The 67,306-nt window shown below is 58.6% G+C and overlaps 4 protein-coding genes across 5 annotated transcripts; 2 read left to right on the top strand and 2 right to left on the bottom strand.

Annotated features, from left to right (window-relative positions):
* Positions 1-10,906: 10,906 nt before the first annotated feature.
* Positions 10,907-14,584, bottom strand: PNCK (pregnancy up-regulated nonubiquitous CaM kinase). Its single transcript, XM_055121441.1, has 12 exons — positions 14,375-14,584; positions 13,965-14,034; positions 12,913-13,044; positions 12,751-12,825; positions 12,542-12,680; positions 12,322-12,445; positions 12,167-12,242; positions 11,979-12,091; positions 11,802-11,880; positions 11,635-11,722; positions 11,398-11,542; positions 10,907-11,293 (listed from the first exon to the last, which is right to left on the bottom strand). Exons 2-11 carry the CDS (start codon positions 14,030-14,032, stop codon positions 11,405-11,407), a joined length of 1,032 nt encoding a protein of 343 aa, XP_054977416.1. The 5' UTR covers positions 14,033-14,034; positions 14,375-14,584; the 3' UTR covers positions 10,907-11,293; positions 11,398-11,404.
* Positions 14,585-24,124: 9,540 nt separating this feature from the next.
* SLC6A8 (solute carrier family 6 member 8) lies at positions 24,125-29,293 on the top strand. The gene is made up of 13 exons (XM_004606513.3): positions 24,125-24,396; positions 25,651-25,782; positions 25,954-26,203; positions 26,367-26,499; positions 26,778-26,912; positions 26,989-27,092; positions 27,175-27,299; positions 27,397-27,509; positions 27,586-27,723; positions 27,800-27,902; positions 27,994-28,094; positions 28,308-28,478; positions 28,558-29,293. Exons 1-13 carry the CDS (start codon positions 24,135-24,137, stop codon positions 28,696-28,698), a joined length of 1,908 nt encoding a protein of 635 aa, XP_004606570.1. The 5' UTR covers positions 24,125-24,134; the 3' UTR covers positions 28,699-29,293.
* A 2,485-nt stretch (positions 29,294-31,778) lies between these two features.
* On the bottom strand, positions 31,779-50,591 carry BCAP31 (B cell receptor associated protein 31). 2 transcript variants are annotated; one of them, XM_055123360.1, is made up of 8 exons: positions 50,466-50,591; positions 49,672-49,801; positions 48,289-48,389; positions 43,868-44,015; positions 33,359-33,494; positions 32,742-32,865; positions 32,261-32,361; positions 31,779-32,019 (listed from the first exon to the last, which is right to left on the bottom strand). In XM_055123360.1, the coding sequence occupies exons 2-8, from the start codon at positions 49,761-49,763 to the stop codon at positions 31,981-31,983; spliced, it is 741 nt and encodes a 246-aa protein (XP_054979335.1). In that variant the 5' UTR covers positions 49,764-49,801; positions 50,466-50,591; the 3' UTR covers positions 31,779-31,980. The 2 variants fall into 2 exon arrangements, with proteins under 2 accessions (XP_054979335.1, XP_054979336.1); XM_055123361.1 differs by having other exon boundaries at positions 50,470-50,526.
* Positions 50,592-51,010: 419 nt separating this feature from the next.
* Positions 51,011-64,256, top strand: ABCD1 (ATP binding cassette subfamily D member 1). Its single transcript, XM_004606605.2, has 10 exons — positions 51,011-52,185; positions 54,122-54,302; positions 58,964-59,106; positions 59,181-59,349; positions 59,490-59,584; positions 60,716-60,861; positions 61,933-62,078; positions 62,899-62,983; positions 63,069-63,194; positions 63,293-64,256. The coding sequence occupies exons 1-10, from the start codon at positions 51,262-51,264 to the stop codon at positions 63,498-63,500; spliced, it is 2,223 nt and encodes a 740-aa protein (XP_004606662.1). The 5' UTR covers positions 51,011-51,261; the 3' UTR covers positions 63,501-64,256.
* The last annotated feature ends 3,050 nt before the right edge of the window (positions 64,257-67,306 follow it).

Below are 67,306 nucleotides of genomic sequence, written 5' to 3'. Positions count from 1 at the left end.
TATTGAGGCAGAGCAGAGGGCAAAGTGAACCCCCATCTGGAGGCTGAGGTGCTCCAGGCCGAGTGTGGGCCCTGTCTTCTGCCCTGCACAAGGCCCGACTCTCAGCTGCTGATTCCTAGGCCTTCCCAGGTCCTTGGAGTCCCAAGTACATGGATGAGGCCCTGAAAGAGTAAAGTGAGGAGGCCCGTCGCCTTGCCTGAGGGTGACCTGGGTTCTCAATCACCAGCATCCCATAGGATCCCCCCAGCCCACCAGGACTGATCTCTGAGTGGAGAGCTAGGAATAAGCCCTGAGCACTGTGGGGTGTCGCCCCTTACAACACCCACAAAGTGCATGTAGGGAGCATGTGGCATCTAGACTCATGGCAGCTAGGCCAAGCTTCATGACCAGTCACTGTTGAGCGGGAGATGGCCAGGATGTGTCTGGACTGCAGAGATGGTCTGTTCAGGGACTGGGAACTCCTGCCTTTATGCCAGGTTCTGTGGGACTCTTAGTCTGGATAGGGCTCCTGGACACTGGAGACGTATGGGAGTGGACTGCGTCCATACCTTGTCCACACATCCTCACTGCTTCCACCCTGGCCGCAGCGCTCAGCCTTCCTTTAGTTGCTGGGCAGAAATCCGTCAGGGCTTAGCACGAGTCCCTTCGTTTTGTTTAACATTTATTTTGCTTTTTTTGGGTCACACCTGGCGATGCATAGGGGTTACTCCTGGCTTTGCACTCAGGAATTACTCCTGGCGGTGCTCAGGGGACCACATGGAATGCTGGGAATCGAACCCGGGTCGGCCGTGTGCAAGGCAAATGCCCTACCCGCTATGCTATCACTCCAGCCCCTTGTTTAACATTTTATACATGCTTTATACGTGCTGTCATCATTCCCGGTCTCCAGAGCACCCCCTCCATCTCAGCATCAAGATTTCCTAATGCCATGGGGACCTGAGAGCCCACATCTGGTCCCCCCAGCACTCCTATGGGGCTGAAAGTAGGCCTGCAGGTGGCACAACCTAATGCCTTGACCCCAAGATGGAAGATGGTCCTGGATTATCCAGGGGCAGAGCACCACACCTTACATACATCCCTTTAGCGGAAAGAGGAGCAGGAGAATGATCATGAGTGATCTAGCCACTCGGTCTGTGCGTACAACAGCAGGGAAGGAAATGTGCTGCACCCCAGGGGGCTAGTGGGTAGCTGATACACTTGCCTGACATCACACAGGGTCTCCTGGCCAGGAGTGACCCCTGAGCACAGAGCCAGGAATAGGCCCTGAGAACCACTAGGTGTAGGCCAAGCCCCCAAACCCCAGCACCCACAAAGAAGTGAGGTTGGTTATTTACCGTGACCTCAGATCTGGGTGAAGCATTAAAAAGGACCCTTGGCTCTGAAAATGTAGCCATTCTACAAGAGTGCTCCAGGCAGAGAGGGGCCCTCTCAGAGATGCAGGGAACAGCATGAGGGGACAGGCATGAGCATGAGCAGCATGTACAGCATGAGCCTGGACACTGTCTCTCAGATGACGACAATCCTTAACAATGGCAAAGTCGCAGATGTTCATAGGGAGCACTGGGCATCTCTGTGGCAGGGCACTTGGGGTTTGCTTCCTGGTGCAGCTGAAAATAATGATTTTATATTTCGGTATGGGGCCACAATGGGTGGTGTTCTGCCACCATGGGAGACATCACAGGTCATTCCTATTGGGCTGCAGGGGTCATTTGCACCATCCCCCAGCCTGATACAGTGTCTTTTCAAAGTTCCAAATGGGGGTTGGAGACAGGGCTCAGTGGGCTGAAGGTGTGCTTTGGTCCCCCACACCACACAGTCCCCCAAACACCGCCTAGAGCAGACCCTGAGCAGAGTCAGGACTAGCCGGTGAGAACTACCAGGAGTGCCCCCAAAACAAACCAACTGATATAAAAACCAAAATTCTAGATGAAGTAGTGGAGAGGGAGCTCCCAACAGTACCCGTAGACATGAGCACAATTCTCCTGTGCGAGAATCTTCTCCAGATACCCCAAGATGCCTTGTAGAAAAGTCTAAAATGTGCGAGGAAAACATCACGTGTACAAAGAAGCAAGTCAGCGTGACTCAGAGGCACCCACATGGCTGGGGCTCGGGGATTAAATGGATGCCGGCCCAGCCCTAAACTAGGCATGTGCCCTAACCCCGATGTGATCTCTCTGGACCCAAGATAAAATAAGATTTTGTTACTCCAAACATCATTAAGCAAAATAAGCCTACTAAATTCTCCAGTGACTGACAGGCAGCTTCTTTATAATGCAGCCCAGAGGCAGGTGGAGGGCAATAAAGTTTGGAAGAACCACTCAGACGAGTGAGGGGACCCACACATCTGCTCCCCGGAAAACACCAGTTCAACTGACAAAAACCACTTTTTAAAAAATTTATTTATTTATTTATTAGTGAATCGCCTTGAGGTATAGTTACAGGCTTACAGACAGACTTTCGTGCTTGCGTTTCAGCCATACAATGATCGAGTACCCATCCCTCCACCAGTGCACATTTTCCACCACCAATGGTCCCAGCATCCCTCCACCCTGCCCCGCCTCTGTGGCAGGGCATTCCCTTTTGCTCCCTCTCTCCTTTTGGGTGTTGTGAAAACTACTTTTTTGATCCGGAAGTCAACCTCAGTCCTCAGTGAGCAGCACCGAGAAGCTGACCAAAGAGTTTGGCTGCCACTGTGCTGAGGCTTGAAAGGCGGGGTACCTGTCCCAAACACGGCACTGAGCCTGGACACGGGGCCGGGAGGGACAGCGAGCAGCCCGGGGCCCTGCACTCTTCTGGATGGCCTCCAGGCTCCTCACGCAGCCCAGTGAGCAGATCTGAGAGTGGCCTGAACAGTGACAGAAATTCTCCATCATACACCTGTCCACTCAGCACTCAGGCCTGACCACGCCGCCTTGGCAGGTGAGTGAACAAAGCCTGTGCTCAGCCGGTTGGCCCATCTCCTCAGCCCTGGGCTTACATTTGAAAGCAGGGCATGCGGGTCTACCAGATGACCGGCGGGCTGGGTGCCACGCTGCATGATCATGATTTAGATTTGGAAGCCAACCTGCATGTGCTCAGGAGTGCAGGGATCACTCCTGGCAGGGCTCAGGGATGGACCAGAGTCAGCAAGATGCAAGACAACTGCTGGACCCACTGTGCTCTCTCTCACATCCTGAGATATTTTGAAATGAGCAGCAAGATGCAGCGTTGCACATTGCAGGGAAAGTGATTCTGCCCCAAACAGCAGAGACAAGTTTGAAAAGACCACACAGGAACCTCTGGAAGGAACAGGAATCTCCAAAGCCCAAGTGAACTACTCCGAAGGCAGCAGGAGAACATCAGTCCAGGGAGAAGGGCAGTCCAGGAGATTGTCCAGCAGGCTGCCCGGAGGAAGCTAGAGGAAGAACATCCGGTCAGCATTCCTCTGGAAACTCTACATCCAGCAAAGCCAGCCTTCAAAGACATTCCCAGGGCAGCAAGGACTGAGACCATTGATTTCTAAGTTCTTCTTTTCAAGAATTATGAAAGGAAGGGGGCCAGAGTGATACCACAGAGGGTAAAGCACCTGCCTTGCATGCAGCCGTGCAGCAGATCCTGGTTTGATCTCTGACAGCCCATAGGGCCCCCTGAGCACCTCCAGGAGTGATTTCTGAGTGCAGAGCCAGGAGTAAGCCCTGAGCATTCATGGGTATAGTTCAACTGCCACCCCCACACACACAAATAAAAAAATTAAAGTCTGGGAATGGCCAGTGTTAGCAGGGATGTGGTGAAAAGGGCACCCCCATTCACTGTTGCTGGAAACGTTGTTGGGTTCAACCTCTCTGGAAAGCAATATGGGGATTTCTTTAAAAATGTAATAAAGTAAAAGGAAGAATATAGCACCGGAGCGGTAGTACAGCAGGTAGGGCACTTGCCTGGCATGCAGCCAACCTGGATTTGATTTCCAAACCACATATGGTCCTCTGAGCCCTGCCAGCAGTGACCCTGAGCACAGAGCCAGGATTGAGTATCACCGGGTGTGCCCCAAAAATAAAAATCCAAACAAAATAATGATAGAACTGCTATATGACCCAACAATCCCACTTCTTGGCAGCCACCCCCCAACACAAAAACACATATTATTATTATTATTGGGGTTTATAATTTTTTTTTTTGCTTTTTGGGTCACACCCAGAGATGCACAGGGGTTACTCCTGGCTCTGCACTCAGGAATTACTCCTGGCGGTGCTTGGGGGACCATATGGGATGCCGGGGATCGAACCCGGGTCGGCCACGTGCAAGGCAAACGCCCTACCCGCTGTACTATCGCTCCAGCCCCTGGGGTTTATAATTCTTTTGCGGCAAGGAATAGACTGTGCATCATCTCAACCCTTTTTTTTTTCTTTTTGGGTCACACCCGGCGATGCACAGGGGTTACTCCTGGCTCTGCACTCAGGAATTACTCATAGTGGTGCTCAGGGGACCATATGGGATGCTGGGAATCGAACCTGGGTCGGCCGCGTGCAAGGCAAACGCCCTACCCGCTGTGCTATCGCTCCAGCCCCCTCATCTCATCCCTTTTTCTACAGGCTAAGCCTGGGCTATGGTCGGCAGTGTTTTAAGGCCATCCGAGAATGAGGTTCCAGGAGAGCACATCTGCCCACGTAAGTTTGATTCCTGCTGTGGCCTCACATGCCCAAGTACAGCCTGAGTCGCGCTGCTGTTTGGGTCCCTTGCCACCCAGGGGCATGTGAACCCCACAACCGAAGCATTGAAGCAAGAGTGTGCACGCCACTATTGCAGAGGGCAAAGCACTGCTGCTGTTTCAGTTCTCAGAGGTCAGGTTGATTCTGTCAGTTCTATTATCCATATCCTGGTTCATCTTCTTCCTGCTTTGCTCAGTCATTGATATTGGGTATTGACGACTTCAACTATCATGACTGAATTGTCGCTTCTCCCGATGCTGTTTTTGCCTTATGTATTTGGGGGCTATGTTGTTAGGAGTCTATGTGTTTAGAATTATTCAATCTCTTTGTTGAATCAAAATTCCTCTCCACACACAATTTTTGGGAGAACATACTGTACTGAGCATTTACTCCTGGCTTTGTCTGTGCTCAGGAGTCACACCTAGAACTGCTCAAAGGACCATGTGGAGGGCTCGGGATCAAGATGAGGCCAGGTGCTTGCAAAGCACATGCCCTACCCACTGCACTACCTCTCCAGCCCCCTATGCCACTTTTTTGTCCATTCATGTGTGTTTGGAAATCTGGGTTGTTTCCATATCCCAGTTATTGTACTAAGTGCTGCAGTGAACATAGATATGCATACAATTTCCCAAGCCCCACCCACCAAGACTGCCCTTAAGTGCAGAGAAGGAGTGAGGTCTGAGCACTGCTGGGTATGGCCCTAAAGTAGAACAAAGCCCCAAATATTTGAAAATTGAATCGTTTTCTACATAATCTACAAATCAAAGAAAAAAATCAGTGAAATTTGTCTGCCTGTTTGCTTTTCTCATAGCTCTGTGCTTCAGATTCACGGCAGGGACCATGCAGAGCTGGGAATGAGAGCAAGGCCAGCCGCCTGGAAGGCAAGCACCTTAGCCCATGTAATACCTTTCTGAACCCTACAAGGGAAATTGGAAGATGCTTGAAACACAAGGGAAATATGGCACCTCAATTGAAGTGTGGGGTGTGATAAAGCAGAAGCATGGGGTGTGGCTAGAGTAGGCAATTTCTAGCTTTAAATCCCTACACCTGACAAAAAGCCTCAAGTCAGCAGCCTAAATATTGTCCTTACCATATTAGCAAAAAGGGCCAGAGAGACAGTAGAATGGTCTGCCTTGTACACAACGGAGCCAGTTCTATCCCCAGCAACACACAAGCCCTGCCAGGAGTGACCCCAGAGCATAGAAGCATCACAAAACACCTACAAACAGGAGCAGAGTAAATCCTAAACAAGCAGCAGTAACCTGAGTGTGGACCTGAATGAAATAAGCAATTGGAAAAGCATCGAGAAAATCACTGATGACAGAAGTCAGTCCTTTGACATGATCAAGAGAATTGAACTCAGCTAGACTGACACAGCAAACAAACAAACAAAAAAAGATGACCGGCATCAAAAATAAAAGATGGCCTACTGACCTACAGAAATGTAAAGGATGATAAACAGGAAACTGTTTTGAACAATTCCATGCCAACCCGTTACGCAATGCAGATGAAATGAGCGAATTCCAAGGATGACAGTGACTGAAACTCACTTCCAAAGGAATAGAAAGCCGGAAGAGTCTTACGACAAGAATGAAGTTGACGGCTGGAGAGATAATACGGGGGTCAAGGGTCTTGCCTTGCGTGCAGTTTACCCTGGTTTGATTCCCAGCACTCCATATGGTTCCCCAGAGCCCCCCACCCCAAGAGTGATCCCTGAGCACAGACGGGTGTGCCCCCCACCTGAAAAAATAAATAAGCTGAATTGGTCATTGAATATCTTTCCACAGAGAAGACAGAGGCCCAGATTTTCTTCCTGATGAATCCCATCAAACAAGGAAAGAAAAAAACGCTGCTTGTCCCTCACTGCCCAGGGCAGAATAGAGTGGAAACATCTCCATCTCATTGATACAGCCACACCAAACACACCCTCAGAAGAAAGAGGTATACCAAAGCCTCCCTTACTAACACTGGGGCAAAGCCCTCATCACAACACTCATGCTGAACCAGCAAGATATAAGGGTACTAGGCCATGATCACTGAGAGTTCTCTCAAGAACACGAGCGTGATTTGACATCTGAAAATCCATTTAATATGCTATATTCATAGAACAAAGCACAAAACCAGCATGACTACCTCAGCAGGTGCAGAAAAATTAATTTGACAAAATGTAACACCCAATTCATGGTTTGAAAAAAAAATCACTTTTCAACAAACAGTCGAAAGGAGCTTTGTTGAGATGATAAGAGGCGGTCACTTGAAAAAAATGCAGTGTCTCTGATACGGAATGAGGAAATATTGCAGCTAGCCTGCCTCTTGGTCTGGGGGACAAGGTGCTTTGCTGCTTGTTGTCACATAGTCGAGGAGGTTCTTGCTAGCACATGGAGAAAAAGAAAAAGAAGAGGCCCAGGGGAATGGAAAGCAGCTACATCAGAAAGGAAGCAGTAACTCTCCTTTGGTTGAGGGAGGGCAGAAGCCGAGGGCGGTGCGGGGGTGGGAACAGGACTCCCTGGGGGAAACCCTGAAGAGAATACTACTCTGCTTTATTTGGTTTGGCTCACACTCGGCTGTACTCAGGGATCACTCCTAGTGGGACTCTGGGGACCCTATGGGGTGCTGGGAACTGAACCCAGGCCAGCCTCATGCAAGGTGAGTGCCTCACCCCTGTACCGTCTCTCTGGCCTAGTCAAACATGAGAGATATAACCTACTGGGGGTTGAGGAGAGTTCAGGGGCTAGGTGGCATGTCTGGGGTGTAAGAGGCCTCGAGTTCCATCCCGGAGTGGGGTTCGCTCCCCGGCACCAGGTGCTTCTCATGGGCTAGACAGAAACTCCATCCCAGTGGTGTTCAATTTGGGAACCAGTGGTGCTCAACTTGGGAAAGACTGCCCACAGTGCTCAGGGGACCGTGTGGGCCCAGGGATCAGATCAGGGTGAGCCACATGCTAAGCAAGTGCCTTGACCTCTGTACTATCTCTCCCGCCCCAAGCAATGTTTATTTTCTCATGGTTCTGGAGGCTGGAAACCCAAGACTAAGTTCCGGCTGATTCTGTTTCGGGGGGCAGACACAAACTTCTCACCATGCAGGCAGTTGGCCTGGCTTCAGAGGGCGTGTTGCAGGGCAGGAAGACAGCTCGAGTTCTCAAAGAACAAAGCCAGCCGCCCAGGCCGCTCCTGGGACCTCATTTCCTGTTACTTCCTTACACCCCACCTCCAAAGACAGTGGTGAGGAGAGCCAGGCTTCAACATTGGGAATCCGAGGGACAGAAACCTTCAGTCCAGAACCGTCTCCAACTCCATCTACAGGTTCCACACCACCTGTTCCAAATCCCATCTGCCTTGTTTGTTTTTTGCAGAATTCACAAGAAGCGAGGGGATCTGACACAATCTGATTCTGAACAGTTTGGAGTCGGGGGGTCTGTCTTCATGTTTTCTCTTCGTCGGAAATGGCAGTAAGCACACAGCGCGGCGCTGCTGCGGAGACCAGAGAGTGCGCGTGGGATGTCGAGTGCAGAGAGTCTCCTCGGCTTCATGCTTCAGTGTCCTTGGGCGAGCTGGTGGCAGACAGGCAAGACCGGGCTGGAACACGCAGCAGGAGCTCGCAGCCTCGCCAGCTACCCACATGCAGAAGGGACCGAGTGGGGGGACATCTACTGATCAAGAAGGGCTCAGAGGCTAAAAATACGGTTGTGTGAGGCTAGAGAGAGGACTGTGGGGAGGACACTGGCCTTGCATGCGGTCAACCGGGGTTCAATCCCCGACACTCCATATTGTCCTGTGAGTACCACTGGGAGTGATCCTTGAGTTCAGAGCTGGGACTTAAGTCCTGAGTACTGCCAGGTATACCACCCCCCACCCCAAAGAAGATATGACTGCTGCCAGAGGCAGGCTACACACAGGCTCTGTGTGCAGAAGACTCAGGGTCAATCCCCAGCACTACTTGTGTGGTCCCCAAAAGAATGAAAGAAAAAAGAAAAAATTAAAATTGTGGAAAATTTCTTGAGAGGAACAAACAGGTCCTGGGGCTGGAGAGAGAGTACAAGAGGCGCTGGCTGTGCCCATGGCTGACCCTGGTTCGATCCCCCGCACACAGAGGGTCGCCTGAGCACTGCCCAGGGTCGCCCAAGCAAAGGAACAAGGAAACTGATCTCATATCCTTTGGGCCAGCTGCCCTCCCCAGGCCTTAAGAATACTCTCCTGCTGAATCCCCAGCAACCAAGCGGGGTTTCTCTTTGGTTCTTGGAGTGGGATCCCCATATTTTTTGGAGGGTTTTTTTTTGGGAGTTGCAATGCTCATAAATTACTCCTGGCTCTGTGCTCAAGCGATTTTTGGTGGGGCTTAGGGGATCGAACCCTCCCCACTGTCCTATGACTCCAGGCCCTGGCCCCATATTTTTTTTTCTTTTTGGGTCACACCCGGCGATGCACAGGGGTTACTCCTGGCTCTGCACTCAGGAATTACTCCTGGCGGTGCTCAGGGGACCATATGGGATGCTGGGAATCGAACCCGGGTCGGCCGCGTACAAGGCAAACGCCCTACCTGCTGTGCTATCGCTCAGCCCCAGGTCCCGTATTTTTTATGTGATGCACCCATAAAGACTAGGCTGAAGCCAGGGCTGGCACAGCAGGTTGCCAGGGCCTCCCGCTCCAGGATTCATTCCTGAGAGCCCCTACTTGCCTCCAGTCAGCTCACTGTTCTCCAGCCCCCTTCGAGACCCTCCCACCAGGATTGCCACATCGAGCCTTGGCCCTCCAGCAGCCCCTCACTGCACATCAGAGTTGGGTCTCTCTAGGCACCCCGCTCTATGACTGTGGAAAGACTCTCCAGCCCTGACTACCCAGCGAATGTAAGGAAGGACTTTGGGAGCAGAGGATGGACAGGAAAGGCCAGGCACACACTGGCATCAGGGGGGTTCTCCAACTTGCTGTTCCTACTTTGCACTCAAAAAGGTAGAAGGGTGCTGTGGAAGCCTCCCTAGCCTCCCCAGGTGCCCCCAGAAACTTCCGCTCCCTGTAGCTCTCTCTGCTCAGTGGCTCAGTTCCTGAGCAGCTCCAGGCCGGGTTTCGCAGATGCCAAAAGAAAGGGGGCAGCACTGCCTTCCTGGGGTTCGAGGACCATGGCTGTGCCCGCCAGCAAAGCTTCTGTTTCTGGGTCCCTCCTGGACCCTCCCGAGCTCCCCTGTCCCTCGGCCGTCCCCAGCAATCCCTCTGCCTGGCCCAGAATGATAGCCCCCTCAATGCTTGTCCGTGACATCCCGTTCACAGCACCTGAACCTGAACAGCTTTCCCAGCCTTTCTGTAGGAACTGCCTAAGTGATCTCTGCTCCGTGGAAGAAGGGATAAGGAGGCACGTTCAGTCTTCTCTTGCTCCACCCTTCGAGGGGAGCAGGCAGGAAACCTTCCCCAAGTGAGACGTGGGAGGCGCTGGGTGGGTGTTCCCAGAGAGGTGTGGACCACCAGTGCTGGGAACAGCCGATGAGCTGGGAAAGGTGGGGCCTTGGCGCCACCTACTGGCCACAGCCCAGGTTGCACCCCGCGTCCCTGCACTGCGCCGCGATGCCGGGCGCCAGGCTGGTCCATAGCCATCCGTTCCTGCCTTGTGGGCAGGTCCCCTACAGCTGGGGAGGGGAACCAGGCCAGGCCTGAGGTTGTCGGGGCGAGGTGGAGCACATGACCCCACCAGCCGGCGGTCACCACGGCGATGGACGGACGTTCAGCGCCTTGGGGAGCTGCAGACACACAGCCCGGGCTGATTCTGCCCCAGCTCCCGGGTGTACTCAAAGCCTGCCCAGCCTCTGTTCTGGGACCCGGCAGCTGGTTGTGGAAGGCGGCGGCATGGGCCGGGGGAAGGCTCCCCAGAACTCAGAGCATTCCCTCTGCTTGGACTAGGGCTAAGGGATGACCCTGGAGTCTTTCCCTGCTGGGCACAGGAGTGAGGCCCCTTGGCGCATGGTCTGCAGTTCTGGCCACCCAGAACAGGGTGTAGGGCAGGGTGAACCCCTGGCACATCTTGGTAAAAGGCACCCAGGGGCACAGCCATCTCTGTCTGCAAGTCCACCGCCGTGGGCAGGATGGAGGATGACGGAGCCAGCACGGGGCGCTGGTGAGAGGCTGTAAGGGAGAGGGCACGGGGGACATGTGGCTGCCCCCTTCCCATGGGTGATACTCCCATCCACAATCCTTCCCATCCCTGCCCCTTGCCCCCCATCGTTCCAGCACACCAGACACTGCTCTCTGTGTTTATTGATCTGGGGCAGTCAAGGGGGGGCTGGAGGCCACTGCACAAGTGGAGCAGCCGCAGTGAGCGAAGCACAGAACAACCACAGCCATGCGGCCAGCGGGGCCCTGGAGCCCACATGCCAACACCTCGGGCTTCCAGAGGGTGGGCGGCGGCGGCAGCAGGGGAGGAGGGGCCCCCCACACACATGCGCTGTCATCCCTGGGGCCAGGGCGGCACCTGGGCGGCAGGCCGCTCCCAGCTCAGCACCCTGTGCATTGAAGACCTTCTTGAACTCTCCAGCAGAAGCCAGCCCCGGGGCCAGGGGCAAGGGAAGGGAAGTGAAGGGGCCAGGGGCAGGAGGGGCCAGTGGTCCTCGTGGCCTGGGCCTCAGCCTGGAGGAGGACAAGCCCAGGGCAGGGGGCCGCTGCCACGGTGCTCCTCGCACATGGCTCTCCTCCCTCCCAGCTCCTGAGGCTGCAAGGCGCACGCCACCCACCTGGGCTTCACCACTTGGGGGCCTGGCTGGGCTGGAAGCCAGGGAGGCTGTGGCTGGCCAGTCTCCGCTCTGGGCCCTCCTCCCCATCGGGGCTCTGCCCCAGCTTGCGGATGTGGCGCAGAAAGGAGGTGGCGTTGAAGGCTCTCTGTGGAGAGACGTGGGGTCAGGCCCAGCACCGCTGCCCTGCTCCCAGGCATCACTCATCCTCCGGGACGGGCGGGGGGGGCGCGCACCCACCTTCCAGTGGGTCCGTGCAAAATTCCTCTGAATCTGCTCGCTGACAGAACACAGGATGTCCTTGTCAAAGGCTGCATCTCCAGAGATCCTGACAGGAGGCTGTGAGTCAGAGCGAGCCTCGGGGTCCCGCTTGGCACTGGGGCTGCGTGGCCGGGGGTCCCGCTCACCAAAGATGCTGTAAGGCCTGTTGGCAGGTGAACCGCTTCTGGGGGTCTCGTTCCAGAAGGTGCCTGATGAAATCCTTGGCTGGAGCAGGGGGTGCGGTCAGCCCAGCCCATCTCACTGCCCCTCGTTTCAAGTACCCCCCCAAGCCCCCCCGAGCCGGGGACCCCTTGCCAGTTCACCCGATTCTGAGATGTCATCCCAAAACGGCGAGTCAAACTCATAGTTGGCTCTCAGGATCTGGCTGAAGAGCTCGGGGTCGCTCTCGTCGTAGAAGGGGGGGTAGCCACACAGCCTGGCATCCACAGTCAAGTCAGCCCGCAGCCTGCCCTCCCCGACCCAGCAGAGTCGGGCAGGCCGCAGCACTCACAGGATGTAGCAGATGACGCCCAGCGCCCACACGTCCACTGCTTTCCCATATGGCTTCTGTTCCAGGAGCTCTGGGGCTGCGGAGGGGACAGACATGGCAGCCCAGAGGCGGCCCGCCCATGCCCGCCCGCCCACGGGTCTCTGGACCCCACCTACCCACGTAGCCTGGGGTCCCACAAGCAGTGCCCAGCATGTTTCCCGCCTGGATTTTGGAAAGGCCGAAGTCGGACACCATGATCTTGGAGTCCTCAAATGGTGTGGCGTATAGGAGATTTTCAGGCTGCAGCAGGCGAGCGTGAGGAGACGACGCAGGATCAGGCCATGGACGGCCACCACCCCCCTTCCCCAGGCCCTCAGAGTGCCCCCCAGTGGACACCTTGAGGTCACGGTGCACAATGCCCAGGCTGTGCAGGTAGGACACGGCGCCCAGGACCTGGCCCACCAGGTGGCTGGCATCCTTCTCTGTGTACGTGCCGCGCTCCATGATGCGGTCAAACAGCTCGCCCCCCGTCACCCTGCCGAAGGGGCGTCTCAGCGCAGCTCCCCAGCCGCAAGGTGCCCCACCGCCCACCAGCCCCTGCTCACAGCTCCATAGCCAGGTAGAGGTGTGAAGGGCTCTCGTGCACATCCTCCAGGGCGACGATGTTGGGGTGGCTTACTCTGCAAGGGCAGGAAAAGGGCTGGAAGGACTGCGGGGGGACACAGGGGGAACAGGCCTCCGCTGGCAGGGGCGGGTTCCCTGCGCACCTGCGCAGCACTGCGATCTCATTCTCCACCAGGGCCTCCTTGCCCCGAAGCGCCTTCTTGGGGATGCACTTGAGGGCAACCAGGTGTGAGGAACCCCGCTCCTGGGCCAGCACCACCTCAGAGAAGGCACCCCTGTGGCAGAGGGGGAGCAAAATGGGGAGGGCTCAGGCAGGTGGCACAGACAGCCACCCACACGTTCACATGTATTCACACATGCACACCCCAAATACACAGATGTATTCACATGTATTCACACACATGCACACCCCAAATACTCACCCACATACATGCACGTGTACACTCATCTCCACATATGCATGGACCCCAACATATATGCACTCACACATATGCACACAATCCCAGCACTCACACATATGCACACAATCCCATTTATGCACATCCTATATATATGCACATATGCACACCCCCATCCAGGCACAATCAAATATGCACACACAATAACACACATCCACACTCACCCACACACACATCACCAACATGCATACAGACATAATCACACGCATCGACTCACGCACCCACTTACATGCACACACAATCACATACAGCCACACTCATGCAAACACACATCCACGCATGTCCCATTCAGTGACCTGCTCACATGAATGGACACGTTCACTAACTGCCACCCCCACAGTCACGCGGGCACATATGGCTCCACATCACAGACATGCACGCAAAGTCACACATCCACACTCATCTGCACCCATACACAAATCACATACACGCAGGCATGCACACTTGTCCACTGTTACCCACACACATCTACACATCTACAGGCTTCCATACTGCTGCACACACATCCACACACAATCACACGCATCCGCACTCATTTCATCATCTGCACAGGCACATACATCGACACGCGTGTACAGAATTCCACGCACACACCTGCACCCATGACAGGTACCCGCACGCTCCCACTCGCCAGCACCCTCCCTGCCGTGATCCTCGCCCCATCCCGGCCACACTCACGGCCGCACCAGCCACCGAGCTCACACCCACTCGGCCCGCCCCAGCACGGCCGCACTTACGAGCCGAGCTTCTCCCGAATCTCATAGACGCTGCTGATGTCCTCCGTCTGCTTCTTCAGCAGCAGCATGTCTGGGGGGAGGCGGAGGGAGGCGCAGCCACCCTCGCGACAGCCATCGCCGCAGCCCCGCCGCCGCCCCCACAGGCTCCCGCACCCTACCGGCCTCCTCGGGCCTCGCGCCACAGCCGGAGCCCCCCATCGAGCGGCCCCCGCCCCGCCCCCCAGCCCCCCGGCGAGTGGCGCCCGGCACCCGGGGGCGGTCCCAGCCGCCTTCCGGAAGGCTCCCGACAGCCCACCCCGGCCCCTGCAGCCCATCCCCATCCACGGCGCTCCGCCAAGACCCTCTTCGTTGTGGGGGGGTACCGGTCCCGGGCGTGGCCACCCCCCGCACCCCCGCGGCTCGAGAGGCACCTGCGACCCCGGGCCGCACACGAGCCCTCGGAGACCGGGCCCGGGCTTCGCTGGCCGAGGCCTCCCGCGTCCCGAGCTGAGCGGCGGGGGCGCGCCGGCGTGACAGGTGGGCGCGGGCACGACGGCGCTGCGGCCCCGAGCGAGCGCCCGGTGCAGACCTGCAGCCCCAGCCGCAGCGTCGCCGCGCCCCCCGCCCGCCGGCCCCGCCCCCGCGCGCGCGCCCGCCGCGCCCCCAGCCCGCGCCCCGACAGCCCGCCCCCGCCGCGCGCGCCCGCCCGCCCGCCGGCACGCCGCGGCGACTGCGAAGACCGTGGGCTCCCGCCCGGCCCCCGGCCCTTTGCACTGCTGTGTCCGCACCCCCTTCCCGCCAGCCTTCTACTGCTACCCCACCCTGGTCTCTCCCCTAACACGGGGACCCTCGGTCCCCTGGCACGAGTCAAAGCCGAGTCCTCCAGGCGGGGGCGGCCCCGCGTACCCCCGACCCCCAGGCGCTGCCACAGCAGCGAAAACCCACGAGCACTCGCCCTCAACGGCGCCACCTAGCGCCTGCCCGTGGCGTTGGTCCCCGGCGCCATCAGGTGTCAACTCAAATGGCACCTCCTCAGACAGGCCTCTCCCGCTCCACCCTGCTTGCTAGGACAACCCCGCCCCAACTCCAGAACGCTGCTTTCTCTGCGCTTCCCCACGGCCTGCCTTCACACACACACACTTTTCAGAATACTCCACAGGCAGGCCTGCAATTTTGAGGGGAACCTCCCCAGAGGAGAGGTCTGAGGGCTCAATATGAGGGTCAGAGGACACATTAGGAGTTGCCCAGACCCCCAAGCGGACACTCAGGGGCCTCCAGGGCTGCCATAGACAGAGCTCAGGGGACCCTTTGTGGTGCCAGGGATCAAATCAGGGCCAGCCCGTGCAAGGCCAGTGCCTGAACCCCTCTACTAGCTCCTGAGCAGAGCATGTTGTGTTTTTTTTGGGGGGGGGGTCACACCCTACGATCTCAGGGGTTACTCCTGGCTCTGCACTCAGGGATTACTCCTGGCGCTGATCAGAGGACCATATGAGATGCTGAGGATCGAACCTGGGTCAGCCGTGTACAAGGCAAACACCCTAGCCGCTATACTATGGCTCTGGCCTCCTAAGCAGAGTATTTTAAAAATTCTCTTTCCCAGGTAGAAGATATAGCTGAAGGGCTGGGTGCATGCTCAAGGTGGGCAAGGACCGACCCAAATTCAATTCCCAGCCCTGCCTGGTCCCTTGAGCATCACTGGGACCGACCCCTGAGCACTGAAATTAGAGTAACACGAGTACCACCAGGCAGGCCCCCTCAAATTAAAATCAACCAAATCTTTTTGTTTGGTTGGTGTTGGTTTGAGCGCCACACCTGGCTTTGTTTAGGGCTTACTCCTGGCTCTGCGCGCAGAGATTACTCCTGGCTGTGCTTGGGAACCGTATGGGGTGTTGGGGATACAAGCAGGGCCAGCCGCTTGCAAGGTAAATGCCCTCCCCACTGTGGTCTCCAGCCCCATATCAAGCAAACCTTTACCAATCTCCACTCCCACAGGACATGTGAGAAGGCTCTGCCCAGCCCAGCCACCCCTGCGGCCCAAGTGCACCCCACCATCCATCAGTGCCAACAGGGCTGACCCAGGCTTCCATCCCCATGTCCCCAGATCACCTTGAAGATACCGGAAATGTCAGGAAATGACGTCACTGGAAGTTTGTTCTACCCTTCCCTTCCCCAGTCATGCCCGTGCAGCGTGACCACAAGAAACATGATCAGAGTTTCTGGTTGCAAAAAAAGGTGCCCATGGGTAGAGAGGGCACTGGGTGACGAGGCCAGAAGCAAGGCAGGAGAGGAGAGCGGCATAGCCCCGGTACAAAGGGGACAGATTGCTGCTCCCAGTGTTTGTGCGAGACCCTAGAAGTCACCTCCCTGTTGTTTTCTGGGGAGGGGTTTCAAAGATCTTTCCTGGGGATAAGGAGATTGCTCAATGAGCTGAGCACAGGCCTTGCACTTGTGAGGCCCAGATTTGATACCCAAGAGGGATGGCATGGTCCCCTGATCACCACTAGAGGTGATCCCCCCAGCACCAAGCCAGGATGATCTCTGAGCACTGCTAAGTGTGACCCCAAAACCCAAAAATCCTCTCTATGTACCCCATGCAAGAAAAACAAGTCAAAGAGCTCAGAGAGCTTTATATCCTACACAGAAAGAAGCAAATCTGTACTAAATCTGTGTGGCTACCCTCTGGAAACGGGCCACGGAGAAAATATGTCATCGGACATAGAACCTGAGGGAGGGGCAGAACAGGCTTTGCACACAGCGTGGCTCCGCTGGTTGCAATTCTTGGTACTACCTATGGTCCCCTAGCGCCACCAGGGGTCACTCCTGAGCACAAAGCCAGGAATAGCCTCTGAGTTCCGTTGGTATGGCTTACCCCCACCCCTATAAGAGGGGGGCAGAAAGTAACAATGACGTAGTGAGCTGTATCGGCACCGGAGTGTTGGCGCCAGGAAGGATTCGGTAAGAGAAGGGGCCCAGGGAAGGGATTGTGCGCTTCCCGTGTAGCGTATGAGACTCTCCTTCCTCAGCAGCTGACACAGAGGGGAGAGAACTAGAAGACAAACCAGCACTGTCTGGCGAGGAGTCTGTGGGAGACACTGGATAAAGGACTGGTGTATAAATAGATAAAGATTTTTTAAACTGTTATTTATTCAGGACCGGCCGGGGAGATGAGGAACAGAGAGCCGATGGAGGGTTAGTGTCCCTATATGCCAAGAACTCTTCTAAGTGATTCCAGGGAGCTAGAGAGGATAGCACAGGCCTTAGGGTGTGTGACTAGCATGTGGCTGACCCACGTTCAATTCCCGCCCCCACATGGTCTCCCAGAGCCCTCCCCTACCAGCACTACTGGGGTGGCCCCGGGATCCCCAGCCCCACGAGCCCCACACCACACCATATACTAGGGCCCTGGCACAGAACCACTGGCCTCATTGGTGAGAGCCACTGGGAGGGCTCCCGCGTCTCCTGAGCACCCCTTTGACCCACTGAGCTTGGGGGATGACTGAAAAGGAAGAGCGAAGAGCATGCTAGCTTTGGTCAGTGGCCAGTACAGTCAGGGCCCAGGAGCACACTGAGGTGCGGCTTCCCTCCCATGCAAGAACAACAAAAGGGACTCGGAGAGCCAGGACAGGAGGACAGCACTTGTCTTGCATATGGCTGGCCGGAGTTTGGTTCCCCAGCATGGCCAGGAGTCATCCCTGAGTACAGAGCCATGAATATGCCCTGTACGCTCCTGGGAGTGATCCCCAAACCCAAACAAAGAGACATTTGCATTCCCCCTCCCTCTTCCTTTCACTGTTGCTGATGTTGTTGTCGCGCATTTTGAGCTATATTTGTGCTTCGGGTGCCAGCTGCAGTCCTTGCACCGAGGTGCTTGGGAGTGCTCAGAGTTGAGACACACAAGTCTGAACTGTGCTACTGGCCAGGGGTCGGTATGCTGCTCACACACATGCGCAAGAGGGTGCACTCCCTGGCCATGGCGCTCACCCAACTTTTGAGTTGCTCGTTGAGGCTTGTGTGCATTTTCGTGGTGCTCACACAGCTGGCTGAAGTACAGCTGGAAAGCACGTTTGGTGCCAGGGGTCACAGACAGAGGCACCTTGACGCACTCTGTGCATGCAGGACAGTGTCAAGGACTCGAACTCATGACCATATGCTGGCATGGTGGACACTCTAAGCTTCCCCCAGGCCAAAAGAGACAAAGAGGGGGCGGGAGCGATAGTCCAGCAGGCAGGGCATTTGCCTTGTAAGCGGCCGACCTGGATTCACTCCCCGGCATCGCATATGGTTCCCCAAGCACCGTCAGGAGTAACTCCTGAGGGTAGATCTAGGAGTAACCCCTGAGCATCACTGAGTGTGACCCCAAAAAAGCAAAAACAATTTTTTTAAAAAAGAGACAAAGAGGGGGCCAGAGAGCTAGTACAAGGGATAAGGCATTTTTCTTGTATGCAGCCGACCTGGTTGGATCCCCGGCATCACATTGGGTCCCACAAGCCCCACCAGGACTAATTCTGAGCATAGAGACAATAGTAAGCCCTGAGCACCACTGAGTGTGGCTGTCCCCTCCCCCTCAAAGAAAGAAAAGAAGTCACACAACGGGCAAAAGATCTGAACAGACACCCTGCCAACCAGGAAATACCGATGGGAAAGAAGCCCAAGGAAAGATTCTCATAACCAATGTCATCAAGGCAATCAAAACTAAGAGCAGCATATGGCAATAGGGCCACACCATCAGACACTGCAGATAAAACCCACACCAGGCAAGTGGCTGCTGAGACAATGGGGCAGCATCTGGCAAAAAGTGCAGACTTTCCCCCCCGCCTCAGGCTGGAGAGCTCCTGGGTGTTTACCTAGAGGAGTCGCAAACGTGTCCACACAAAAGCCTGCACAGGAAAGTCTGCCAGAAACAACCCAGAAGCTCTGCCGTCGGACAATGGGTAAAGAAGTGGTGGCTGCCTTGGGAAAGCAACTGGAAAAAAAAAGAAAAGAAAAAAGAAAAGAAAAAGAAAAAAGAAAAAATGCAGCATTCTCCGGCCAGGAAAGCCCGGCTGTGAAGTGCGTGAGAGACCCGAGAGCTACGTGGGTGCTGCCATTTGAATGACATTCCAGAAAAAGCAAGACTAGATCGCTATCTGGTGAGCGCCCTCGTGAGTGGGGACGTTTGCTGGGGAAGCCCCGGGGCGTGTGCTGGGCCAGGGACGGGAGCGCAGGCAGCGTGAGCCGACTCCTGTGGAATGTGCACACCACTTGAGGGGCCAGGGAGAAGGTTCACTGGCTCCAGCACAGGCTCCGCAGGCAGGAAACCCGAGTTGGATCCCGGAGCACTGCCGGGAACAACCTTTCTCACTGCATCCTGCTGGGAGCCCCCAGACACTCCCCTTAGGCGGGCCTGAAAACTGAAAAGGAATTCATCTTTTATGAGATTGGGGAGGAATCCGCAGGAATGTGGATTGTGGGCACAGCAGGGAGGGCACTTATCAGGCACACAGTTGACCCGGGTTCAATCCCAGCGTCCTGTCCGGTCCCGTAGGGTCTCCCAAGCACCGTCAGGAGTGGTTCCTGAGTGCAGAGCCAGGAGGAACCCCCGAGAGAACTGGCTGTGAGCCTAAAAGTAAGGAAAAGTAAAAACAAAGAAAGAAGATACACACATTGGCTTCTTGAAACGGCCAGTGGACGGGGCAGGGGCACTGGAATGAACTGCAGGAAACAGGCCACAGGAAAGGTCCACACCGTGAACAATCCGGTAGATGTGGCCTGAGCAGAAGCCAAGCTGCTTTCACATGATGCCTCTGGCGAGGCTGCGGCCGCTGCTAGATTAGCTGTCAAGTCTGGGCAGGGATGTGGCCGAGTCCGTTTGAGGACTGTGTTCTGGTTGTTTGGTGGGTCCTCCCAGCTGTGCTCAGGTGCTGGGGATGAAGCTGGCCCCCGACATGTAAGACCTGTTCTGGAACCCACTAGCTAACTTCCCATCTGTTGTTCCTTTCTGAACAGTAGGAAGTCGGGCTCATCTTAATATCTTCTCCTGCTGCTTGTTTGGTGTCAGGTACACCCAGCTGTGCTTAGGGCTTACCCCTGGCTCTGTGCTCAGGGATCACTGCCCCGTGGCTCCAGCCCAAGGGGGTCCATGTCCGAGTGCACACAGCTGGTTCTGGGTCCAGCAGTTCAGCAGTCCTGGAAGCAACAGGCCCCCAGTACCACGGAGCTGGCCCAGCACCCCAGTCCACCCTGCCCCAATGAAGGCTCCTTGCAGATCTGGCAGAGGCCAGGGTCCAGCAGGAAACGGGCATGATGAGCTTGCAGGGAGCTGTGGTCCAGAGTCCAGAGCGCTTGGGCATATACCCACGCTCACACCCACTCCCCATCATCCCCTCATGTGCACACTCCCTCTCTTGCACACACAGGCTCATGCAGACCCACCCTCCTGCACCCACTCTTCACTCCACACCCATAAACTCATTTACGTGCACACTTCCACTCATACTATCCCACTGGGGATCAGGGGGGTGATAGAGGGAACCAGGATGCAGGGACAGGTGGCCCAGGACTCCAGCTGAAACAGGTTGGGCACCCAACACAGCAGGCTGTGAACCCCAATCCCAGTTATGATAAAGGGGTGAAATAGTGCTAAAACAGGAGCCACGGCTGGCAGTTCTCACCTGGGTCGGGTCAGAATTCCCCTCATCAAGTTTGGGCTGCAACTAGTGACCACCCCCCACCACCCCGATAAGGGACAATCTCAGGGCTCAGAGATCTGTAATCAAGTTCCCATGCTGGCACCACACAGCCCTGCGGGGTCTCATCCCGAGGTCCCCACACTGCTGTGACCGGCAGAGGACCAATCCAACTAGCTGGGTTGGCAGCATATCACAAGGGGGCGGTACCCAGGCCCCGAGCACAACCCACCCCCAATGTGAGCAGACGGGGTGCGGCCTAGCTGAGTGAGGCTCTTCCTCTCCATGGCCCCCAACCTGTCCACTCCTGACAACTGCAATGGAGCCCGGGTGGGTGGACATAAGAGGGTTGTGGGAAAGGCCGAGGGGTCAAAGAGGCAGGGCTGGAAGCCTGGGAAACTTGAAGGACGGCAGGGGTGTGAGCTGGAGTTTGGGATTGCTCCGGGCCACCAGCAAATTGGGGGTTCATGGAAACACACCCAGCGGGGGGTCAAGGGGTGCTGGGCAGAAGTGTTGAGTCTGTCCGAAGCCCCACCCTCCTAACCCTAACCCAGCAGCCCTCCCCTGAGAGGGCCCCACAAAGCCCTTCAAGGTGGATTCCAGCCCAGCCTTTGTTCCAGCTCATTCTAATTCCAAAGCCCCTTGCGCCACAGCTTGGAGGAGCCAGTTCCCGTGCTAGCCCAGATCTGCGGGACATGGCCCTCCCCACATAGCAGCCCCTTGGTCCCCCTAGCCCCTGGACACTGGGTTCTAGCCTGGATTCCCAGGCTTTGCAGGACAATGGGAGCCCTGCAGCCACTCTGCCCCGCCAGCTCCCCCCTCCTCCTTAGCACACCCCGGCCTGTGGTCGGGCCTGGGCAGCTCGGTCATTTCCGTCTGTGGAACACTTTGCTCCTGACCTGGGAGCCATGGTGGAAATCATGGGGGACAGGTCGTCAGGCCCCCTGACAGGCAGGTCTGTATCCTAAAGCCCTGGCAGGAACAGCTTTCCTTGGCAAAAAAAAAGTGCTGGGAAACCAGGCAACAAGAGGGCCAGCTGACACCCTGCAGTGCTCAGCGTCTCTCCTGCCCCTGGAAAAGCCAGGGGACGCCCCCCAGCCCCAACCCAGAAATGCCAGCTGAGGGCACAGTGGGTCTGTGCCCAGGCCCACCACAGATGCCTGCCAGCCCCAGCTGGTCCACAGATGCAGGCAGTGATGTGGGTCCGAAGGCAAGTGATATGCCGGATGGATCCCACACTCCCCCGTAGCTCCCTGCATACCGTGGCAGCTGAACTGAGTCCTGCAGGATGGGGGTTGGGGGTGCAGCGTGCAGGCCAGGCTCAAGGGAACCGCAGGCAGCTCCTGCCCGGTCTTGCAGGGCCCCAGAGATGAGTTCCATTTGCTCCCAGCGACTGAGCTGGGGGAGGGTGCTCGCAGCTGCGTGGAGATGGGGACCCCGTGAGTCTCATCTGGGGGTCTGCAGACATCCTGCTGCAGCCTGGCAATGGGAATATCCCCTCTGCCCCTCCGTCCACCGTGAATGCCCACCCCCAACTCCTACCCACTCCTGACCTTGAGACCTCAAGGCCAGCGGAGCTACAGGGCTGGGGAAGGAAAAATGTGGGACGCACCCTCAGTTCCGTCTGCCTCCTCAGCTCTATCTACCAGGCCCTCCCACGGCCCAGAGTGAAGGACACTTCCCCAAAGTGCTCGCGCCTCAGCTGGCCTGAGAATAGCAGAATCTGCAGTTCTGCAAAGAGGGCCGACGCCCCACTTGGTCCCACTTCCCCTGTGGTGCCTGTGCTCTCCGTCCCGTCCGCCTTGTGCAGCCCCTCTGTCCCCCTTCGGCCATCCAGTCCGTCTCAGGGACGCCGACTCCGTCTCCTGACCAGCTTCAGTCCTGGCCCCAGCCAGAGAAAGTCTGAGTTGGGGCCTCCTGAAAACGGGCACGACCCTCCCCCCGCCCCCTGCACCCCTTGTGGTGGGCCAGCTATGCTCTCACACAGCAGGTTCAAGCTGGCTGGGGCCGGAACTGAGGCGGACTCAGGGCTTAGTTTAAAGGGATGAGCTGGGGACAAAGTGAGGCGATCAGGGAGCCGGGAATGGGGGGAAGGGGGCACCCTTCCTTCCCCATCCCAAGGCAGCTCTTGTCCCTGGAAAATTCCAGAGCGGCTGTTAGGCGGCCGAAGCGGAGGCAGCAGCAGCCTTGTTCTTGCTGGTTCCGAAGCAGGCAGGACCAGGGGGAGATAAAGCCCCTGCGGTGGGGCCTTGGGGGAAGGGTCTGTGCACCCGCCTAGCACCAGGGGGCAGCGTTGCCACCATCCTGCCTGAGCCTCCATCTCCACGGGGCAGCGATGGGGGCGCCAGGGGTCTCTGACCCCTTCCTATCTGGGTGACCAAGGGTGGCCCGGCTCCTGGGCCGGGCGGGCATTCCCGAGACTGACCTCCAGCTAGCAGGACTGTGCCCCGGTGTGGTGTGTGCGGTGGGGCGGGGGGGGGGGGGAGAAGGGAGCACGGGACTGAAGCTGAGGCCCATCCCCAGGACACCCCCGCGGCAGAGCCCCCGCGTGCTCCGACTGGAGGCGGGTGGCGGCGGGTACCGAAGCGCAGCCCAGCCCCCAGCTGGCAGCCGGAGGCGGGCCGGAGATGGGCAGGAAGGAGCGGAGAAGGGCAGAGGGCGGCGAGGATGGCTGGCAGGCGGCCAGCGCGGGCGCGGGGAGGCAGGCCGGGCCCGCGCAGCGCACGGACGGGCCCGGGGCGGCGCAGGTGAGGGCTGGGCGGGGGGCGCGGCGGCCAACGCGCCCCAGGTAGCAGCCCTCGCGTGCCCCGCGGGAGCGGCGTCGGCGCGGCGGGCCGGCCGCGCGGGGCGGGGAGACCGGGAGGCGGGGAGGGGGAGGGGGCGCCGGCGTGGGGGTGGGGCGACGGTGACATCACCCGGGAGCCGCTTCTTAAGCGGCCGCCGGTCGGGCCGGGGAGGAGAGGGCCGGTGGCAGCGCGGTGGCCATCGCTGTACCGCCGCGGCCCGACAGCGGCTGGAGCCGCCGCCGCCGCAGCGCAGGAGGGGCGAGGCGCGCCGGCCGCCGGCGGAGCGGGTGCTGGTACGGGGCTCAGCGGGAGCGCGGGGCGCCGCCGGGCGGGGGCTGGGGGCGCGGGTGCGGGCCCCGCGCCGGTCGCCGCTCGCAGACAGCCGGTGCCGATGCCGCCTGCGCTCCGCTAGGCTGAGCCTCGGGCCGGGCGAGCGCCCGCCGCCGCCGCCCGAGCCGCGGGCAGAAGCCTCGGCCACCGCCGCCGCCGCCCGGCCGGACCCCGCCGCCACCCGCGCGCCCCCGGGCCCCCGACACACATGAGATTCTTCAGGCTCACTTTCAAGTGCTTCGTGGACTGCTTCTGACCGCGACTCCCCCTCCGTCCCGCACCCCGCCCGCCCCGTCCCCCGGCCCGGTCGCCCCGAGGCCCCCGGGCGGGCCCGCGCCTTCGGGGCCCCCAGTGCCCCCCACCCGTCCGCCCGTCCGCCAGCCCGCCCGCCCCGAGGCCCCGCAGGGGCCATGGCGAAGAAAAGCGCCGAAAACGGCATCTACAGCGTGTCGGGAGATGAGAAGAAGGGCCCCCTGATCGCCCCCCGGCCCGATGGGGCTCCGGCCAAGAGCGACGTCCCCGCGGTCCTGGGGGCGCCCGGAACCCACCTGGCCGTGCCGCCGCGCGAGACGTGGACACGCCAGATGGACTTTATCATGTCGTGCGTGGGCTTCGCCGTGGGGCTCGGCAACGTGTGGCGCTTCCCGTACCTGTGCTACAAGAACGGAGGAGGTGAGCGCCTCCGCCCTCCCGGGGCGCAAGGCCAAAGTCCAAGGGGGGGCGGGGGGGGGGGAGAGGTCCCCTGGCGGGCCGAGGCGGGGGGCCGGCATCCTGGCTGCCGCTGGAGGGCCCGGCCTGGGCAGCCTCCACCCCCTGGCGGGTCATGTGCTTGGCAGCAGGGGGAGGGCGCCCCAGCCCAAGACCTCAGAAAGCTGCTGCTCCCCCCAGACCCCGGGACTCCAGGGCTCGCATGGGGAGGAATTGGCTGCAGAGGGGTGGCAGGGGTAGCTGGGGCGCCGGGAAGCGAGGTCTGGGCCCGTGGGGGGTGCACAGAGGTGAAGAGTCCTGGCTGCCCCCACTGCTGGCCATAACAGTGGCACATTGTGTGGGCCCCCACGTGTGTGCACACGAACACACACACACACACAATGGGCCACTCTGTCCCTCCCTTGCCCTCCCCCGCCCCTCAGCAGCCGGGAAGCTGGGGTGCCCGAGCCAGGCTTGGGAAGCCTGCGGCCTGGGCCGCCTGGCGCCGCCACTGGACACCCTCCCCGGTGCCCCGTGCCCGCCCACCCGGCTCGTTGAGCCACAGCCACAGACCCGTGGATCCTGTGACTGCCACGAAGAGCCAGGCTGGGTGGGAGGCTGCTGTGAGCGGGAAAAGTGTGGGAAACTGAGGCTCTGAGCACCGGGCTCGGCCCAAGGTCACAGCCAAGAAGGATGCTTGGCAGGGCACAGCAAGTGGCCGCCAAGCCCCGTGCGGCAGGGCAGAGCTGAGGGCCCTGGAAGCAGCTGGCCGGCCCAGCTCCCCCAGCTCGGAAGCCTTCTGGGCCCCGGTGGTGCCTGCCCTGTTCGCTCCCTGCCAGCCTGTCCCCCACCCTATTCCTCCCCGTCTGTCAGTCCTTACTCACACCTGCAGACACCCCACGCACACGCACTGCACCCCTGGCCAGGACTGCTGTGTGTGCACGTGTCTGCGCGCACGCACGCACGCACGCACACACACACACACACACACACACACATACCCTCCCCGCTGGCCATGCACACAGAGAAAGGGGCTCCCCCAGGCAGGCCCTGGCCCGTGCCAGCCCTGGTGAGCATGCGCACTGTCACGCACGCCTGTTCCTTCCTTCGCTCCCTGGCAGACGGGGTGGCTGTTTGGGAGCACGTGTGTTCTCCGTCCCGGTTAGGTCGCCCTGGGTGGCTGGCAGGGCTGGGGCTGCTGGGAAGTTCAAATGGGCCTTCACTCTGCCCCGCCCCCAGGAGTCTTCCTCATCCCCTACGTCCTGATCGCCCTCGTGGGAGGCATCCCCATCTTCTTCCTGGAGATCTCTCTGGGTCAATTCATGAAGGCCGGCAGCATCAACGTGTGGAACATCTGTCCTGTGTTCAAAGGTGATTGTGCTAGTCGCACCCCCTCTGGGCACCAGCGCCCCCCCTCACTGTCCCCCGCATGGCCCTGGTCCCGCTATTGCTGGGTACTGGAGAAGGGAGTCGGGGGATGAAGGAAGTCCAGCTCTGGGGAGCCCACAGCACGGACCAGATGCTGATGGGCTCCCTCGCCAGGCCTGGGCTATGCTTCCATGGTGATCGTCTTCTACTGTAACACCTACTACATCATGGTGCTGGCCTGGGGCTTCTACTACCTGGTGAAGTCCTTCACCACCACGTTGCCCTGGGCCACATGCGGCCACCCCTGGAACAGCCCCGACTGCGTGGAGATATTCCGCCATGAGGACTGTGCCAATGCCAGCCTAGCCAACCTCACATGTGACCAGCTTGCTGACCGTCGCTCCCCAGTCATCGAGTTCTGGGAGTGAGTCAGGCGCTCCGGGCACCTGCTCCCGGGCTCTCCCCCCTGCTGCAGGCCCAGCTGCCTGGGAGCGCCCCACAGATTCTGGGCTGCGGGAGGGGCAGCACCACCGCGGGGACAGCTCCCGGGGGCTTGGCCCAGCCCTCACAGGCTCGCTCTTTCCCAGGAACAAAGTCCTGCGGCTCTCGGAAGGGCTGGAGGTGCCAGGGGCCCTCAACTGGGAGGTGACCCTGTGCCTGCTGGCCTGCTGGGTGCTGGTCTACTTCTGTGTCTGGAAGGGGGTCAAGTCCACGGGAAAGGTACATGAGAAGGGCGGGGAAGGGGAGGTCACCGCCAGGGGCTTCTCTAGGTTGGGCAATCCCCTTCCCCTTTTCCCTCTTCCTTGCTCTTGAGCTCACCTGCCTTCCTGGCCCCGGGCCCCGCTTGGGTGACCCGCACTCAGCTTCCCTGCTAGGTCCTAGTGAGCAGGGGACACACACACCCCTACACAGGCACACACACACTCGCATGCCTCAGGGCAGAGCCTGAACTGCGGTGCTGGGGTGCTGGGATCCGCCTGAGCCTCCTGGCCCCACAGATCGTGTACTTCACCGCTACATTCCCCTACGTGGTCCTCGTCGTGCTGCTGGTGCGAGGAGTGCTCCTGCCCGGCGCCCTGGACGGCATCTTGTACTATCTCAAACCCGACTGGTCCAAGCTGGGGTCCCCGCAGGTGAGCTGGGGCAGATGGGGAGTGGGCTGGGCCACCCCACAGGCCCCTCAAGCCAGCTCTTTGCCACCCTCTCCAGGTGTGGATTGATGCAGGGACCCAGATCTTCTTCTCTTATGCCATCGGCCTGGGAGCCCTCACGGCCCTGGGCAGTTACAATCGCTTCAACAACAACTGCTACAAGTAGGTCTCACCCCTGCTCCCTACCCGTCCCGGTGCCAGGCATCCCGGCCCACCGCATCTGCCTCATCCCCTCTGCTCACAGGGACGCCATCATCCTGGCACTCATCAACAGCGGGACCAGCTTCTTCGCCGGCTTCGTGGTCTTCTCCATCCTGGGCTTCATGGCCACGGAACAGGGCGTGCATATCTCCAAGGTGGCAGAGTCAGGTACGGGCGCCCTGCTGGGGCTCACAGTGACCTCTGACCCTAAGCCGGCGGCAGGTGCCCTGGCTCGAGCACGGCTGATGTACACCTGTCCCCCCAGGGCCTGGCTTGGCGTTCATCGCCTACCCCCGGGCTGTCACGCTGATGCCTGTGGCCCCGCTGTGGGCTGCACTCTTCTTCTTCATGCTGCTGCTGCTCGGCCTGGACAGCCAGGTTTGTGGGGGGTGAGGGGCGGGGGTCCAAGCAGGCGGGAGCAGAGAGCGGGCGCGGCCTGAACACTGTGCTGCAGTTTGTAGGCGTGGAGGGCTTCATCACAGGCCTGCTGGACCTCCTGCCGGCCTCCTACTACTTCCGCTTCCAAAGGGAGATCTCGGTGGCACTGTGCTGCGCCCTATGCTTTGTCATCGACCTCTCCATGGTGACCGATGTGAGTAGGGGCCCGGGGCGCCCTGCGCTCCTCGGCAGCCTCTGCCCTACCTTGACCTCGAACCCGCCTGTGGCAGGGCGGCATGTATGTCTTCCAGCTCTTCGACCACTACTCAGCCAGCGGCACCACCCTGCTTTGGCAGGCCTTCTGGGAGTGCGTGGTGGTCGCCTGGGTGTACGGTAGGTGGGCTACATGGGCAAGCCGGGCTGGGAGCTGGGTGGCGGGGCAGGCCTGGGATCACGAGGGTGATCAACTGCTTCCCGGCCCCAGGAGCCGACCGCTTCATGGACGACGTGGCCTGCATGATTGGGTACCGCCCGTGCCCCTGGATGAAATGGTGCTGGTCCCTGTTCACCCCGCTGGTCTGCATGGTAAGGGGCAGGGCTGGCAGGGGACGGGCTGAGCCTGGCTCCCCGTGGGCTGCGGGGTGAGGGCCACGGGGCCCTGAGCCCCAGACTCCCACCGGGCTACAATGGTGGGGGACTGCGGTGGGGGGCCCCCGAGCACGGCTCCCCTGCTGGTCTGTGTGGTGGGGAGCCAGAGCGGGTGCACCGAGGGCAACCCTGAGCACAGCCCTCCTGCAGGGTATCTTCATCTTCAACCTGGTATACTACAAGCCGCTGGTGTACAACAACACCTATGTGTACCCATGGTGGGGCGAGGCCATGGGCTGGGGCTTCGCACTCTCCTCCATGCTCTGCGTGCCCCTCTACCTCCTGGGCTCCCTCCTCAGGGCCAAAGGGAGCCTGGCAGAGGTGAGTTGGGGCCAGCGGGTCGGGGGCACGGGAGGGGTGGGGGGGCGGCGGGGACACTTAGCACCCCCTGTCCCCACAGCGCTGGCAGCACCTGACCCAGCCCGTGTGGGGTCTCCACCACCTGGAATACAGAGCTCAGGACTCGGACGTCAGGGGCCTGACCACCCTGACCCCAGTGTCCGAGAGCAGCAAGGTGGTGGTGGTGGAGAGCGTCATGTGACGGGCCGCACCAGCAAGTCCTCCTGTAGCCATAGCAGCCCCCGCTTCGGCCACCCCCACCCCTCCCGCAGGGGCCTGCCTTTCCCTGACACTGCTGGGGTCTGCCGGGGGAGGGCAGGGACCAGCACGAGTGCGCACTAGAACTTTTTTCCATTTTTAATAAAACGCCAAAAATATCACACAACCCACCAAAAATAGATTCCTCCCTGCCCCCCCCCAACTTCAGCAAGCTGGTGTGCACGCTGCTTCCCAGGCCCCCCCCCACCCCGCTCCGCCTCCCTGGCCTCCGCCAGCGTGCCCAGGGTTCTTGCCCCAGAGGCAGTGGCGGGGGCCAGGGGGGCAGCAGCGGCGCCAGGCGAATGTCGCTGGGCTAAACCCTTCTCCCCATCCCCACTCTAGACGCTTAGAGAGCCAGCAAAGGGACCCGCGGTTCCCGCGCCCATTGCCACCGACACCCATTGTGTGAGCCTGTGTATGAGTGAGTGCCTGTGGACTGGGCGCCGCCCTCCAGCCCAGCCGCGGGGAACATCAGTGTGAACGAGCCTGCGGGCAACGAGGCTTGTATTTTGCACATTTTATAAAAACTGGGAGAGAGATTTCTGCTTGTATATTTCTTAAGAGAAAAATCGCCCTGACCCCTCTCCTGGCCACTCCCTGTGCCCTTCCACCCTCCCTCCTTCCTCTTTGACCCCAGCCAAGGAGCGTGAATTTATAGATCTAATTTTCATAGGCAAAACAAAAGCTTCAAGCCATGCAAGTCTATTGTGTGGGGACGCATGTAGAGTCCTCAGTGCTGACTGGGGTGGTAAAACGCACTCCCCCTTGGTCCCCAAGCAGCCCCAGGGGCTAGTGCTGCTCACCGGGCACACGCAGGCCTCCCCTTCCCCTTGCCCCCCATCCGGGCTGGGCAGGGGCGGGAGGTGGGCACCCTGCAGGGAAGGGGCCCCGCAGGGCTCCCTCTGCTAGCTTCAAGCTGATGCACTTGGCACGCCCCAAGGCTCTCATGTAGCAGCTTTAACTAACCCACATCATGTCACCTCCAATCCCAAGCGCAGAAGTGAGAGAGGCCACCCAACCCCCGTGCCTGGACCTGGGCTGGGGGGTGGGACTGGGGGAGGGTGGGGCGGGGTGGGGTGGGAGGGTGCATTCTTACTGTGCCGAAAAGCCGCTGCAAACATAGCAATAAAAACATGTCATTTTCCAAAGCCGCCTCCTGGCCTCTGCTTCCAAGGGGCACTGAGCAGGAAGGCAGGGCTGGGGGTGGCGGGGAGGGAAGAGGTCCCACACTCTGTACCCGCCTCAGGCTCAGTTGCTCATGTGAGAAGTGGCCTTCCCAGGTGCAGAGCACAGGAGCAGGGGGCCCCAGAGCCCACGGAGGCCGCATGGGAAGCCGGGGGTAGGCAGCTGCACCGGGACAGAGGTGCGGGGTGGAGGGGACATGGAGTGGCAGGCAGACCCCAAGTCTGCAAGGGCCCTGGCTGCTCTGGGCTCTGGCTCCCAGGGAGGGGTGAGAACAGGCAGGGCTCAGGTGACACTCAGCTGGCAAACACAGAGCCGGTGGGACAGGAGAGGATCCTGGGTTTGGGGACCAGGTCAGTGGCCCAGAGAGAGGTGGAGGGAGGGTGGCTTGCCGAAGTGAAGAAAGAGGGGTCCTGGCACCCCCAACCTCTTATGAGTCCACACAGGAGGAAAGGCCACAGATTCAGCTTGAAGCCACATGTCACCGATGTGGTCACAAAGGACCCATGGTGTGATTCCCTAGGAAACCAGCACCCCCAGACAGTAGGTGCAGAGTGGGGGCAGCTGCAGGTCATGTGGCGCATGATGCCCTGAGGTGCGCCTTATCACCCATCCCCAAGCAGCTATCTCAGATCCAGGAGTGCTCCCGCAGCGCCGGGGTAGGGATGATTTGGGGACTGGCCCTTGGCTCTTGGCCAGTGAGCAGCCGGGTAGGGTGTAGGGTCCCCACAGAGCACAGCCCTCCCCAACTGCACAGACCCACTCTGGGGTCCTGGAAGCCCTGACTCTGCATCCAAGACTGTGGGCAACTGGCTGCCTCCCAGCAATCCCCAGCCTGGCGCTGCCGTCAAACCATGACCATCCCAACCCCCATCTCTGCCGCCTGCTCATGAACTTGTCCTGGGAGCGGGGAGCCCTCCACTCAGTGGATGGGGCATTCCTGGAGCAAGTCAGGGAAGCAGGCTCGCTGTGTGCGTGGACTTTGCCTCAGGAGCCCGGGGAGGCCAAGGAGCCAGGGACACTTCCTGGAGAAGTGGCACGAGCCTGCAGCCCTGGCAGGGCACCAAGAGGGTGGCACCAGGCCCTCCCCTCGGACACCACCCCCGACTGGCCAGGAAGGGGCGACACTCCTTGTGACAGCCGAGGGACACTGGAGAAGAGCGCTGGTGTCCTGGCCAGGGCAGGCAGGAGTGGAGCGGGAGCCGCCCCACTGGCCGTCAGCACCAACTTCAAGAGTCCTGAATCTTTGGGAACGCGCCCCCACCCCGCCCTCTGGCCCTTATGGGTTAGGATGTATGTGGCAGGTGGCAGGTCAGATCTGGGACAGGCCAGTTGTGAGGACTCAGTCCTGCTGAGGGAAGTTGCCAGCTGAAGTCAATGGGGAACCCCAGGGAGCCACCACCAGTTCTGGGGGGCAGGACGGAACCAGCGTGGGCCCTACCCCATCCAGAACCCCTTTCCACTGCCACGCACTGCCCACGGCTGGCCGCAGGTCACTGCCAAGGGCAAGTTTTCCCTGACAGCTGGCATTAGTCAGAGGTCATCCTGCAAATCTTCACGAGGAGGTGGGGCAGGGAGTGACGGTGGCACGCGGCCACCTTCTCTGTCCCCAACAGGATGACAGGCCCAAGTAGACAGGCCTCTCAGCCACCTGGTAGCCCTACTGGCTTCCTACATCTCCCCCAAGTGCCAAGCCCCAAGGAGATGAACAGGACCTACCCCAGAGAGCGAGCAGGGGGCAGGGAGTCACAGGGCTGGAAGCAGCAGAAAGCGAACTACCCACCCACCCACCCAGCTCCGACATAAGGATTTGTCGGGGAGCACTACTCTGCACAGCCTCAGTCTACACACACTCCGTCCCCCAAACGGAGAACAGATCCTTTATTGACCGCAAGATGCACACTCAGCTGCCTCTTCATACCCTCTCACCAGTGCCGAGAGAAGGAGCCGGGGGCTCTGAGCTGGAGCATGCAAGAAAGGGGGGGCGCTGAGCCTGAAGGCAGCACGAGCAGTGGAGAGCCCCGCGCACAGGAGGCGCCAGGCCTCACTCCTCCTTCTTGTCGGTGGGCCCATCAACCACCGCCTGCAGGGACAGAAACCGCAGAGCGCCAAGTTACCAGGGGTTTTCCCCCTTGAGCTCTCCACCTGGGACCAATACCCCAAGGCCTGCCCAGAACAGCCCTATTGGGACCCGGCTGGCTCTCAGCCTCTCAGCACTCAAGCTGCACCTCCGCCCACCCCAGGCCCCCCATCCAGGCTCTTCCCAACGGGTGCGCCTGCCTCCCCGCCTCCCACGGGCACTTCTCCGAGGCGGGGGTGCTGACCTGTAGCCGGGCGTGCTCTTTCAGCAGGCGGTCGTACTCTTTGGTCAGGCCCTGGGATTGCTTGCGCATGGCCAGAGCCTCGTTCTCGGCTTTCTCCAGCTCTGGGGGAACAAAGCCAGAGAGCACAGGCTTGAGGGCGACCTACTTGCTGGAGACAGGCCCCAGGCCCGAGCGTGGGAAGATGTCGCCTCGAAGTGGGGCGGGCTGGCCAGCCAAGCTGATGGGAACCGGCCACACTCAGGCTCCCAGCAGCCTCAGCAGCTGAGGACAAAGCTGAGTGGGTGGGGGAGGGCAAGCAGGAGGCAGGGCTGTGCCTCTGGGAAGAAACACGGACCCCGGTGGGCGGGGTTTCGTAAACACCTCTGCCAGCTGCGTCCGCCGCCTGAGTTCTCTTGTCTATACCTTGAGCACTACGCCCCTTGCAGGGCTGGGCAGGGAGTCCCGGGGCTCTGGGCTGCTGCCCGCACATCCAGAGACTCACTCTGCTTGCTGACAGCCAGCTCCTCCTTCAGCTTCTTCACGTCGGCCTTCAGGGTCCGGTTCTCCTCCTGTACGTTCCCCAGGCTGTCCTTGCCGTCCAGCTTCCCTCCGTCGGCACCAATCGCCTGGGAAGAGGGCGAGAATAGACGCCTGAACGGAGGGGCTAGGGTTCCCCAAGGGGTGCTGGGCTGCTGCTCAATCCCAGCCCATAAGGAGGCCCAGCCCCTCCACGCATGTCAGCAGCCATCGGTGACTCAAGGCTGTCATTTGCTGACTGCCAGTCATGCCCCACTGACCAAACGCTTTTCTTTCCTTTCCTCTTCCCAGGGCCCGTCACTCAGAAAGGGCCCTGTCCTTTCTGCCCAGTGGGGCTCACCTCCTGACCTGCCTTCTAGGTCCAGCCACTGCCCCATCCCGCCTTGCCCCCCCATGCCAAGAACCTTGGCTCACTGGGGAAGCTGCTCGTATCCAAAGTCTAGCCTGGGGGCAGCAGAGAGAGGTGCCCCTTCCCCTCAAGTCCTCGGGAACCAGAGGGCACTGGTCCCTGATGTGCTCTTTGCCCCCATGCACTCCAGCTTTCCAGCCCATGCGGGAGCAGGCAGGTGGCACAGCACACACCTTTTTCAGCTCGTCGTTCTCCTCCATGTACTTCTTGGCCGCCTCGCTAGCACTCTCCGCCTGTTTCTTAAATGCTTCGTTGGAGGCCAACAGCGTGGCCTGCTGGGAGATGAGTGTCACCACGCGCCGAAGCAGGCTGAGGTTGTTTACAGAGAAAAGGGCGAAGTGAGCAAAAGAGGGAGGAAAAGGGTTGGCGCGTGCTTGCTCTCAGTCACTCTCCCACGTCTGCCTCCAGCCCAGACCTGCCCTCCTGGATTGCCCGGGTGGCCAAGTGTGAGGCCGCCCGCCTGGATCTGGCACAAGGGGAAAGGTGGGGCTGGGAGGGAACTGTCTTCCCACTCCGAGGAGGAACGTTGCTCAGAGCTGGGCCCAGGGAGTGAGGACGCTGCTGCCTGGGTCTACTCATGGGCCGAACACTCGGGCTGCTCTCTCGCCCAGAGAGGGGAACCTGGGCCCAGCAGACTGCAACCGCTCCTCAAGGTCAAAAGGGCGAGAGCACCGTGACTGTACTGCCACCCCATCTCTGGGAACCCAAGGCCCCGCTCCCAAGTGAGAGAACAAGCTGGAATTGCCAAGAGTCCCCACCCCCCTCTCCAAACATGTTCCTACAGGCAGCCGCCAGAACACGTCTGTTAGGTACATTGCCACACGGCCATCTCTGGGGCTGGGACAGAAGGCACAGCGCTCAGCTCATGCCATCCGCAGCAGCCATGATGAACACACGGGTGGCAGTTCAGGGCACGCACTGCTCTAGTTCCCGGCAGGCGCTATTGGCCTGGCAGAGCGATGGTGTCTGGCAGAGAGGAAGGAAGGAAGGACTCCCTCCAGCTCAGTTAAACCATCAAAATGGGGCGCCCGCCCACCGATCCCGCACGCCTGGGACCGCGGCCCAGGCTGGCTCAGCCTGAGGCGGCCAAGGGGGAAAAGGCGCTACCCTCGGCATCCCTATGACAGGTGCCTGTTGTGAGGGGACAGAGTGGCTGCAGCTCCAGGCCGGGTAGCCTGTTAGGGGGGCTCCTTGTCAGATCTGGTGCTGGGACACTTGGGGGGTACCCCATGGGTGCTGGGGAAGAGGTCGGGTGGGTGTGCTCCCCGACCTGGGCCCTGGCAGATCCCTACTGGAAGTGATCACCCCAAGGGAGTGGGTTCACAGGGGCTTCCTGGTTTGGGGAGCAGCTCAGGGGCCCCTGACCGTATGCGGAGCGCCAGGTCGTTGGTTCCTGGCAGGAAGAGTGAGTTTCCAATGACATGTGGTCTCTAAAATTAGCAGCTGGGACCTCGTGGCCCAGGGCTCAGGTTTCCCTGTTTCAGCCCCTACTGCCCACCAGCCTGCCCCCCACTGGGTGGCAGCCCTGGATGTGGAGGGAGCTTTCGGAGCTGCCACACGCCCAACTGCCGCAGGCCCACAGGCCTGGCTGGAGGAAGTCGCCGAGGGCCTCCCAGCGGGAAAGGCAAGTCTGCATGCGCTTCTCCCTAAGAGCATGGTGTGGCATGGGGCAGGGTGGCTCCAAGGACCCCTAGGATCACTGCTCCTCCAGCTGGAAACTGGGTGGGGGGGCATGGGTGCCACCTGGTGGCCCTAGCTGGCCAGCTCCTGGGGGACCGCCCCCAGTAGGCAGGCGGCTGCCACAGGCGGGACTCCAGCAGCAGCGAGTGACCTGGGAAGGGGATAGTGGCAGCGGACACAGTCTCAGCACCCTCCCCACCCCGCCCTGCCTTCCCTGGGAGCAGCAAACAGCCTCCCTGTCCGGGGAGGCTTCTGGCAACCAAGGGCTCTCAGCCAGTCACACCCTCAACCCAGAGGGGCCCAGCCTGCCCCAACCACGTCCCCTGCGGTCTCAATAGGCCTGTTCCTGTAAACATTCCTGATTCGGCCTCAGGTGCTCTGCTCTGCCCCCAGTCTCCACCTCCCTCCCTCTTGAGAGGCCAGGGCCATGAGCGCCCACTGCATGGAATGCCATGGGGTCCTCAGGCCGAGCAGCCCCCTTTGGGGGACTCTGGGTGTGTACTTGGCTCCCCAGCCCCTCCATGGGAACTGGGTGGCCGGCTCTTCCCAGATTGTGAGCAGTTCCTAAGTGACCTTTCTCGAAGACTCTCTGACCACCTCCCCCCACTGTGGTCCCTCCGAGGTCCTTCTCCCCTCGCTGACACATGGCACTACTCTGGTCACACTAGGAACTTGCCGTTCCGGACATACTCCTGGCTTGCCACACGCCCCCCAGGTGGCCGCAGCCGGCTCCTCCCATGCACGGGTGAGCCCACCTCATCACTGCCCCACCCCCCACTCCCCCCCCCCCGCGCTGTACTGCACGGTTTCAGCCTGTCTGACTACACAGGCCACGCCCCTCGGTGAGGTGAGGGGGACAGCACGACGTCAGACCCATGCTGATGAGCCAGCCAGGCTCGTGATTGTGGTGGTAGCCAAAGCACACAGGAAAACACAAGTCACCAAGCCTGGGCAGAGCCTGGTGCCCTGGCCAAGTCTGCAGGGGGCCCCCACAGCGCCCCTCATCCCTGTGGCCTCACTGCTGCTCACCCTCGCACCCCCTCCAATTCACAAACCTGTCCTCCATGTCCCTAACCAGACTCTACACCCCATGTGGGCTCTGCCTGCCCACAGCCCCCAAGGGGCCCTTTCGCTGAGGGCATTCACCAGCTGAGGCATCATGGGGGCCTCGCCTCCGAGGGCAGGCCACCCCAGGGGCTGAGTTTCCAGGGCTCTACAAGACCTTCTCTCTGAGGGGAGAAGCCAGGCATCGGTGGGGTTCCTGAAGACCCAGGGCTGACCGACAGTGCGGGTGCAACGGAAAGGCAGCCACCTTCAGGGCGCGCGCACGCGTCCTTGGCAGACAACAGCCCCTGAATTCAACTTGGCTCCCTCACTCTCGCAAAGGTTGAGCAAACAAGAGAAGGCAGGAGAAACAAAATCTGTGTGGACGAGAGCAACAGGCCAGCCACAGGAGAAGACGTGGATGGGCACATGCTCCACACCAACACGGTCTCTTCCTGCGGGTGAAGAGGTGGACCCGGCAGAAGAGCGGGAAGGGGGGCCAGGTCCATAGGAGCCCCCAGGTGAGCTGGGTAACTCAGGACACCACCCCAGACAGGCAACTGCCCTTTCTTCACTTGTGCTGGACAAGTGAGAAGCTGGTGCCACAGCGCCACCTGTTGGCTCTCCAGGAGGGCTGCCTCAGGGGCAAATGGCCAAGAGAAACAGAGCACCGAAGGGCCGCAGGCCAGGCAAAGCCCAACAGGAGCGAAAAGGACGCCCCTGGAGCTCATCCTCAAGAGCCCAGTGCTAGGAAAACACCGAGGCAGGCAAAGACGAGAGCGATGCCTTCATCAGACACAGGGATGGGCAGTCCCGGGCCACTCGGCCCGCACATCTCCGGCCAAGTGCAGAGACCAAGGGCAGGGCCTGTGCTTGGGGCCAGTACTGAGCTCGTATCCAGACGACTTTTCTTGCAGAGGGGCGGAGGGAGGGGAGGTTGGGCCACACCCAACAGTGCTTAGAGACATACTCGTGACTCTGCTCTGGAATGAGCCCTTGTGGTGCTCAGGGGGACCATAAATGGTGTCAGGGATTCAAACTGGGGTGTAAGGCAAGTGACCTGCCCCACGTACTCTCACACCAACTTCTTCTAACTAGTCATTCACGGGGCCAGAACACGAGTACAGTGGGTACAGCATTGGCCTTGCATGGGGTCCGATCCCTGGCATCCCACACAGACCCCCAGCACTGCCAGGACTAATTCCTGCGCATCGCTGGGTGTGGCACCCAAACTAACAAAAACCACCTAGCCACTGAGAGGGACTCTTCGCAGCTGGGCAAAAGAGCCATTGGCTGCACTGTCCTGATCCCATGCTTAGGAAGATGTGGCAGCCGCAGACGGATCCAATGACTAGGGCCGCAACTGTGGCCCTGCTGCATGATCACCCTCACATGGTCATGGACTGAAGCACAACCAACCCAGCAAGCTGCAAGGTCCCAGGAGTGGCACCTGACGGCCAGATGGCATTCAGGAAGGGCGGGCAGGGTCTCGGAGGTAACACACACAGCACATGCGTAAGACCTTTCAGGGGCGTCTCCTCCCCAGGCTCAGTGGCGGTGCACCTGCCTGGCCTGAGGTGCTGGGTTGGACCCCCAGCACTGTGATGTACACGTGTGTCTTGTGTCCTTATTTTATTTTACCCATGAACATAGTGAGCCGTGATCTGCTGCCAAATCATCCAGTCAGAAGAGAGCTGGAGGTGTGGGAGAGGCACTTGATGTTCAGGACATTTGGCTCTTTTCTGTTTGCATTTTTGTTACCCCTGGCGGTGCTCGAGGGACTAAGTCCAGTCAGGCGTGTACCCAGCAAGCACCTTACCTATTGTAATAGCTCTCTAGCCCCTACGCTGGCATTTTCTTTTCTTCCCCCCCCCCTTTTTTTTTTTGCTTTTTGGGTCACACCTGGTGATGCTCAGGAAGGAGTTACTCCTGACTCTGCACTCAGGAATTACTCCTGGCAGTGCTCTGGGGACCATATGGGATGCTGGGACTCAAACCTGGGTCAAGGGTTTGCAAGGCAAATGCACTCCCCCTCCCCCATTTTACTATAGCTCCAGCCTCTACGCTGGCATTTTCGACTAAGCCAGAAGCTCCTGCACACTCCACTAGATCTCCGCAGACCCTTGTGACTCTCCGTCCCAACCGGGTACCCTCTGTCTCTCTCTCCTTTGCACTCTACCCAGCACAGTCCAGATGTGAACCCCTGAGGGCAGTTGCAGGACCAGCACAGACACTAGCACCAGAGTAGGAAAATGCCCTCAGCTCTCTGTTGGTAGTCAGGGTGATGCCAACAGCTGCGGCTCATTACCCACTCTCATGTACCAGGCACACTGGTGCGACGCGAAGTAAATCTCCTCCCACATGCAGCCCATGAGAGCTGTGTCGTCACTGTGCTCCGTGCATGAGAGTCTGAAGGCGTAACAGGCCTGGGGCCCAAGGCCAGGCTGGACCCTGGTTCATGGTGGCTTGGGCACGTCTCCCCGTCAAGTGCAAGCCCCCGGAGCCCCACGGCACCAACTATGAGCAGAGCCAGCGGCAATAAGCCGAGGTTTCCAGTTGTCGCGTCGCCGGTCTTTCCCTAGGTGGCGCGGAGGGAAGGCCTGTCTGCGGCCATGCCAGATGGTCGAGTGGGGGCGGCAGAAACCCAGCAATCTCCACAACCCGATTTCAGGCCTTCTAGAATCCAGGGACTCAGGTGGGTGACTGGAAGTTCAGTGGTGGCCTCGAATGAGTGGTGTTTTAGGGAGGGTTGAGGAAACAAGGTGTGCAACTCAGCCGGCAGGTCAGCCGCAGAGTGCACTTCAGGTCACTCCAGAGGGGGGTGAGGAGGGCGCCCAGGAAACGGATGAGGAAGCAGCAGACCTCACAGTCTGCCCCTGCCTGTACTCTGACAGAGAGGGCCACAGGGACTCCAGGGTCAGAAGCACCTGGATCGGCTTCTTGTTGCCGTAACTCAGGAGAGCTCGAGTGGCAGTGCCACCAGTTCAGCCTGGACCTGGGCCTCAAGCTGTCTGTCCCTTTAGGCCAGCCCTTGGCAGAGCCCACTGGCCTACTGGGCATGAGCCCAGGTTCCTGCACCATACCTCGCAAGCTGACAGGGCACTCCGAGGGCAGCAAGGGCCGTGAGTGGGGGCTTCTAAGCAGTCTCAGACAGGCTGCGGGAAGGGACCCAAAAGGCTCAGTCACCACAGTGAAGCCAAGGTCAAGGCCCGGGAGAAGGGCGACAGGAAGAGCTGGACCTTCAGGCCCCACAAGTGGGAATGAAATGGGTGCCCCAGGTCCGAGGTCATGGGACAGGTGGGCAGCACAGGCTGGGGAGCGAGGCTGGGAACAGGAAGTCTAGTGGAAATGACAGCACGGGGGGGGGAGGAGGGAAAGTTGTCTAGAATGAGGGGAAAGACAGCTCAGGAGGCAGATGGAGGCAGAAGTGCAGCGCAGCAGACGCCAGGAGCGGACGGAACACAGCTCACCTGGACCCTGACAGACAGGGCAATCAGACTGGTGCTGCACTTCCTGGTGAGGCCACCCCCACGCTAGAGTTGCCGCTCTGCGGACCCTAACCTGGGCTCCTAACCACAATGCATGAACTCCTTGCCAAGGGGAGGCAGGTCGGGAGGGACTAGAACAAAGGGCACAGCCCACAAAGGGGAAGAAACGCAAGTCTGGGGCAGGAAAAGGCACTCTTTAAGCTCAGGCGCCTCTCTGGAGAACAGTCCCACCAGCCTCCTTCCGGCCCACCACAGTCCCTGCTGCAGGTGACCACAGCAGTGCTGCAACCACATCAGATCAGCTCCCAACTAGCTCCTGCCTCCCCTCCCCTCCGCCAGTGGGGCCTGCGCCCTGCACCCCAGCACTTCTCCAGACCCCACTCCCCTTGCTACTGTAGCCTGGGGCTGGCTGCTATCAGCATTTCACTTCCCTGACCTCACCTGGCGTGGTCTCTGCTCTCACACCTTCCAGTCCCACTCCCCAACTCCCCAGCAAACACCGTTGCCCAACACTCACCACAACTTGAAACATGTGCACAGCTGCTAGAAATACTCACCCAGCACTCTACCACATGGCGCTCGGGGACAAATTCTGAGGTTGTCCATCCCACTTCCTTCCCACTGCTCAGGCCACCTGGTCCAAATTTAGTTGGGTCCTTCAGGGGCTCAGGGACAGAGCCAGGACCCATCTGTGATACACATGCAGCATGAAGACAGAGGGAGACGGGACACTTTGGACACAATCGGGGGCCCAAAGAACCCAGAGCAACTAAAGCAGGGGGCAGAGGCACAGAGTGGGTTTCCCCACTGCTCACCAAACCAGAAAATCGGGGGCCAAGCTCCGTGGTCACTGACAGAGAATGCTAGAGGTGGCCCACTTAGCCCACGACAGTCAGGCAAAATCACAAGCTCCCCCGCTGTGGCCAGAGGTGGCCTGTAGCGTGAGACATCTCTGGAGAAAGCGCAGAGCTGAAGCCTCAGCACTGGAACCTTTCTCTCTTGCGAGGCTACATGAACCAAAGTGAACATGTGCCTGGCACACAGAATGGAAACAGGAGATGCCGGTGGGTGTGGTCAAGCCTGCGAAGGGAGGTGGCCCAAGTGCACTGTCACTGTGGTTGATGGCGTCTCGGAGAATTCGCTTCTGTTTAGTCAAAGCCTTGTCTTCCTCCAGGTGACTTCAGCTGGACTCCTCAGCCACTCGCAGGGACTTTAAGTGAGCACGGTGGGGTGCAGCCAAGAGTGCCGAGGACAAGGCACAAAAGCAATAGGGGTGCGGAGCTGAGCTCCCAGGTAGGCCCCCCTCAACTTCCCACCAAGAGCCTGGTAACAACCAGTCAGAAAAGACATCAAGGCGCTCTGCAGACTCCTGAGGGGCAGGCGAGCTGCTTTCAGCACCCACAGTTCACACCGACACAAGAGCTGAATCGAGGTGCCACAGACCTGGGCCCATAAGGCCCCTGCCTCTAAGGCTGCTCCCGTTGACACAGGGAGTCCCAAGCCCTCACCACCACTGAAATCACAGGAAAGGCACACAATGGCCAGAGGGGGCCACCCAGTCCTCCAGCTGTGCCCTTCTCGGAAGCTGAAAGTGTTGGACACTTTGCCAAAGCCACGCCTCTGCTCCACACCCACCTAAACCAGACAAGGTCCCAAGGCACTCTGGGCACCTCTCAGCTCTAGCCCCCAGGGAGTGTGGTGAGGGCCCGCTAGCTGCCTGTCTCTCCCCGAATGCTCTACCTTCTTTAGAAAAAGAACCCTGGGGTGGGGAAATCCAAACTCAGGAAGAACCAGAGAGACGTGGGTGAGTCATTTGGAAAAATTGCTACAATGTACTAGTGGGTACAAAAGGCAAGTCAAAGCAGAGCAGAACTTAAAAAAAAAAGAAACAAACAAAAAACAACCTTATGGCACGGAAAATACTGTGGAAAGACCCAATTGGTACCTGTAGCTGGGTCCAGGTACCAAGTGGGCACTCATCTTCCTTTGTTACCCACACTGTGGGTGTGGCTGACTTCACAGAAAGCAGCTTGAACTCCAGTCAAAAGCGACACTAAACTAAGCATCGTCATGGCGTTTCCCACAAGCCCGTGAGGCTCAGGTGGGCACCGTGCTCTCCACGCTGCCACTAGCCGGGAGCAGGAGTCAACCCTGGCTCACATCCCAAGAACCACTTCTAATCCCCAGAGCACCACCAGGGGTTCTCCTGAGCACAGAGCCAGGGCCAGCAGTGCTCTGGGAATGAGACGGTGCCTGGGATTTGAGCTGAGGGCCCCAACCCCGTACTACGTTTCTAGCCTTATTCTCTTTTTTTGGCTTTTTGGGTCACACCCAGCAATGCACAGGGGTTACTCCTGGCTCTGCACTTAGGAATTACACCTGGCGGTGCTCAGGGGACCATATGGCATGCTGGGAATCGAACCCGGGTCGGCCATGTGCAAGGCAAACGCCCTACCCCCTGTGCTATCACTCCAGCCCCTCTAGCCTTGTTTTCTTATCCCTTCTGGGACAACAGCCTGCTCATGTTTGTGGAGCTAAAATTAGTGACTGGGACCCTCACAAAACCATTCTCATACATAGTGACGCTCAACCCAGCAAAGGGCTAATGGCTTTCTCGGTCTTACACGCATGCTGGCACATAGCAGGCTGAGTTGACAGTTTATCCGCACAGCGCCTGGACGAAGGCTCCTGGAGATCCAGACGGGAGCAGGAGTCCAGGGACTGGCTCACTGCATAGGAGTGGGAAACGCCAAGAGGACAGTGCATTCTGCAGAGAAACGCTTCAACCACAGAGTCGACAGGGTGCACATGAAGACAGCGGGGTGCAGGGGGAGGGCAAGGGATTGGTGCCTTTGTCCCTCCCACTAGTACGCAGGGGCTTGGCTGGAAGCTCCCCGCCCCCAGCACCTGGCTGCAGCAGCACCAGGAGACCAGGACACCACAACCCATTTCCAACCACAATAGGGAGAGAGAACAAAAGGAACATGGCGCACAGCAGGGTAGCCTGGGGCTTTGCCTGGAAAGGTCAGAAGCAAACCAGCCCACACCCTGTGAGCTGAACACTAGGGGACCATTAAGAGGAAATGCAGATCTGGGTGAGTCCCGTGGGAAAATCACTAAGATGCACTGGTGGGTACACAAAGCAAGTCAAAGCAGAGCAGGTATTAGGAAAACAAAGGAAAAATCTAACCTGGTGCATGGCACAGAGGTGAGTTGTGAGGTGATGCAACTGTTATGAGCCGGGAAAGGGTCCGGGTCACTAACTCACTCTCCATTTTTACCTGCCCTGTGGGCTTGACTGACTTCACAGTGACCAACTCTTAACTCCTGTCAACGGCACCACCAAACTTAGCGCCGTGATGACATTTCCCGCAAGCCCGCGTGGCTTGGGAGGGTACCGTGCTCTCACGCTGCTCTCCGGCAAAGGAGAAGTCCTTCACGGCCACTGTCACCAGGCAGGACAGGAGCCGACCTTGCAGCTCCCTCTGCGGATGTGCATGAGCCTGGCCTCCCTCGCAAGGCCCACTCTTCTCGCAGCCTTGCTGTCCCCCACTCCCGGAGCCCAGGACAAGCCTTCCTTCAGAAGCTGCTTCGGGCCTTTGGAGCTGGCTGAGGCCGCCAGTGAAACCCAGATCCTGCTTTGGAGGCCCAAGGCTCCAGATCTGCTGCCCGTTCCGACCATCATGCCACGAGCTCGGCCTTTGTCAAGAGCCCTTAGCACCCAGAACCCAGGACACGAGACCAATTCCCCTACCTTGTCCTGGCCTGACTCCTGGAAGTTTGAAGTCAGCATTGCCTACAGAGGTAGAGTGACCCCGTGTACCGCCATGAAGTGCCACCTGCCACTCTGTAGTTGTGGCACAGTCCCCACGTTCCCCAAATGCCCGGGTACGTTTTCTGAACACCTGAAACCCATATGCAAAGTCACTTGCATGTCTAGTGAAAGTCGTTCAGGTGACCAGAGGCTGAGTGCAGCTGGGAGGCCACAGTCTTCCCACTTGAGTGCCCCACGACAAGGCTCCATGCCCCTCTGCCCTGGCACACTCAGGAACCGGAAGCCCTGTAAGCAGGAGGCAGCGGCAAGCAGGGCCTTGTAGTAGTGCCCACCCAGACACCTTCTGGCCTTTCTTGGACAACTGTATGCTCAGTGCAGGACACTCCTTACAGACACTCTGCCAGCTCTTTCTAGGAGGCCTGGGGAAAGTAGGTCTCAGCCCTCTGTACTGTTTCTTTCTCAAAGGCAACACCAACTCTCATCTCAAGAACGAACGTAGCATGCAGAGCGGAGGGAGAATACGGGTCCTCTCTCTGTCGTCACACTGCCTCTGGGGGTCCGCTGACAGCTGAGGCCTCGGGGGCTACTGTAGCTGCCTGATCTCCAACAGGGCAGCCAGCTCAAGGCCAAAGACTGAGGTGTCAAAGCTCTAAGTTAGCCTGGGGGTCCCTGCCCAGCGCTGAGCCCTCACTCACAAGGACAGCAGCAGGGAAAAGCCAGCAATGTAGAGATTCCTCTGGGCACGGAAAAGCTTCATGTGGAAATGCTCCATGGCCCCGGGGTTGTTCTGGAGGTTCACCTTCTCGGTCACATCGTCATACTTGCGAATCTCACGAACAGCATCTGCAACCAAAAGACACAGAAGCTGAGCTCCCACCTGGTCTAACTCAGGCTGCCAAGAGAGGGGACAGTAGCTTTCCCCAACTATGTGGCTCTCCAGGGCGTGAGGCTGACCGCAGCTGAGGCATTGCTAGCAACAAGGGCCATTCCCCTCTCCCACACTAAGCTGTGTCTTACTCTGTGGACCCCACTGGCAGCCCAGGAAAGCCCTGTGCATGGCAATGCCTGCTAAATGGCCACAAGTGCCCAGCAGTCAAGACCCAGGGGATGAATTCTGAAGCTTCCAAGGTCCCCAGTCCAAGCTCTGGTGCCAGCTTGATCCCAATTACAAAAGGAGGTTTTGCCAGAACTGTGGCAAGAGTCTCACAATGGCGGAATCACTCTCCCCTGACAAGGGACACTCTTGGTCCCTTGTCACCTTCAGTGCATGCCAACTGTCCATCTCCCCCAAACGAGACCCCTAATTCAGAGTAGGAACCTGTGTCACAGTATTTCCAGGGCCGGGCCAGTTCTGGGTGCTGAGGGACACACCATGACTGGTCAGGTGAGTAGGTAGCCTCTGTTCCTGAGAGGCCACCACACACTCATCTCTAACTCAGAACACGAACCAGCCCACGCCTACAGCCGTGTCCCTGACCCCCACCCCAGGGGACTGACTCAGGAGGGTCATGAAAAGCTCTGTGGAAAAGGTTCACTCTCCCCGCCCCAGATCAGCCAGGGAGCCTCGTCTGCTTCTCATCTCTGGGCTCACACTCCTGGCATTTACACTGATCCTGGGGTTACATCTGTATCCCAGGGAGAGTACATGCCAACAAAGTTACAGGTCACAGCTTGACTTGTTCCAGGCTGACTATTCCTATGCCCCAAACCCCAATGCCGACAACCAGAGGTGGGGGACTGTGGGGGCTGACTAGGTCAAGAGGGTGGAGGCCTCGTAAAATCAAAGCCCAGGGAGCTCCCGCACCCCCTTGTCCACTGAGGACACAGTGAGCAGAGACGTCTACGAACCAGCCCACAGCCCGCCTCCCTGACACTGCTCCTGCTGGCACCCCGAGCCGAGACTCTCCCACCTTCAGAACTGACAGAATATAACAATCTTACAGAAATCGCCCCATCATGGGACTTTGGTTTCAGGAGTCAAACTAAGACATAGAAAATGGAAAACTCTTGGGGGCTGGAGAGATAGTACAAGGGTAGGTAGGGAGGTTGCCTTGCATGTGGCCGACTGGGTTTTATCCCTGGCATTCCATACGGTCCCCTGAGAACTGCCAGGAGTAACCCCTGAGCACTGCTGGGTGTGCCCTTAAAACAAAAACAGAAAAATAAAACACTCTGAAAACTCTGAAAACCTTGTTCAGCAACAGTACCACTATAGATGTATTCCAGTAGTAATCGCCTGAGTGTGAGCTGATCCAAGGGAGCCTATACAAAGGGAATTAAGAGGACACTATAATCAAAACAGGCAACTGCACAACCTTCACAAAGAATGAGAGTGCTGGACACAGTGGAGAAGAGGGTACTTGTACTGCATGCAGCAGGGTTCAATCCAGAGCACCTCATAGGGTACCCAGAGCCTGCCAGGAGAGAGCCCTGAACAGAGTCAGGAGTAAATGAGCACTGCTGGGTGTGGTCCAAAAACCAAAAACAGAAAAAAAGAGAGTAAGAATACCATAAAAAGTTAAGACTCGGCAGACAGAAAAAGAACAATCCAAAACAGCATGCAAAGTGAACCAAATCCAATTCCAAACAGCAGGCAGTGGGCAAGAAAGTTAGCTTAATTGGCTGAGTGACTGCATGCTTTGAATTTGAGGCCCAGGTTCAATCCCTGGCACAGCAGGATCCCATGAGCAACACCAGGAGTGACTCCCAAACATCAGGGAGATGGGAGGCAGCAGGGGAACTCCTGAACACTACTGTCTATGGCCCATAAAACAAAACAAAAAAAAAAGAAAAAAATAGTTGAAAATAGTAGAGAAATTTTAACATTCCCACCAGACATTATAAAACATTAAGGGAGGTTCTCTAGGAGGTGTGGATTATGGAAGACTTTCACTTTCTAGACAGAATTTCTGAATAAAGAAATAATGATGTATTATTTGGGGGACTAAAGACATCTCTTGGGGTCAGGCAGAGATAGTACAGGGGTTAAGGGGTCTGCATTATATGCAATCTACTCAGGTTTCAATCCTGACCCCTCATGGTCCTGAGCACAGCTGGGTGTGGCCCAAACCATGTCCCCCAATAAAATGGAGCCAAATAAAGATACCTGTGTTTCTAAGTGACCTGCATCCAGAAACCCCACCTCCCAGAACCAGCTCTCTCCACAGCCAAAGGCAGACTGGGAAGGGACACTGAGAAGCAGGCTGAGAAACTGTGTCCCTGGAGTCCAGGTAGGTCACGGGCGCGTACTGACCTCTCCAGTGCCCTGCCCTGCCGAGCGGTGGCAGAGGTTGCGCAGGCTGCCCTGAGTACACTGGTTCCTTCACACCACTAATACTGGCTACAGGCTCCCTTGTATTCACTGAAGGCTCTGCAGCCTTCATGGTTATGCTTTTCTCTCTTCTCTGAAAAATCATTTAAAAATTACATGAAGGGACCAGAACGAAGTGATAGTACAGTAAGATGCTTGCCTTGCATGTGGCCCACCCAGGTTCGATCCCTGGCATCCCATATAGCTTCCCTGAGCACTGCCAGAAGTGATTTCTGAGCACAGAGCCAGCAGTAACCTTGAGCATCACTGGGTACAACCCAAAACACAAAAAATTAAATAAAAATGAAATGAAGCTATAATAAATTTTTTTTGTGCTCAGCACAGAAAAAAATTATTAAACTCTATTTGTTGTTTTGAGATGCATATTTCAGTTTTTGTCATTCTCTTTATATCGAGGGGAGGGGAGATTTAGGGCATACTGGGTGGTGCTCAGGGTCTATTCCTGGCTCAGGAGTGACCCCTGGCCATCACTGGGGAGACCACATGGTCAGAAGCAAGGCGAAGCGCCTTACCCATCTCTCTGGCCCCTGGGTTCGTGTTTTATTATAACTTAGGTTGTGCTTCTTACCAGGAACATAGATGTAGTTGTCACAGCTGGGTGTCTCTCCATTTCCAAACATTTCTGGACCCCAAAAGAACTGCACCATGGTCAACCATGGTGCTGCAAAGCGCGTCCCTAGCCCACCCGAATGGAACAACCTTCTTCCTGCCCCACCCCATGCTCCAAAACAAAATCTCACACGTTCATTTCCAAGACTCTGTAGCCCGCTTTTCAAGCTGAGGGGTTAACACGCTTGTTCTCTACCCATTCTAGGCTCAAAGGCCACTCAGGGAGAGAGCCCTATTGGCAATGTTCAGCTCTTGGGCTTTGCCAAGTATTTTCAGAAATGTGATGTCTGTTGGCAGCTGACACTCATTGGCATGGCTGGGAAGGGATAGGCCAAATCTGGCCCGTTTGGAGAGAGTGCTGCCTGAACAGATCCCTTCTGGCCCTGAGGCATCAGGAAGGAGAAAGGTCTAATGCTGCAGCTAGCAGGCAGGGCTGTGCAGGTCCCTGAAAGACATCTTGCTCAGAGATGCGATCAAGACCTGCAGCCAAGTCAAACCAATACTGCTGCCCAAGCAGGGCACAAGGAATCCACTTAGCACATCTTAAAAAGGACCTTCCGCCATCACACAAGCCTGAGTAATTCCTCTGCTCTCCAATCACACCAGCAAGTCACAGAACATTTACCTCCAGACAGGGCACTCCCTGGCCCCTGGCCCACTCCCAAGTGTGTTCTGGAGCTGTTTGTCTTTCAAACCCCGGCAGTGCACACCTCAATGTGAGGTTTCTACAATTTCAGGGCTGGAAGGAGAGGCTTGGAGGTTTGGAGCTTGACCCCCAAAACATGCTTCCAGAGACCTCATGGTCCCCCAATATAACACGACACTGTAGTTTCTGGCCCAAGAAGGCTTCTGACTTGGCTGCTCAGTCCCCAGCTCCAGGCCTGTTTTGGGCAATTACAGAGCAGAGGGATGCTGCCAAGGGACCCGAGGGAAACCATGCCTGACTTGTTTCTCTTTCTCTCGGTCCTGGCACAACCTGAGGAGATGCTCCAGAACACGAGCGGGCCCTCCTAAAGCTGCTAGGCAACTGGAATGCCCTGTCAGCTGAGTCAGCACCCCTCTTCGGGGTGCAGAGAGCCTCCTCCTCAAGAAAGACAGGGACTCCTGAGAGGCCACGGCTCTGGGCTTTGCAGCTGACTGAGTAAAGGGTGAGGCCGTCAGCCACAGGGCACTCACCGATAAACAGCAGGACAAGGATAACAATGAGAACCACAAAGAAGGTATTGCCGTAGGTCACGACCAGCTCAACCAGGCGGGATTTGAAGACTTTCTGCCACCTGCCAGAGGAAGACAAAACAGATAGGGGCTGAGAGAAAGAACCCTCAGGAGAAAGGTCCTCCAACACTGATCCTGTTATGTCCTCTTCTCCTAACAGCTGAGTAGCCCACAGAACACTCAGCTTCAGCTGCTTACAAATCTCCAACCTGACATCTGTTTGGGAGCAACTTAGAAAAAAAATGCATGTTCAAGTACAGAAATTTGCAGCCAACCATTCTTATTGAGTGGGAGTCTCAAAAGGAAAATCTGCTTCTCCTCTCATCCCCCTAGATAGATTTCAAAATTCTCTGCCCCACATGTGTTGTTTAAATTGTTCATGTGACCGATCTGGCTTCATCGAAGCACTCAGCACCCTGGGTATTTATGACGCAGATCCAAGCTTCCCTTTATTTCCTCCATTTTTTTTTGTGGCCCAATTCAGCTAACAGAAGGAAGCCTGCAGAAGTGGTTGATGCAATCACAACACCATTACCAGACCTCAAGAATATCAATGAGAATCCCTGATTATCAGAGTCGAGTCCCAAAGTCCAACAGCAGCATTTTTTTTAATAGTTGGTTAGTGTCAAGGTGGCCTGAGTAAGTTTTGAATCTGCATTTAGTGCTAAGTAACTTAACTCTCTTATTCTGCCACTCTCCCCTTTCCTTTTGTTTTCTCTCCCCCTGTTACTTTCGGTAGAAACCAGGCTGGCCTACAAAGTCCTCCAAATTTCTGGTCCCACAGAGCCACTGGTGCGGCACACAGCCTCTGGACAGTGCGAGGTGTGGATGGCCCTGGGTTGGGGCCTCCTGGCATGAAGACCCCGCTGAAGGAAGCGTGGGTTTCCCAGGGGCCACACCAGGGGCTGCATTTCTCAATCAAACTTTTTCGGGTATCTGCAGCGGCAGCCTTATTTGAAAGGTCCTAATTGAAATCAGTGTTAACAGACCGATGTATCATTAAAAATTCATTTCCTCTTCATTGTTAAGAACTCCTGTCCGATCAGTGGGCCTCAGGCCTCATCCTCCACAGAGTGCGTAAAGCTTAGGCGGCCACTGCGCAATGCTGGAGAGAAGGCTTAGGAGGACAGAAGTCACCAGGTCGGCAACAGGAGCCTGCGGTGCCACCCCCTGCCCACTAGGGCCCCAAAGGGAGGCGGGAGAGCCGATGTGAAGCAGGGCTGTGTGGAAGGCTGGCAGCCGTCCTCTGCACCCCTGCCACCCCCAGCCCAGACAGGTTTGACCTGTTCACAGCTGGCCTGGTGTCTGGGCCCACCAACTGCGCGCCCGCGCCAGAGCCCGTACCTTTTTGGGGAAATGAAGGGGATGCAGAGAAGCAGCACCACAAAAACCTCTGCGTAGAGGAAGGTGGCCACGGCGGTCCACTGAAGACTCATCCTGTCCCCGAGTTTCCGCCGAGATGTGGGTGGGTCTCCTGCGGGCCACACAGGGTGGGAGTTGGGGGAGCCAGCAGGCCCCGGCCCCCAGTCTGGGGCGCACTTGACTCACTGGCCGTGTTCCACCCCTCAACCCTGGTCCAAAGACCCCACTTCGGTCGACCCCTAGAGCCTTGGCGGGGTCAAGGGCCGGAAGCTGGCACTGGCCAAGGGAGGCGCTTTCACCCCAAGCAGGGCAGCGCCCACCCCGCGGCCGGCGTCTTTACCAGCCTCCGCTGGGCACAGAACAGCTCGCTCAGAGCTCGTCCTGCCCCCCCCCCCACGAAAAACGGCTCCTAAGGGTGGGAGCCTGGACCCACCGCATGCTAGAGTCATCACCCAGCGCCTCCCCACTCACAGAAAGTTCTAGTGCGAGCGGTCTCCCCGCACGCCCGAGCCGCCGTCCGCCGGGGCGTTGGTCCAGCAAGAAAGACCCCCGAGCCGAGGTGGCGAGGTCCCTGTGGGCTCCCCAGGCTCCCGCCGAAGCCTCGGATGCGGCTCTGGCTCGGCGCACCCGCAAAGGGCTTCCGTGGCCGCCTCCGCGCCACGCACCTGGCCGCCCTCCCGACTCTCCACGGCCCGGCCCGGATCCCGCCCCGCCCCCCGTCGGTCCCCGCGGGCCGTCGCGGCTCCTTGTCGACAGACCCCGCCGGCAGCGCTCACCGACTTTTCCACAGCCTCCGCACACGCCCGGCGAACACCGACAAACTCTCCCACCACAGCTCCGGCCCCACCCCTTCCCCCCAAGCCGGAAACCGGAAGCGCCGGGACGCTCCGCCCCTTCTCTTGCGCCGCCGTTCCTCCCGCGGCCGCTTCCCGCCCCGCCCCTCACCCTCGGGAGAGAGTCTGGGAATGTGGGAGAGGATGGGTGGGGCGGGGCGGAGCCTGGTGCGGAGGCCTCTCTAGCCCTCCGAGTCGTCCCTCGTCTCTGTGGTCCAGGGAAGAGGCGGGGCCCAGGCGTGAGGCGAGAACGGGGTGGGGCGCCCCTCCGGGCCCCGCCTCCCGCCCCTCCTCCGCCTCCCGCCCCTCCTCCGTCTCCTCCCCTTCCCCGGACTCGCCCCTGGGGAGGGGTGGGTAGGTGGGGATTCCGGGAGGGTGGTGGAGTCACTGCCGCTTCAGCCAGCCTGCAGAGCAGACGCTGCTCCCGGTGCCCCAGGGAGGGGCGACAGCGGGGCGGGAGGAGGAGGAGGAGGAGGAGGAGTGGAAGAGACGCCCTCTCTGCCAGAGATCTCTGGAGGCTGTGACCCCAGGACTGGGGGACTGACAACTTTCTCCACCTCAGCTGGCAGAAGAGGCTGCGAAGCTGGAGGACCCTGAGCTCATCACCCAGGGGCCCCAGGACCGCCCAGGTGGCCAGAAGCGCTCGTCTAGGGAACCACAGTGAAGTTTCCAGTTGTCTAGACCACCAACTATCGACTACCTGCCTCTGCTGTTGCGTGAGGTCCAACCCGCAGGGGACATGCCCACGGTGCTCTCGGTGCCTCGAGCCTCTCGGGTGAGCGTGCTGAAGCGCAGCGCTGTGGTCCTGGCCCTCACGGCCTATGGGGTCCACAAGATCTACCCACTGCTGCGCCAGTGCCTGGCTCCAGCCAGGAACCCACAGGAGCCACCAGCGGCAGGAGTGTCCACGCAGGGGACCTCCAGGGCCCCCGCAGACTTGGCCTCAGAGGCCAAGGCTGGTGTGAACCGGGCGTTTGTGCGGCGCCTTCTGTGGCTCCTGCGGCTGCTCTTCCCTCGGCTTCTGTGCCGGGAGACGGGGCTGCTGGCCCTGCACTCGGCCACCCTGGTAAGCCGGACTTTTCTGTCCGTGTATGTGGCCCGCCTGGATGGACGGCTGGCGCGCAGCATCGTGCGCAAGGACCCGAGGGCCTTCGGCTGGCAGCTCATGCAGTGGCTCCTCATCGCGCTGCCGGCCACCTTCATCAACAGTGCCATTCGCTACCTGGAGGGCCAGCTGGCCCTGGCTTTCCGCAGCCGCCTTGTGGCCCACGCCTACAGCCTCTACTTCACCCAGCAGACCTACTACCGAGTCAGCAACATGGACGGGCGGCTGCGCAACCCTGACCAGTCCCTGACGGAGGACGTGGTGGCCTTCGCTGCCTCGGTGGCCCACCTCTACTCCAACCTGACCAAGCCGCTGCTCGACGTAGCCGTGACCGCGTACACCTTGATCCGGGCAGCCCGCTCCCGCGGGGCGGGAACAGCCTGGCCTTCGGCGATCGCTGGCCTCGTGGTGTTCCTGACTGCCAACGTGCTGCGAGCCTTCTCACCCAAGTTTGGGGAGCTGGTAGCTGAGGAGGCGCGGAGGAAGGGGGAGCTGCGCTACATGCACTCGCGCGTAGTGGCCAACTCGGAGGAGATCGCCTTCTATGGGGGTCATGAGGTGGGGCAGTTCAGGCCGCGCGGCTGGGAGGTTGCAGGGAGCTGAGGCCAGAGGTGTGCGGCGGGCCTGAGGGAGGGAGGTGGGGGGGCAGCCCAGGCCCTGGCAGAGAAATAGAGAAGCTAGAACTTTGGGGCGGCTGCCTGCTTGCCCCAGGCCACTTCTGCTTCCTCTCCGGCTGTGTGAGCAGCCGGGCTGGCCTGGGGCTGCCATCCTCGATCCTAGCGGTTCCAGCTGTGCGGCGCCACCTTCCCCTCACTGCTGCCACCGGCTGGGAGGAGGCGCCTGCCGGGTGGGAGCTGGGCCCCTCGGTGGGCCGGCCCGGCCTGCTGCTGGCTGTTCCTGGGCCCCCAAACCCCCCCACCCCTGGGCCCTTTGAAGGCCGGCTGGACGCCCAGCTGGCTGGCTGGGCTGGCGTGCATTATGGGCATGACTCAGCCCAAGCCGAGGTTAACAAGCAGCGTGGAGGCCGCAGCAGTGGAGGGGGCTGGACCTGGGGTCAAGGCCCTCAGGCCAGTGAGGGGGCAGGGGGTTGGGCCGGGATGCCTGGCTGGGGCCTGCTCAGCAGGGCACTTTTCCTGCGGGCCTGGCAGCCACCCTGCCCCCTTCCCCGTGGCCGCCCTTCCGCCCGGGGCCCCCACATGGGCGCAGCTCCTGGTGGGCCGGCCGAGGTTACTGCCGGCCAGGGCTCCCTTTATCTCGCCTCGCCCCTCCCCTTCCTCGTGCCTGGGGTTGCAGCTGCCTGAGGCCTGGCTTTCTGCGACTCCAGTTTCGGTTCCGAGTTCTTCTGGGGGGGCGGGGGCAGGGGGGAGGGGCACATCCTGAAGGCCTCTATGTCTGGCCTGGGTCTGAGGGACCTGCTTATGACATGGTCTCATTGGATTCCTAAAAAGAGAACAGCTCCAGCTGGGCGCCCTCCTCTCTCCTCTGCTCCCGCTCTCCCGCGCTCTGGGTGGCCTGCAGGGCCTTGGCAGACAGCTGTGGCCCTGGGTGAGGTGCTTGGCACGTTCCCTGAAGCTAGATTGTCAGCTCTGGCTGGCATTCCTGCCAGCTCCCAGCACGAGCCGGGATTGTCAGGGTGCTCCGAGAGGCGTGCAGGAGGCAGGGCTGGAGGCAAAGCCCAATTTCATGGCGGTTGAGCAGGCAGAAGAAAGATTGCCTGCGCCATGTGGTATTGTGGTCATCAGGATGTGGGGGCCCAGCCAGCAGGGGCCCCAGGGCCTGTTGATGTCCCAGGCGAAGGGCGGGAGTGAGTGCTGGGCTGCTGGCCGCAGAGACAGACAGAACCATAGCTGTGTGGCCCCCGACATCCCCACAGTCCCTGACCTGGGCTCAGAGGTACAGGAGTGTAGACTGTAGGCGGTGTGGCTCTTGCTAGGACATGGATTCAGGCACACGCAGCATCCCATTCTGCTGGCCGAGCAGGGAGTCCTGTCTTAGTTAGCCGTGGGTCTCCTGGGGCCTCTGCTGTTGTGAGCACGTGCCCTGCAGGCTGTGGGGACAAATCCACAGAGGCTCAGCTGGGAAAGGAACGTGACCCCCCCCACCTTTCTGCCACTGCCACAGGGGTGCTCCTTGTCTGCCATTCACTGTCCGCTTCCTGGTGATAGGAGCACTTGGGAAGCCCAGCCCGTTGCTGGGCTGAGGCCTCATGGTGCGGGCTGTCTGGGATCAGGGTGACAATCCAGGCCTGACCAAGGAGGGGCACTGCCTTCTGCCCCCAAGGACCCTCTGCTTGGTTCAGGATCCAGCCTGGTGAGCGTCCCAACTCGGAGCCAAGAGAGAAGAGGGGGGCTTGGAAGGTGGGAGTCCCCTCTTCACTGCAGCTGACCCCTAAGTCTGTGGGGCAGGCACCCAGATATCTTCATGTGGGCAGCCCATGCCCATGGTCGTGCCTTTGTCCCACACATCCCCGCGAGCCTGCACATGTCGCCCACAGGTGGAGCTGGCCTTGCTCCGACAGTCCTACCAGGACCTGGCTTCACAGATCAACCTCATCCTGCTGGGCCGCCTGTGGTACGTCATGCTGGAGCAGTTCCTCATGAAGTATGTGTGGAGCGCCTCGGGCCTGCTCATGGTGGCCGTCCCCATCATCACCGCCACCGGCTACTCAGAGTCAGGTGAGAGCTGTGACTCTGGGCCACGCTGGGACCAGAACTCAGTCCCAGACAGCGTCACGACCTTCTACCCCTCGCCTGCACCTGCTACTGTGGTCCCAGGCCACTGAGGTCCTGGAACCCTACAGGTCCCACTGCGGCCTGGAGGTAGGAGGCTGGGGAAAGAGCCATGCTGGGCTTGGCCCGTTGGCCAGAGATGAGGGCAGCTGCCTGCCACCCATGGGACTGGGAAGCCTGTCACACCACGTCTGCCACCATCAAGACAGCTTCCTGTCTCTTTCCTCCTCTTACTCATTTCGTGCACAGCCTTATCTGGTTGCATGCACCCCGAGAGCTGGTAGGGGTCAGTCAGCAGCTCCGACCCCCCACCCCCCCCTCTGGAACAGGCTCTCCCTGGCCTTCAGACTGGGCTGTTGCCCCCTTGGTTCGTTACGTGTTCGAATCTGATCCCCTGTTGACGAATTTCTTTGCTCACAGCCCTTTCCCTGCAGCGCGGTTACCTCCTTCCAGAAAGGCAGTTTCCAGAAAGTTCTTTCTGCTTTTCATCATGGGAACGCCGCGATTGTTTTGCCGTCTAAGAAAAGGTCTTTGTTTTACCCCTATCCCCCCAAGTAATGAAGTAATATTTGTCGGGTGTGGGCTGCTTCTGGAGGCACCCCCATTTCTGGCCTTCCCTGTCGGGCCTCCGGATCCTGCTGGAGATGGGGCCTTGGCCTGTCACAGCTTCTGTATTGCTCGGCGCTCCTCTTCCTCCTCTTCCTCCCCTCCCTGCCAGTGCCTGGGTCAGCCCTTCTCTGTGGCTCTCCCTGGTACTGCCAGCTTGCTCTACATCTGCCTTCACTGGATTTGGCTCTTCTGGCTTTCACGTACTTTCCCCGAGTCCTGTCTCTCTCCCAAGTAGACATTTGGAAACATATTTGCCCTTACGGTAGAGACGGCAAACTGGTTGCGTGCCCCCATTCTGCTGTCGCTCACTTCTCCTCTGTCAACGGTCTGTCACCCATGATTGGGGTACCTGGAGACCATATTGGGGGGCAGCCTTATCTTCCGTCTGCCAGCCTGCACCCAGACTTCTGGGGGTCCCCTGAGCTGCTGGCTCACGTGTTGGTCCATGCCCAGCATTCCTGCTAAGGAACTAGTTGGTACTATTTTCTCTTCTTCCCTTGGTTTGAAAGCCACAGGCGGTGTTGCTCAGGGATCACTCATGCCAGTGCTCAGAGGTGCATGAGATGCTGGGATGGAGCGTCTCCCTAGCTCTGGGGTTCATTTCCTGTGGCTTGGGAAATACGGATTCCTGCACTTGGCGGTCCTCTTCACTGGTGCTGACGCAGGTTGACAAATTCCCATAGGAAACCTGCTCTTCAGAGGACCAAGGGCCCAGCCCTGCGTGCAAAGCTCCCCGCTCCAGTCTCGGGGGGCCCACAGGCACCTGCGCGGCCTCTCCTTTCACTTTTGGGAATTCCTCTTGCGTTCCTTCTAGTCCACATCTGCTCGAGAGCTGCTGTGTGGCCTGAGGGCTGTGTGACAACTCCTGAGCTCTCTTAGATGTCAACCCTGGGGATCTCCACTGTGCCCCCCATGGGGAGTGACTCTAACTGGAGCAGAGGCTTTGCCACGGCAGAGCTGCCATGGGCACCCCTACACCAGACGAAGCCAGAGAACCTCAGAGGAGGAGCCACCTTCAGTCGCCCTGGGAATAATATGGCCTGGCTGGTTCCCCGGCCTCAATTCCTCCAGGGCCCTGCAATGCCTGCCTCGCGTCCCTCGGTGTGGGCACAGGTGGCCTGATAGCACTGCAGATGGTGCCTGGGACCCCAAGCACAACAGCAGGAGGGCATCCATCACTCCTGCCTTTGGGGACATTGCAAGAAGTCGGCCCACACCATCCACTTTAGGGGTGCAGCCTACCCCCCACCAGTGCACGTTTTTATGGTCCTGTGCCAGGCCTCAAAGCAGTACCAGGTGAGCAGCCACCCATCTGTCTCCTGTGCACTGAGTCCCTCCCCCAGCGTAGTCCTACGGCCCATATCTGGGGCTCCATGTGGCCCCGGGATAGAGTCCTTGCACTGTCTCTCTGGAAACTTCCCACCCTGTAAGAACCGCAGTGGACACTGCACACTGACCTATACCCCAGGACCCTCAGAGTTGGCCTCCTTGCTCCCCCTTGCCATTTCTAGAACCTTCCTTCTGTCAAAGCCCTGCTCCTGGGCGGGAGCGATAGCACAGCGGGTAGGGCATTTGCCTTGCACGCGGCTGATCGGAATTCGATTCCCAGCATCCTGTATGGGTCCCTGAGCACCGCCAAGGTAATTCCTCAGTGCAGAGCCAGGAGTGACCTTTGTGCATCGCCTGGTGTGACCCAAAAAGAAAAAAAAGCCCTGCTCCTCTGGAGGGGACTCCCAGGATACAGGGAAAGGGGGCTTGGGGTGCAGCAGCTCTGGGCAGCTGGGTAGCGGGAAGGAACCATGTGTAGCAGACCCTGAGCAAGGGCAGTGAGGAGATGCAGCCACCAGTCAAGCCAAGAATGAGAGCCAAAGGCCTCACAGTGATTTCTTATCGGAATTACTGAGGCGCTGTTAATAGGCCCCCTGATTTCCACCCTTTGGAGGTTGTAGTCAGTGGGTTTGATCCATTTGCTGAGTTTTACAATCTCCAGCCCCATCCCTTGGCCCCCACAAACCTGCTTTGTTTCTGGATTTGCCTCTGGACAGCTCATGTAAACAGAAGTTCAGACTCTGAAGCTCTGGGATCTGGCTTCTCTCATTCCGTATCTTGTTCTCCAGGTCCCCCTATATCACAGGATGACTCTCCAGCTCCTTCCTTTTATGGCTGGGAGCACAATCTGGTCGGCACGGGCCCTCCGTGGCCTCAGCCTCTTGCCCGTGGGTGACACGGAGATGGTTCCCACCCTGGGCTGCTCTGAGGGATGTTGTTCTGAGCTTTGGTGTTTCCATTTCTCTTGGGTGTCCAGATGGGCGTGGCTGGCTAGCTGGGCTGGAAAGCGGAGGGTAACTGTAGAGCTGCTGATCTCTTCTCCCGACCTGACCACTCCTGCTGCCCGGCAGCCATGTGGGAGGGCTCCAGGTCCTCTGTTTCCTTACTGCCTTGTTAATGTCTTTCCTTGGTTACAGAAAGCCTAGTGGGTAAGGAGTGCTGTTTCGTTGAGGTTGGATTCACGTTTCCTTGATTATTTGTGATATTGATGTTCTATCCCATGATGATTGGTCACCCATGCGGCATTTCTGGGGGGAGGGAATGTCTGTTCAGGTCCTTGACTAGTGTTCAATTGGGTTGTCTCTGGTTGAATTGAGAAAAACTGGGCAAAGTGCTAGCTCAGTCCGCTGGAGCATACGCTTTACATGCGGGAAGCCTGAGTTCTATCTCCAGCCAAATGTGGTCCCCTGAGCATTACCAAGAATAAACCCTGAGCACCAAGTCAGGAATAGCCCTGAGCACTGCCAGGTGTGGCCCAAAAGCAGAAGGAAAGAGAAGAGAGAGAGAGGAAAGATGGAAGGGAAGTAGAAAAGGGAGGAAGCGAAGGGAAGAAAATAAAGGAGTGTCTCTTCATTAAAAAAATGTTTATATGTGTGTGTGTTAATTGAATCACTGTGAGATTCAATTATTTTTTCATGCTGCCAGGGATCGAATCCAGGGCCTCACGCATGCAAGGCAAGTGCTCTTTCACTGAGCTACATCCATAACTCAAGTCTCATTTTCTTGGGGAGAGGGCTTTGGGGCCATATCCATTGATGCTCAGGGTTCACTCCTGGCTCTGTGTTCAGGGATCACTCCTGGTAAGCTCAGGGGACCATCTGAGGTGCCAGGGATCAAATTCGGGTTGGCCACGTGCAAAGCAAACACCTTACCCACTGTACTATCTCTCTGGGCCCCGAGTGTCAGCTTATTTATTTATTTATTTATTTTTGCTTTTTGGGTCACACCCAGCGATGCTCAGGGGTTACTCCTGGCTCTGCACTCAGGAATTACTCCTGGCGGTGCTCAGGGGACCATATGGGATGCCAGGGATCGAACCCGGGTCAGCCATGTGCAAGGCAAACGCCTTACCCGCTGTGCTATCGCTCCGGCCCCCCTGAGTGTCAGTTTAAAAACAAAAAGTTGAACTGGCAGGGATTGAACCCAGGGCAAAGTGCTCCACTCCTATGCTCTTTCCCTGGCCCTGCAAGTTCTTTATAGATTCCAGTGCCTCCTTTATCAGTCCCATGGTTTGCAGATTTTCCCCAATCCATGTGTTATCATTTCACTTTTTCACTGTAGTGTTTGGAGTGCAAGTGTTGTTCATTTTGATAAAGCCCTTCTACTGCACGGGTTTTAGCTATCATTTTTAGCCACCTTGTGTGAAATCCAGGGTGACGAAGATGAGTCCCTTATTTCTTCTAATGGATTTGTCATTTTCGCTTACATGCAGATGCCCAGGGCTGCGTTTGAAGTGAGGGTGTGCTTTTGAAATTGAGGGAATGGCTGGGGTTTGGAGGCCACACCTGGTGATGCTCAGATGGTGCTGGAGATCGAACCTGGGCCCCGCCACATGTGAAGCCTGTGCTAGCCCTTAGTGGGCTGCGAGATGGGGGGTGTTGCTGTGCATGTGGGTGGTTCAGCCCCATTTGCTAACGGGGGGTGGCGTCACCATTGATGTCCCACTGCAGACTCCGAGGCCGTGAGGAAGGCAGCCCTGGAGATGAAGGAGGAGGAGCTGGTGGGCGAGCGCACCGAGGCCTTCACCATCGCCCGCAACCTCCTCACAGCCGCAGCTGACGCCATCGAGCGCATCATCTCCTCCTACAAGGAGGTAACCCGCTGCCACACACCCCCGCCCCGCCCCTGCCGTGCCCCCTCCGCAGCTGAGTGGCACCGACTCCGCAGGTGACGGAGCTGGCCGGCTACACAGCCCGCGTGCATGAGATGTTCCAGGTTTTCGACGACGTCCAGCACTGCCACTTCAAGAGGCCCGGGGGCCCGGAGGATGTGCCGGTGGGGCCCAGGACCATGGTGAGGTCTGGTGTCCGTGTGGAGGGGCCTCTGCAGATCCGAGGTGAGGCGGCCCTCTCATCCTCACTGCCCACCAACCGGCCCACCCACCTTGCCTTACCCGGGAGGCTTCCCGAAGTGGCGGGGCTCACTGCCACAGGGGCCCGGCTGCCCCCCTCAGTTCTCCTCACCTTCTCTCGCCAGGCCAAGTGGTGGATGTAGAGCAGGGGATTGTCTGTGAGAACATCCCCATCATCACGCCCACAGGAGAGGTGGTTGTGGCCAGCCTCAACATCCGGGTAGGTCGGGGGAGGGGCAGGCCCCCTGGAGTGTAGGCTGACAGCTCAGGACTCTGGGGTCTGTCCTGGGGCCCACGAGCCCTAGCCAGCGTCCAGGTGTGTGTGGCTGGTTATGGGCGGCACAGGCAACGAGAAAGCGAGGCTGGCTAGGGAGCACTGAGGGTACGGTCCTGCTCTGGCCACCGCCAGCCCCCTGCAAAGCTCAGGACTTGGGCACTTGGCTGGCAGAGGTTGCCCTGGGCATGCTCTTGGCCATGGCCTGGCACCTGGCTGGGGGCTTGCTGGACAGCAGGCCCTAGGGGTCAGGTCCTAAGGGACCTGGAGAGCAGGGCATGCTGGGTGTGACTGCCAAGCGGCTGGGTCAGTAGGCCTGTGCCCGGGCCAGGGGTCACCCACAGCAGAGGGCAGTGAGCCAGGCCTGGGCCAGGGGGACTCGGTGAGGACAGCCTCTGATGTTCTGAGAGGGAGAGTGGGTCAGCATAACCAGCCAGGGGTAGGGAAGGAGATGGGGACCCGAGCAGGCCTGAGTCTGTCTGCCACTTCTCATCCTGTCTGCTCCAGCCTCACGGGCCTTCTCCGCAGGCACATCTTCCCCATGTGCCCTTTGCCATGCCTCAGTACCCCCATTCGCATCTGCCTGGACTCTGGCTCCGAATACAGTGAGATTTTGAGGTCTTGGGGGTTCTTTGCATTGGGGGAACCCCATCATACAGACTGAGGGAAGCCAGAGTCAGGGCCGAGAATGCTGCTGTCATGGCAGGGAGTGGGTTGGGGGCCAGTTGTGTCCCGAGCATCGACTCCACACCCCAGGGCTCCCCAGCCTCGCAGCCCTGCTAACCCCCCAAAGGGGAGCGGGGCTTTGTGGCACCGGGACAAGGCCACCGGCACTGGGGCCTGGCAGGACATGAAACAGCACAAAGCTGCACCCAGAAGGTGCCTTTCAGGCGCGGTCCAAGGGGAACAGGATGGCGTGGCCTGGGGCTGACGGGGCTTTCTGGTGTCAGGGCTTGAAGGGACGGGGATGGGGTCCAAGTTGGGGTTCCGTTCGAGCTCCCAAAGCTCGAGGCCCCTGCCCCCTCTCTGACCTGTGGGGGTGTGGGGACCCCCGATTTAGCCCATCACTGCTCACAGGTGGAGGAGGGCATGCACCTGCTCATCACAGGCCCTAACGGCTGCGGCAAGAGCTCGCTGTTCCGGATCCTGGGTGGGCTGTGGCCCACGTACGGTGGCGCACTCTATAAACCCCCGCCGCGACACATGTTCTACATTCCACAGAGGTGCGCGGGCCGGGCTGCGGGTGCTTAACCGTGTGCGTGTGCCCTTGCCTGACAGGTAGAGCAGTCAGTCAGAAGGGTGGGACAGAGTAGAGTGGGTAAAGTGATGGCCTTGCATGCAGCCATCTTTGGTTTGATTGCCACGGGGTCCCCCAAGCCCTGCCAGGAAGTGCAGCCCCCAAAGCAAACCAACAGCCACAACATAGGAAGGGGGATTTTCCCCAGAGACAGGGGTCGAGGCGCTTGCCTCTCGTGCCTGACCCCGGTTTGAAACCCCAGTACCCCACATGGTTCTGTGAACTGCACCAGGAGTGAGCCCTGAGCACAGGGCCAAGAGTAGGCCTTGAGAACTGCCACATGGGGCCAAACAAATCAACCTCAAAGGGGCTAGAGTCATAGTACAGTGGGGAGGGCATTTGCTTCCCAAGTGGCTGACCTGGGTGTGATCCTGTGCATCCCATATGGTCCACTGAGCACTGCCAGGAGTCATTCCTGAGAGCAAACCTAGGAGTACCCCCTGAGTATCACCAGGTGTGGCCCAAGAACAAACAAAAACCCCAAAACAAATAACAAACCAAAACGAAGGTAGATTTCTAGACTGGAGGGCAATGTCTCCTTTTCTTGTTTTGGAAAATGAGACAGTAGGCAGGTAACTTTGAGAACCTCTGGTGGGCGCTCTGGGGGCTTGGGTGAGCATATGTGTAGGAATATGTAGGCCCTAGTGTGGCATGAGCACGTTTTGTGTGTGCAGGTGTGTGTGGATTGCCGGTGCACATGTATGTAGGTACGTGCGCGTGTCTGTGTGGGTTGCTGAGTGTCTGTAGGGATGTTTATGCATGTGTGTAGATTGCTGGGTGCACATGTTTGTAGGTGTGTGTGTGTGTGTGTGTGTACATTCCTGGGTACATGTTTGTGTGGGGTTTTTGTGTGTGTGTGTATTGCTGGATGCACGTGTGTGTAGGTGTGTGTAGATTGCTGGGTGTACATGTGTGTAGGGCTCTGTGTGTGTGTATCACTAGGCGTGTGCTGTGCATCCCGCCCTAAGTCCCTCATGGCCACACCGCTGTCCCACAGGCCCTACATGTCGGTGGGTTCCCTGCGCGACCAGGTGATCTACCCAGACTCAGAAGAGGCAATGCGGAAGAAGGGCTGCTCGGAGCAGCAGCTGGAGGCCATCCTGGACATTGTGCACCTGCGTCACATCCTGCAGCGGGAGGGAGGTAGGGGTGGGCCCTGCCAGCAGGTGGGGATCAATCGCCCTTTGTCCCCAAACCCAGCCTGGCCTTGGCTGGCAACTTGTTCCACCATGCAGAGTGCAAAGTGCCAGCACCTCCAGGAGCCCCCTGCTGGGCATGGCTGGCAGTGAAAGGCGAGCATGGGACACTCCATGGGGGTCCCAGTTCCCCCTATCTGCACTCCCAGGAGCCCTGGAGGTGGCAGGGGAGGGCTAGCACTCTTGTGTCGACCTTCTAAGGACCCGACACCCCTCCGTGGGAGTGTGCCAGCACTCGGCCTCAGGGGTGCCCCATGTGCCCACTGTTCACACCGACCCCCACTCTGTGCTGTCCTGTTCCATCCTGGCTGAGAGGACCGAGGAAGGGCCGGGACTGGCAAGGGCGTGCACCCTCTGTCTGATGAGAATGTACTAGAAGGGGCCACCCGGGGACTATGTCCACGGTTCCACATGACTCCCACCCCGCCTGCAGGCGCAGGCTACAGAGGGTCACCCTGTGTGTGGATGACAAGCATTCCCAAGCTGCAGGGAGATGGGGCGTATAGAGGGGGCCAGAAGGCCTCCCCACCTGTGGCCGGCACCTACTCAGCACTGGGGGCCACTGATGAGAACGGAAAGGGGTCCAGCAGCCGAGGTCTAGAGACTGGATCCCAGAGCAGCGGTGTGTAGGCGGGGGTGCACCTTTCTGGTAGGACCCAGGACCCCGCCATTTGCTGCTTCCCCATGCCTGTCTCTAGCGTGTGGCTTAGGCTCCCCCGTGCGGCTCCAGGTCTGGTTTGCTGACTCAGGTGCTGGTTGCCCCCCAGGTTGGGACGCCGTGTGTGACTGGAAGGATGTCCTCTCGGGGGGCGAGAAGCAGCGGATTGGCATGGCCCGCATGTTCTACCACAAGTAAGCCCCCTGCCCCAGGGCTTCCAGGAGGTGGGGTCTCAGGTGGCGAGGGGCCAGTCTGTAGCCTGCTCCCCTGCACCCCCAGGCCCAAGTATGCCCTCCTGGATGAGTGCACCAGCGCCGTGAGCATCGATGTGGAAGGGAAGATCTTCCAGGCAGCCAAGGATGCGGGCATCGCCTTGCTCTCCATCACGCACCGGCCCTCTCTGTGGTAGGTGCCCTCTGTGCCCCTGGAGGCCGGGGAGGACCCAGGCCCTGACTCCAGCTGGGGCACTGCTGCACCTGGGTCCCTGTCCCTCTCCTGCCCAGGAAGTACCACACGCACCTGCTGCAGTTCGATGGGGAGGGCGGCTGGAAGTTCGAGAAACTGGACTCGGCGGCCCGCCTGAGCCTGACGGAGGAGAAGCAGCGGCTGGAGCAGCAGCTGGCTGGCATCCCCGAGATGCAGCAGCGCCTGCAAGAGCTGTGCCAGATTCTGGGCCAAGAGGTGGCCGGCGAGCCAGAGAGCACCACCTGACCATCCCTCTCCCTGCCCAGCGCCCCACCCCTCGGATCACATGAAGGAAAGTGCAGCCCCCATGCCCCCCACACCATGCCTCTCCCGCCACCCAGGTCTGCCACAAACCAGGTGGGGTCCTGGGTCCCGCCCCTACCTCAGGCAAGGAGAACAGTGGAGGGGCCGCACCCTGCCTGCCCCTTCCCTGCACCCCCATTGAGTCTCTTCTGTGTGAAAGACTCAGTGGCCCCTTGCTGATTCCCAGTCCCCATGCCATGGGATGTCCCTCGTGCACAGAAGCTGCCAAAGCGGCACCCTGGCCACAGCTGTCCACATCACGCCCTCGCGCCGCCAGGCGCCTGGAGCGCTGAGCCACATTTGCACAGCATTTCCCAGCAAGTCCCATGAAGAATGTGCCCCTGCCTCCTGCTGCAGCTAATTTATTGCCTTCCTGTCTGGAAGCATCAACGTCGCCAACCTGAGCTCCCTGCCAGCAAGGGAGGCAGCCATCACCCCACCAGCCGACACTGCCATCCCAAGCAAGCGGGGGAGGATGCTGGGGCCGCCGGGAGGGAGGGTACCCTCGTTCCAGCTCAGTGCCAAAGAGGGATCAGTCAGCTGGGGTGCTGGGACTGCCAAGCTGGCCTCTGGTCCCAGAGGAGGCCCCGCCGCCACCGCCGCCGTGCCTTTCCAGGCCCTCCGCCCTTGGGCCTGGAGCCGCCCTTGGTCCTTCTCAGTAAAACCTTTGGTAGAGACTGAGTCCAGCCTCTCTCATCTTGCTCAGAGGGGTTCAGTGCTAGCACACGTGGCACTCGGGCACATGCTGGGGCGGCAATGGCTTCTTTCTGGTGGGGGTGCGTCCAGTGCACACACTTTACGGACACCCTGGACAGCAAAGGCCAGTGGAGAAGAAGCGATGTGCCACCACCCCCACCCCCAACTCACACATCAAGGTGCTGGGGGCCACGCTTCCAGAAAGAGTGAAAGTGGGTGCTGAGGCCCAGGACTGACAGGGTAAAGTGTAAGAGGAGGCAGGACACAGCAGGCACGCGAGGGCCATAGCGACACCCCCACCGCAGAGCCCCCAACAGGCACCGGAACTCCTGGGCTTCCCCAGCCATTGCTGGACAGCACCTTCACGGTGGTAAGCCTGCCGTCTGGGTCACCAGCCCGAGACCACCTGCTGGCATGTATCTGTGGGGACCTGGGCAGAGTAGTGGTGTCAGGGGCTGGGCAGAGACTGCTTTGGCAGCAAGGTTTCCCTTTGGGATGATGGAAGTGTTCTGGAGCACAGAGCTGCCGACCGCATGGTTCTGGCCGATGCTTGTGCTGCATCGTGCTCTGTGAAGGTCCCCCTGCAAGGTAGAAGGTTCTTGGACAAGGGACATGAGAGATTCATAAGAAATGGACCCAGAGAGAGAGCACAGAGGCCTATCCTATCCCTATCGGTGTACAGCCGATGCAGGTTTGGTCCTTGCCACCACACGGTCCCCTGAACGCTGCCGAGGGCAGCCCCCAATCACAGGAGTAGCTCCAGAGCACCACCAATTATGGTCCACCCTCACCCCTGCCCCCAATCAAATATTTTAAAGATTACATGAGAAGTGGTATATTCATTGATGAGAGATGATTGATAGATGAGAGGTTAGATGAGAGGTTCTAGGTACATGACAGATGACAGGACTGAGAGATGGGGATAGACTGACAGAGAATGGACGACAGGCAAGTTGGACACAGAGGACACAAAAAGGATGGATAGGTAAGGAAGTATGAAAGATTGCCAGAGACACTGGTCCATGACAGACAGGAAAGAAGTGTGGTTGTAAATCTCATGGTACATAAGGAGCAGTAACCGTGTGGAGCCAGACAGATGCATAGAAACACAGGCAAATGGTGATAACCAGAAAGGCAGAGGCAGAGAGACGCGGAGGTGGCTGAGTGGTAGAGCATATATGTCTTGCAGGTGGGAGTCCCTGGGTTTGATTTCCGGCACCATAGAAAAGGATGGACAGGCCAAAGAGACAGTACAGTAGGCAGAGCACTTACCCTGCACACAGCTGACCCACGTTCTACCCCCAACAGCATAGGGTACACCGATCACCACCAGGCGTGATCCTTGAACACAGCCAGGAGTGAGCTCTGAGTGCTTCTGGGTGTGGCCCCCAAACAAGAAAAGGATGAATGAATGAAAAACTAAACAGAAAGTGGATAGTAAATGATTGGAAGGCAGATTACCTAGGCAGGCATCCAGGTGCTAGACAGACGAAGACGAGATAGGCAGATAGACTAGATAAACAGCTAAGTGATTGATAGGTAAATGGAAGGGTAAGCAGCTGGCTGGATAATAGAGGCTGATGCTAGATACTGGGTACATAGGTGGGTAGGTGGACAGGTGGAGAGCAGATAGGTGGATGCTAGATGGACCCACAGATCGCAAACAGATGGTAGAGGGAGAGAGCGAGATGATAGAGGATAACAGATAGGCAGATAGGTAAGCAGGTAGGTAGATGAGGAGAATGTATGAGAGTGAGCACAGTGCTTAAAATAACCCATTCAAGAAATTAGGAGCCACGGGCAAGTCCTGAATACTACCAGACCTGACCCACTCCCCACTCAAATAAAATAAAACATATAATGGTAGATTGTACTGTAACAAATGGAAGTAAATTTGGAAGAGACGTTGCTATCAGTCAACCTTGGGGCACAAATCACTTAGCAGCATAAGAGGCCAACACTGGGGCTGGGTGTGGCTAGTGGTGAGTATGTCTGCCTCCTGCAAGGCCCTGAGTTTGAACACCTGTTCCCACCAAAATGCACACACGTAAGCAATACAGGGAAATAGTAACATGAAGTCACAGAAAACTAATTACAACCAGAATAGACAAAGCAGAGCCAATGTCAGGGAAAGTAGCCCTGGAACACTCACACAAAACTCCAGACAACTAGTGAAAAATAACAGGGAAAGAAGAGAGCAAAAATCATCTGAATCCTGTGGAGAGCTTCCAGGTGTGGGGACATGGGAGTGGTAAATTAGAAAGACTCACCCCAGATGCAACAGATATAATGGGGAAGCAGCATTGAACCCTCCATGTTCAGTGAGTGAAGAAAGTAGCTCAGAAGGCCTGACTGGTACCAGCCAGCTGGCTAACCTCTCAGATAAGGACTTTAGAGAGAAGATGCTGAGAATCTTTCATGTGCTCAAAACTGGGGTACAGGTACAAGGAAGTATGAGGTCATAAATGAGAAAACTACGATCATAAGTGACAGAACTCAGAGCTCGGTAGGGGAAATCAGAATCTCAATGAAAGGTCTTGGCAGCTAAGGACAAATCAGTGATCTTCAAGATCAGAAGCAGGAAACCTCTAGAAGACAATAGGAGACAGGGAAAAGTCTCAAAGTCAGTGAAGATCCCATAACAACTATGGGATGAATTCAAGAGGAACAACAGAAGAATCATCAGGGAACCGGAGGAATATGAAAATGGTATTGACAAAGAAGCATTAGTCAGGGGCTGGAGCAATAGCACAGCGGGTAGGGTGTTTGCCTTGCACGCGGTCGACCCGGGTTCGATTCCCAGCATCCCATATGATCCCCTGAGCACCGCCAGGAGTAATTCCTGAGCTCAGAGCCAGGAGTAACCCCTGTGCATCGCCGGGAGTGACCTGAAAAGAAAAAAAAGAAGCATTAGTCAGAGAAATCACAGCTGAGAAGTTCCCAAAGCTGAGGAGTGCCTGCACCTAGTTTCAAGAAGCCCAAAGCGTCGTAGCCAAAAGAGGCCCAGATAAAAATAATCCAACACACATTATAATCAGAACGACAAAAGCCAA

The sequence above is a fragment of the Sorex araneus genome, chromosome X (genome assembly GCF_027595985.1).
Source record: "Sorex araneus isolate mSorAra2 chromosome X, mSorAra2.pri, whole genome shotgun sequence".
Lineage (NCBI taxonomy): Eukaryota > Metazoa > Chordata > Mammalia > Eulipotyphla > Soricidae > Sorex > Sorex araneus.
This window is presented reverse-complemented; position numbering and strand designations above follow the sequence as displayed.

Excerpts from the sequence above, each read along its gene's own strand:
- PNCK (XM_055121441.1), bottom strand. The coding sequence starts at position 14,032 with ATGCTGCTGCTGAAGAAGCAGACGGAGGACATCAGCAGCGTCTATGAG. Across the intron at positions 12,446-12,541 it reads TTGTGCACCGTGACCTCAAG|CCTGAAAATCTCCTATACGC; the intron begins GTGTCCACTGGG and ends CGCCTGCTGCAG. Across the intron at positions 12,092-12,166 it reads GGCGTCATCTGCTACATCCT|GCTGTGTGGCTACCCCCCCT; the intron begins GTGAGTGCTGCG and ends TGTGGATGCCAG.
- SLC6A8 (XM_004606513.3), top strand. The coding sequence starts at position 24,135 with ATGGCGAAGAAAAGCGCCGAAAACGGCATCTACAGCGTGTCGGGAGAT. Across the intron at positions 25,783-25,953 it reads CATCTGTCCTGTGTTCAAAG|GCCTGGGCTATGCTTCCATG; the intron begins GTGATTGTGCTA and ends CTCCCTCGCCAG. Across the intron at positions 26,204-26,366 it reads CCAGTCATCGAGTTCTGGGA|GAACAAAGTCCTGCGGCTCT; the intron begins GTGAGTCAGGCG and ends GCTCTTTCCCAG.
- BCAP31 (XM_055123360.1), bottom strand. The coding sequence starts at position 49,763 with ATGAGTCTTCAGTGGACCGCCGTGGCCACCTTCCTCTACGCAGAGGTT. Across the intron at positions 33,495-43,867 it reads TTTTCCCTGCTGCTGTCCTT|CCTGCTTCGGCGCGTGGTGA; the intron begins GTGAGTGAGGGC and ends AAACAACCTCAG. Across the intron at positions 32,020-32,260 it reads AAGAGCACGCCCGGCTACAG|GCGGTGGTTGATGGGCCCAC; the intron begins GTCAGCACCCCC and ends CTGTCCCTGCAG.
- ABCD1 (XM_004606605.2), top strand. The coding sequence starts at position 51,262 with ATGCCCACGGTGCTCTCGGTGCCTCGAGCCTCTCGGGTGAGCGTGCTG. Across the intron at positions 59,107-59,180 it reads TCATCTCCTCCTACAAGGAG|GTGACGGAGCTGGCCGGCTA; the intron begins GTAACCCGCTGC and ends CCGACTCCGCAG. Across the intron at positions 62,079-62,898 it reads CATCCTGCAGCGGGAGGGAG|GTTGGGACGCCGTGTGTGAC; the intron begins GTAGGGGTGGGC and ends GTTGCCCCCCAG.